Source organism: Aotus nancymaae, unplaced genomic scaffold (genome assembly GCF_030222135.1).
Source record: "Aotus nancymaae isolate 86718 unplaced genomic scaffold, 86718_ANA_hifiasm-v0.15.2.pri h1tg000016l, whole genome shotgun sequence".
Lineage (NCBI taxonomy): Eukaryota > Metazoa > Chordata > Mammalia > Primates > Aotidae > Aotus > Aotus nancymaae.
The window spans coordinates 40,512,334-40,582,241 of NW_026988428.1; the positions used below are offsets into that span (position 1 = coordinate 40,512,334).

General features: G+C 52.2%; 2 protein-coding genes, 1 long non-coding RNA gene and 2 pseudogenes across 3 annotated transcripts; 3 read left to right on the plus strand and 2 right to left on the minus strand.

Annotated features, from left to right (window-relative positions):
• The first annotated feature begins 2,237 nt into the window (after positions 1 to 2,237).
• Positions 2,238 to 3,399, plus strand: LOC135275323 (embryonic growth/differentiation factor 1-like; annotated as a pseudogene).
• Positions 3,400 to 23,611: 20,212 nt separating this feature from the next.
• On the minus strand, positions 23,612 to 26,952 carry LOC135275268 (uncharacterized). The gene is made up of 3 exons (XR_010342914.1): positions 26,200 to 26,952; positions 24,707 to 24,826; positions 23,612 to 23,749 (listed from the first exon to the last, which is right to left on the minus strand). It is a non-coding gene; the product is annotated as an uncharacterized LOC135275268 (long non-coding RNA).
• Positions 26,953 to 33,074: 6,122 nt separating this feature from the next.
• Positions 33,075 to 34,028, plus strand: LOC105726443 (DNA polymerase epsilon catalytic subunit A-like). Its single transcript, XM_064376789.1, has 3 exons — positions 33,075 to 33,281; positions 33,446 to 33,575; positions 33,889 to 34,028. Exons 1-3 carry the CDS (start codon positions 33,075 to 33,077, stop codon positions 33,942 to 33,944), a joined length of 393 nt encoding a protein of 130 aa, XP_064232859.1. The 3' UTR covers positions 33,945 to 34,028.
• A 1,086-nt stretch (positions 34,029 to 35,114) lies between these two features.
• Positions 35,115 to 57,685, plus strand: LOC105729069 (myb-binding protein 1A-like). Its single transcript, XM_064376790.1, is given in 17 exon segments — positions 35,115 to 35,210; positions 35,986 to 36,161; positions 36,320 to 36,487; positions 36,715 to 36,832; positions 38,196 to 38,491; positions 39,402 to 39,521; positions 40,178 to 40,303; positions 40,514 to 40,681; positions 40,768 to 40,867; positions 43,129 to 43,225; positions 43,322 to 43,473; positions 43,760 to 43,846; positions 43,903 to 44,052; positions 44,127 to 44,297; positions 44,387 to 44,464; positions 44,466 to 44,545; positions 56,631 to 57,685. Coding segments are annotated over 17 exon segments (2,433 nt in total). The 3' UTR covers positions 56,881 to 57,685.
• Positions 44,415 to 52,955, minus strand: LOC105729135 (sphingosine-1-phosphate transporter SPNS2-like; annotated as a pseudogene).
• Positions 57,686 to 69,908: the final 12,223 nt, after the last annotated feature.

Consider the following 69,908-nt stretch of genomic DNA (forward strand, 5'->3'; position numbering starts at 1 on the left):
ACATAGTCGTACATACAATATATATTTAGCATTTTTATTTATTCATGCTAAATTTAAATGTACATTCATGCTAAATGTATATCGTATGTATAAGTATATTCTCTTTTTTTTCTTTTTTTCTTTTTTTGAGATAGAGGCTCACTCTGTCGCCCAGGCTGGAGTGTAGCGGCACGATTTCGGCTCACTGAAACCTCCACTTCCTGGGTTCAAGTGATTCTCCTATCTCAGCCTCCAGAGTAGCTGGGATTACAGATGCCCACTGCCACACCCAGCTAATTTTTTAAAATATATTTTTAGTGGAGACAGGGCATGGGAGAGAGCATATCTCTCACGCTGATCTCGAACTTGTGACCTCAGTGATTCACCCACCTTTGCCTCACAGGTGTGAGCCATCATGCCCAGCTAGTATATTCATGTTTTTTGTTTTTTCTGAGACAGAGTCTTGTTCTGTTGCCCAGGCTAGAGTGCAGTGGTGTGATCTAAGTTCACTGCAACCTCTGCCTCCTGGGTTCAAACAATTCTCCTGCCTCAACCTCCTGAGTAGCTGAGATTACAGGCACATGACACCACACCCAGCTAATTTTTGTATTTTTAGTAGAAATGGGGTTTTGCCATGTTGGCCAGGCTGGACTTGAACTCCTGACCTCAAGTGATCCACGCACCTCGGCCTCCTAAAGTGCTGGGATTATAGGTGTGAACCACTGTGCCCTGCTAGTATGTTCATTTTAATGTATATACACAAGAATGAACATGCACACACTCATATTAGATGCATGCACACACTAGCACACAGGCCCATCTTCCCATGGGCCCTTCCCAAGAAGAGTTTAGAGCCTATCTGCCCAGGACCGGACCTACTCCTTCAACAGCAGAAATCCTGCAGGAAGGACTTTGGTTCCTGCAATCTGAGAAGCAAAGTGGTGGGTGGGTGGGTGGATGGATGGATGGACTCATTCCTTCCTGGAATTCATCAGGAAATTCTGATAGCTCTACCTTCAAAATACGTATGTAATCCAACTGCCTCTCACCACCTCCATTGCTGTCACTCTGGTCCAAGCCCCATCATCTCACCTGCATTCTAGCAATAGGCTCCTCACTCCTCTCTGCTTCTGCCCTTGCCCCCAGAGTAGACAGATTCTACTCAACATAAGCCAGCCACACCAAGCCAGAAGTGATGCCCCCCCCGCTCGGTAAGTAAGCACTGAGGTATTTGTTAGTTCCTGGGGTATACGCAGCTCTGTTCCTGGGTTAGTGCACTAGGAAGGACACAGACTTTGGAGGCATCAGAACCAAGTTGGAGGTTGCTGGATTGTTTGTTTGTTTTGAGACAAGGTCTCAAACAAACTCTGCCACCCAGGCTGAGGTGCAGTGGCATGATCGCAGGTCCCTGCAGCCTCCATCTCTTGGGCTCAAGCAATCCTCCAGCCTCAGCCTCCCACGTAGTTGGGACTACAGGCATGTGCTGCCATGCCCACCTAATTTTTTAATTTTTTGTAGAGACAGGGTCTTGCTACGTTGTCCAAGTTGGTCTCTAACTCCCAGGCTCAAGCGATCCTCTCACTTCAGCCTCCCAAAATACTGGGGTTCCAGGTGTCAGCCACTACACCCGGCCATTCGTTGGAGTTTTGTCTGTCCCACTATTCACCTGTTTCTAACTGTGGACTTCAGTTTTCTAGCCTGTCAAGTGGCATAAGAAAAAGCCTTCCAACAGCCGGGCACAGTGGCTCACACCTGTAATCCCAGCACTTTGGGAGCCTAAGGCAGGCGGATCACTTGAGGTCAGGAGTTCGAGACCAGCCTAGTCAACGTGGTGAAACACTGTCTCTACTAAAAATACAAAAATTAGCTGGGCATGGTGGTGAGTGTCTGTAATCCCAGCTACTCAGGAGACTGAGACAGGAGAATCGCTTGAACCCGGGAAGTGGAGTTTGCAGTGGGCCGAGATCATGCCACTGCACTCCAGCCTGGGCAACAGAGCGAGACTCCATCTCAAAAAAATAACAAATAGAACAATTTTTTGGGGGGTGGGTAAATAAAGAGTTCTAAATTTTAATATGCTTTCTTTTCCTTATGAAGACCTGAGCTTGGCAGTCAGAGCACAGCAGGTGACATGGGTGTTGGTGTGGAGAGGATATCCGTGCGCCACGGGAAGTGGGAAGCCCTTCCGGTACTAGGAGCTAGTGGCCATACTGTGTGGACGCCATTCCAGAGCCCAGGGACCAGGCCAGGTTCCCGGCATGGAGACTGCAAGGGCCCGGACGACTGCCCAGCATCTGTCCAGCAGCCAGGTAGGGTGGTATATGCCTCGGGAAGTACAGCAAAGACCCAGAGGGTGGCCCATGCGCCGGAGACCGCCTTTCCTGCTAAATCTAACACCTAGAAAGATGACCTCTTTGGGATTGTCCCCCGCGAGGCGGAACTTGCGAGGTGTCTTACTCCGAGCATATTTGCAGCCGTTGATGTACATACTCCAGGAACAACCAAAGGAGAAGGAGGCACCGCAGGTGTTGGGGTCTTTGCCTTGGCAAGCGCAGGTCCGGTCATCGTTGAGGCCGCATCTCCGGCTGGTGGGGTTCCCATACTTCCGGAGGGTGTCCGTGAGCCCCTGGTAGAGGGTGTCGCTGAGGCTACAGGGGATGCCCTCCCAGACCGGGATGAGGATGACAATCACGGCATTCTGACAGTGGTGGCTTGCCCGGTGCCGCACCAGGCAGAGCAGCTTCTCCTGGAGCTGCGTTTCGTGGCGGCGGAGGCTCCGGAGGGCGGGTGGGAGCTGAGCGTGGCGCTGGCGGGTCAGGGCGCAGGCGCGAGCCCCGGGCTGGTGCTGCTCCGCCAGGTGGTGCCCACCCTGGGGCCGCCGGTGCGCGCAGAGCTGCTGGGCGCCGCCTGGGATCGGAACGCCTCGTGGCCGCGCAGCCTCCGCCTGGCGCTGGCGCTGCGCCCCCGGGCCCCTGCGGCCTGCGCGCGCCTGGCCGAGGCCTCGCTGCTGCTGGTGACCCTCGACCCGCTCCTGTGCCACCCCCTTGCCCGGCCGCGGGGCGGCGCCGAACTCGTGCTGGGCGGCGGTCCCAGGGGCGCGTGTCGCGCGCGACGGCTATACGTGAGCTTCCGCGAGATGGGCTGGCACCGATGGGTCATCGCGCCGCGCGGCTTCCTGGCCAAGTATTGCCAGGGTCAGTGCGCTCTGCCCGCCGCGCTGTCGGGGCCGGGGGTCCGCCTGCGCTCAACCACGCCGTACTGCGCGCGCTCATGCACGCAGCCGCCCCGGGAGCCGCCGACCTGCCCTGCTGCGTGCCCGCGCGCCTGTCGCTCATCTCCGTACTCTTCTTTGACAACAGCGATAACGTGGTGCTGCGGCAGTACGAGGACATGGTGGTGGACGAGTGTGGCTGCCGCTAACCAGGCGCAGGCAGGAATGTGGGCCCAATAAACGCCCCCGTGGTCTGCTCTGCCGGTCTCCTGGGACTCCTTGCCTGGGGGTGGGAGTTAAAAAAACAAAACAATAAAAACAGCCCATGCCTGTAGTCCCAGTTGCTGGGGAGGCTGAGGCTGGAGAATCACTTGAACCTGAGAGATGGAGGTTGTAGTGAGTTGAGATCGTGACACCACACTCCAGCCTCGGCAACAGAGAGAAACTCCGTCTCAAAAAAAAAAAAAAAAAAAACAAGGAAAGAAGAAACCTTCCCCACAAAGGTGTCAGTCATGAGAACTAAATCAGAGTGTATACAGAAGAGAACGACAAGACTTTTCTAGTCTTCAGGAATTTCTGCAGAGACCCAAGGCTGAGAGCAAGGGGTGAGCAGTGTGGGGTGAGCAGCGCCCACACCTTAAGAGGGATGCCAGACACACCTTCAGGACTTGGCAGGAGAACAGAACTATCCTATGTGGCCCCCGCCCACCTGCATCGAAGTCATGCTTGGGGGAGGATTTATTAAAAGAGTTCTGCCCTTGACCAGGTGGGGTGGCTCACACCTGTAATCCCAGCACTTTGGGAGGCCGAGGTGGGTGGATCACGAGGTCAGGAGTTCGAGACCAGCCTGACCAACATGGTGAAACCCTGTCTCTACTAAAAATACAAAAGTTAGCTGGGTGTGGTGGCGCATGCCTGTAATCCCAGCTACTAGGGAGGCTGAGGCAAGAGAATCGCTTGAACCCAGGATGTGGAGGTTGCAGCGAGCCAAGATTGTGCCACTGCACTCCAACCTGGGCGACAGAGCAAGACTCTGTCTCAGTAGTAATAATAATAAATACAAAAATTAGCTGGGTGTCATGGTACAAGCCTGTAGTCCCAGCTACTCAGGAGGCTGAGGCAAGAGGATTGCTTGAGTCTAGGAGTTCAAGACCAGCCTGAACAACATAATGAGACTGCCATCTCTAAAAGATGAATAAATAAATAATAAAGAGTTCCACTCTTAAGCTGAGTAAGGGGCTTCAGGTGACACCCCCCACAGAGGGCAGTGCTTTCCAGGAAGGAAGCTGGCCTTTTCCCCCTGGCTGGACACCAGCTAAATGCCAAGCCTCCTGTACCAGGGCACCTGAGGGGCGTGCACAGAAGTCATCCTGAGGACACCCAGATACACGTCATCTGGCATTCAGGGAGAGGATCCTGGGGCCTGACTCCCCCGAGGGAGATGCCAGATGGAGCAGTCTGCAGTGTCATGGTGGGGGATAGGGCGGCAGTGGGGGAGGCTTCCCTTCCTGATCTCTTCCAGGGGTCAGATGGACACCATGGAGAGAGACAGATGCTTGTGAGAGGGAACCCCTTGCAGGATCTTCTGCCCCGGCAAGAAGGCCGGGCTGGAAAGGCGCCCCTGCAAGGAGGAATTGGGCAAAGCAGAAACCAGGGCCAGAGGCCCCAAGACACCCACAAAAGTGCCCCCCGACCCTGCATCTGGGCATCTGCCACAGGGAAGGCACTAACAGGCAGCAAAAACAGCTCCTGACACAGGCGATGCTCGGCTGTTCTGAGCTGTCCTTCCTCGCCTGCTCATCTCTGGATGGGACAGAATCTCGAGGGGAGGCGTGGTGTCGGGATGCTGGTAGAAGATGGAACAAGGAGAACAAGACGAGACTACAGCCCCCCACTTCCCAAGGCAAGTTTCTGGTCCTGGAAAGAAGCTTCATTTGGGGCTGGGCACGGTGGCTCATGCCTGTAATCCCAGCACTTTGGGAGGCCGAGGCGGGCAGATCACGAGGTCAGGAATTCGAGACCAGCCTGACCAACATGGTGAAATCCTGTCTCTACTAAAAATACGAAAATTAGCCGGGTGCAGTGCCTGTGATCCCAGCTACTCAGGAGGCTGAGGCAGGAGAATCACTTGAACCCTGGAGATAGAGGTTGCACTGAGCCGGGATCATACCCCTGCACTCCAGCCTGGGCAACAATGCAAGACTCCATCTCAAAAAATAAAATAAAATACAAAAATTAGCCGGGTGTGGTGGCTCGCACCTGTAATTCCAGCTACTCAGGAGGCTGAAGCAGGAGAATCGCTTGAACCCAGGAGGCAGAAGTTGCAGTGAGCTGAGATCATGCCACTACATTCCAGCCTCGGTGACAGAGACACTTAGTCTCAAAAAAAAAAAGAAGAAGAAGAAGAAGTTTATTTGGAAGCAGGGCTAAAGTTTTGATTTCAATGATTTCAATGGAACCAGCCTGTTTAGCTCCTGCATGTGACTGGAGAAGCGATGGGCTCTGGCCATGGGTGGGAGATGCAGCCAAACTAGTGGGAGGACCACAGAGCCGTGCCTGGTTCACTTTTCCCAAGTCCAGCCTGCTCCGTGAACCTGCTGTACACACAAGCATATCCATGTCTGCAGGCACCGGCCCAGGGCCGTGGGAGAGGCAGGGAGCTCTGGCCCCTCTGCTTGCAGCCAGGCTGGCGTCATCCTCCCTGAAGCAGTGGCCCTTCCCCCTGCTGGGGGATGGGCAGGGCTGGGGCTTTGTGGAGCCAGGGACACTGCTGCACATGGGACTCTTGGGCTCTGGTCTCCACCCTTTAGGCTCCCTGTCCGTGGACAAGCCCCATAACCCTCGGCGCCTCCTGGGACCCAAACCAGCATGAGCCCAAGTGGGAACATGAATTCTGGCATGAGGACAGAGTGGTCTGGGAAGGCTTCTGGAGGAAGCGGCCTTTGAGTTGAGATTTGCAGAAGGAGGATTTCAGGATTCACAAGAGAGGAGACGGTGCTCTTAGTGGAAGACATGGACACATGCAAAGTCTGGGAAGCGTGTGTGCCCATGTGGCTGGCATGGCCACAGCTCAAGGCCCCTGAAGGGCTGTGATGGGATATGGATTCAGAACAGTCGACGTGACCGTGATTGACACTGCCCCCAGCTAATTGTTTTTTTTTTTAGTAGAGACAGTGTTTCTCCATGTTGGTTAGGCTGACCTCAAACTCCTGATCCTCCTGCCTTGACCTCCCAAAGTGCTGGGATTACAGGCATAAGCCACCATGCCTGGCCTCTTTTAGCTATTTTATAATATACAATAAATTATTGTTTACCATTATCACTCTGTTGTACTATCAACTACTACATCTTATTCTTTCTAACTGTATTTTTGTACCCATTAATTATTCCTGTGCACTCCCTCCAGCCCACGACTCTCCCCAGCCTCTGGTAACCATCATTCTACTCTCTATCTCCATGAGTTCAATCGTTTTTATTTTTAGCACCCACAAATGACTGGGAGCATGCAAAATTAGTCTTTCTGTGTCTGGCTTATTTTAGTTAACATAGTGATCTCCAGTTCTACACTTATTGTTGCAAATAACAGATTCTATTCTTTTTAATGGCTGAATAATATTCCATTGTGTATATGTACCATGTTTTCCTTATCCATTCACCTGTTGATGGACACTTAGATTGCTTCCAAATCTTGGCTGTTGTGAATAGTACTGCAATCCATATAGAAATGTAGATATTTCTTTGATATGCTGATTTTCTTTCTTTTGGGTATATACCCAGCAGTAGGATTCCTATGTCATAAACAAGCTCTCTTTTTAGTTTTTTGAGGACCCTCCAAACCATTCTCCATGGTGGTTGCACTAATCTACATTCCCACCAACAGTGTACCAGGGTTCCCTTTCCTCCACACTCTCATTAGCATTTGTTACTGCCTGTCTTTTGGATATAAGTCATTTTAACTGGGGTGGGATGATAGCTCATTGTAGTTTTAATTTGCATTTCTCTGATGATCAATGATGTTGAGGACCTTCTCATATACCCATTTGCCATTTATACGTTTTCTTTTGAGAAATATCTATTCTGATCTTTTGCACATTTTAAATCAGATTATTAGAGCTTTTTTTCCTATTTAGTTTTTCCCCTGAACTCCTTATATACTCTGGTTTTTAATCCCTCATCAGATGGATTCAGGATTGGGTTTTGTCTTTATTTTACACCCAATTCTAAACCATTAAATGCTGTCAAGTGGAGAAGTGACTTAATATTTATATTGGAAGATGACTTTGTGCATTTGCTATCTATTGCTGTGTAACATACCAGCCTGGCATGGTGGCTCACACCTGTAATCCCAGCACTTTGGGAGGCTGAGGCAGGTGGATCACAAGGTCAGGAGTTCGAGACCAGCCGGGTCAACATTATGAACCCTGTCTTTATTAAAATACAGAACTTAGCCAGGTGTGGTAGCACACACCTGTAATCCTAGCTACTCATGAGGCTGAGACAGGAGAATCACTTGAACTCCAGAGGCAGAGGTTGCAGTGAGCTGAGATCGTGCCACTGCACTCCAGCCCAGGGGACAAAGTGAGAGAGTGAGACTCTGTCTCAGAAAACAAACAAACAGACAAACAAACAAGAAAAAAAAAAACAAAACACCACCCAAGGTATAAATTTACAATGATGTTTATTAGTCTTCTCACACGTCTGGAGGCTGACTAGACTCACCCAGGCAGTTCTGGCTCAGGATGTGGCTGCCTTCAAACAGTATGGAGTTAGAATAGCGTCAAAGGTTTCCTTGCTCAAATATCTCCTGGTTAATGCATGCTGTCAGCCAGGGCTTAGCTGGGGCTACCTGGTGGAATACCCACACATAACCTCCCTACCTGGCCTGGGCTTTCTCACAAAACGGCGAATGGGTTCTAAGTGCACACCTCCCAGGAAGGAGAGCCAAGTGGAAACAGTATCATCTTTTAAGACCTAACTTTGGCAGGTCAAGAGCAGCACTTCTACTGTATTCTACTTATAGAAGCAGGGGTCTAAGCTCATTTTCAAGGGAAGAGAAACTGAATTCTATGTCTCCATGACAAGTGCAAAAAAATTTGCAGACAACTATTCACAATAGTGAAGAGATGGAATCAACCTAAGTTTCCTTCCATCAATAGAAAAAAGAATCAAGAAAATGTGGCAGCCGGGTGTGGTGGCTCATGCCTGTAATCCTAGCAATTTGGGAGGCCAAGGTGGGCAGATCACCTAAGGTCAGGAGTTTGAGACCAGACTGGCAAATATGGTGAAACCTGTCTTTACTAAAAATACAAAAATTAGCAGGATGTGGTGGTGCACACCTGCAATCCCAGCTACTTTGGGAGGCTGAGGCAGGAGAATCGCTTGAACTTGGGAGGCAAGGGTTGCAGTGAGCTGAGATTGCACCACTGCACTCCAGGCTGGGTGACAGAGTGAGACTCCATCTAAAAAAAAAAATCAAAGTGAATCAGAGAAGAAAAGAACTACATTAAAGCAACTGAAAAAATTATGAAAATTAGAGATAGTAGTCTAACACTGGGTTGTCAATAGGTGACCCTGAGTTAGAGAACCTAAAAAAAAAAAAACAACAGGCCTGGGCATGTGGCTCACACCTTTAATCCCAGTGCTTTAGCAGGCTAAATCGGGAGAATAGTGTGAGGCCAGGAGTTCTAGAAAAGCCTGGGCAACATAGCAAAACCCCATCTCTAGAAAAGTAACAAAAATTAGCCAGGTGTGGTGGTGCATACCTGTAGTTATAGCTACGAGGGAGGCTGAGGCAGGAAGATTTTTTAAGCCCAGGAGTTTAAGGCTGCAGTGAGCTATGATTACACCACTTTGTTCTAGAACCTGGGTGACAGAGCAAGGCATTGTCTTGAAAGAAAGGAAGAAATGTAAGAATGGAGGGAGTAAGGGAAGGAGGAAGGGAGGGAGGGAAGGAAGGAAGGGAGGGAGGGAGGGAGGGAAGGAGGGAGGAAGGAGGGAAGGAATGGAAGGAGGGAGGAAACAAGGGAGGGAGGGAAAGGAGAAAAAGTGAAAAAGAAAGAAGGAAAGGAAGGAATGCAGAGATAGAGGAGTACATAATCAATATCAAAGGGCACACCATATACCTGGAAAAACTAATACAGAATTAGTTTTGACCTAGAGCCAACCCTGGCTAAGCTACTGAACTTCAATGATAAAAAAAAGAACTCCACTGGCCTGTTGGGAGGAAAATATAACACACAAACATGTGAGAAGAACCTCCAGCCAGCCTCAGACCTTCCCACAGCCCCAGCCAGAACCAGATGACGATAGAGTCAGAACTTAAAGAACTAAAGAAAAATGAATCAAGAATATTCTCCCAAGAATGATGTCATCCAAGTATACAAGCGTTAAACAGAAACTATCAAACCAATTTCAAAAATACAGCAGCTGTGGGTGAAGATAGAAACTGCAGATTAAAAAGAATCATGACACATTTAACTTTTTCATAATTTTAATGAACGTTCAATGAAAAGATATCACTTGCACACAGGCATTTATCTGAAGTTCAGAAATTCTCCCACCTTACTTTAGTTTCTTCAGCTTCTGTTGTATCACGCAAATGAAACTTATATATATTTAAACTAAACACAAACAAAATATGTAGTTATTTTTCATCAATTTATCTATTCATCTAACTACCTATTTGCACAAAAAGAGTTTTGAATTAATTATCACCTTTTTTTTGTGAGATAGAGTCTCACTCTGTTACCCAGGCTGGAGTGGAATGGTACAATCTCGGCTCACTGCAAACTCTGCCTCCTAGGTTTAAGTGGTTTTTGTCTCTCAGCCTCTTGAGTAGCTGGGGTTACAGGCACCCACCACGATGCCTGGATAATTTTGGAATTTTCAGTACAGCCAGAGTTTCACCATGTTGGCCCGAGGGGCCTAGCATGGGCAGGAGCCCGACCTGGGGAGGCTGGGCCTGGAGAGGAAGCTTCGGGCCTGGACAGGCCACCGGGAGTCAAGAGCTGGCCCGGGAGAGTCCATGAGAGGCGAGCTGGGCCGAGAAAGGCTGGTGCAAGGAAGGACCTGGGCCCAGACTTGAGGCCAGTGCCAGGAGATAGCTAGGTCCAGAGACGTCTGCCAGAGGCACGAGCTGGGCCTCAACTGGCCAGTGTGAAGAGGCGCTGGGCCTGTGGATGCAGCTGGGATGCAGCCAGGCAGCCAGGCAGGATCTTGACAAGGGGAAGCTGCCAGCAGGCAGCAGCTGGTGCTGGGGAGGCTGTGGGGAGTCCAGAGTTGGGCCCAGAGGCCCAGTCCCACTGGCCTCGGGAGGCCCAGCATTGGGTCCTGAAGTCCACCACTGCAGGCGCTTTTTCCCTCCCAGTGGCCCCCCCCAACATGGGTGCAATATGTCATCACGTGGGCCCATCCAGGGCCAGGTTCTACCTCCCAGCAGCTCCCGCCTCCCGTCGATGTCTCCAGGAGGTCCAGCCTCTGCCTCCCTACTGGCTGCTTCCCAAGGCCCAGAACCTCCTCCTTGGCCACGTCTACGGGCCCATGTTTGGCCTCCCAGCAGCCTCTTTTGGCTCGGCTCCTGGGGGCTGGGCACAGTGGCTCATGCCTGTAATCTCAGCACTTTGGGAGGCTGAGGCGGGTGGATCACTAGGTCAAGAGATCGAGACCATCCCGGTCAACATGGTGAAACCCCGTCTCTACCAAAAATACAAAAAAATTAGCTGGGCACGGTGGCGTGTGCCTGTAATCCCAGCTACTCAGGAGGCTGAGGCAGAAGAATCGCCTGAACCCAGGAGGCGGAGGTTATGGTGAGCCGAGATCGCGCCATTGCACTCCGGCCTGGGTAACAAGAGCAAAACTCCGTCTCAAAAAAAAAAAAAAATACAAAAAATTAGCTGGGCATGATGGCACATGCCTATAATCCCAGCTACTCAGGAGGCTGAGTCAGGAGAATTGCCTGAACCCAGGAGACGGAGGTTGCGGTGAGCCGAGATCGCGCCATTGCACTCCAGCCTGGGTAACAAGAGCGAAACTCCGTCTCAAAAAAAAAAAAAATACAAAAAATTAGCTGGGCATGATGGCACGTGCCTGTAATCCCAGCTACTCAGGAGGCTGAGGCAGGAGAATTGCCTGAACCCAGGAGACGGAGGTTGCGGTGAGCCGAGATCGCGCCATTGCACTTCAGCCTGGGTAACAAGAGCGAAACTCCATCTCAAAAAAAAAAAAAAAAAAAAAGAGGCTGCTGGGAGGCAAAACATTGGCCTGTAGATGCGGCCAGGAAGAGGATCCGGGCCTGGGGAGGCATAGGCTGGATGTCCTGGAGAGGCCGACAGGAGGCAGGAGCTAGCCCTGGAGGGTCCAACCTGATGACGGTTTGCTCCCATGGGGAGGAGACGCCAGGAGGGCAGGAGCTGCCAACTTCAAGACCCAATGCTTGGGCCTGCTGAGGCCAGCAGGAGGAGGCCAGAGCTGGACCAGCAGAAGCCGACTCGGGGACGTTTGAGGCCTGGAGGTGCCCTGGGAGGGCAGTAGCCAAGCCTGGAAAGGCCAGCATGAGACATGAGCCGGGTGGGTCTGGAGAGCCTGAGTCGAGGGCCTGAGCTTTTGGGTCTACAAAGGCTGCCGGGCGCTGGGTAGGAGCTGAGTCCACAGAGGTTGCTGCGAGGTGAGGCTGGAAGGTGGGCCTGTAGATGCCACCGGGAGGAGGAGCTGGGCCCCAAGAAGCCAACCTGAAGATGTTCTGGACACGGAGAGGATGCCAGAAGGCCAATGCTGGGCCCGGGAGGGCCACCGGGAGGCACCAGCTTGGCCTGAGGGGGCCATGGGGAGGCCAGGGGCAGGGCCTGTGGATACAGGCTGCCACAGACACAGGACCTTGGCTGAGCAGAGGTCATGGTGAGGCCACGAGCTGGGTCTGGAGGGTCCACTGAGCGGCAGATGCTGGGCCTGGAGGGGCCTAGCGCAGGCAGGAGACAGGCCTGGGGAGGCCGCCGGGAGGCAGGAGCTGGCCCGGGAGAGTCCATGAGAGGTGAGGTGGGATGAGAAAGGCTGGTGTAATGGAGGACCTGGGCACAGACTCGAGGCCAGTGCCAGGTGAGAGTTGGGTCCAGAGACGTCTGTCAGATGCACGAGGTGGTCCTCAACTGGCTAGTGTGAGGGAGGCGCTGGGCCTGTGGACGCAGCCGGGAGGCAGGCAGGATTTTGGCCTAGGGAAGCCACTGGCAGGCAGTGGCTGATGCTGGGGAAGCTGTGGGGAGGCCAGAGCTGGGCCTGGAGAGGCCACTGTCAGGAGGTAGCTGGGCCTGTCGAGGCCACTGGGAGGCAGAAGGGACGCCTGGAAGGCCCCACCTGAGGAAGCTTCAGGACAACAGATGAAAGGCCGCCGGTAATTGGCCAGGAGACGAGCCAAAAGAGGCTGCCAGGAGGCAAAATGTGGGCCCATAGACGCGGCCAGGAGGACGATCCCAGCCTGGGGAGTCCCTAAGTAGGGAGGCATAGGCTGGGCTTCCTGGAAGGCTGGTGAGACACAGGAGCTGGGCCCCATAGGGCCGCTGGGAGACAGGGGCTGGTCCTGGAGGAGCCCACGTGATGACCTATTGCTCCCATGTGACGACATATTGTGCCTATGTTGAGGGGGCTGCCGGGAGGGCAGGAGCTGGGCTTGCAGAGGCGGACTTCAAGACCCAATGCTTGGGCCTCCTGAGGCCAGCGGGAGGAAGCAGCAGGAACTGGGCTGGCAGAAGCTGACTCAGGAACGTTTGGGGCCTGGAGACGCCCTGGGAGGGCAGGAGCCAAGCCTGGAGAGGCCAGCATGAGGCATGAGCCGGTGGACCTGGAGAGCCTGAGTCGAAGGCCTGAGCTTTTGGGCCTACAAAGGCCACCAGGAGTAGGGCAGGAGCCGAGTTCACAGAGGTTGCTGCGAGGCGAAGCCAGAAGATGGGCCCTTAGACACCACCAGGAGGAGGAGCTGGGCTCTGAGAGGCTGACCTGAAGATGTTCTGGACATGCAGAGGATTCCAGAAGGCCAATGCTGGGCCCGGGGGGCCACTAGAAGGCACCGACTTGGCCCGAGGGGGCCACGGGGAGGCTGGGGGCTGGGCCTGTGGAAACACGCTGCTGCAGAGGCAGGAGCTGGGCTGAGCGGAGGCCACGAGCTGGGTTTGGAGGGTCCACTGAGAGGCAGAGGCTGGGCCCAGAGGGGCCTAGCGCAGGCAGGAGCCGGGCCTGGGGAGGCCGGGCCCGGAGAGGAAGCTTCAGGCCTGGACAGGCCGCCGGGAGGCACGAGCTGGCCTGGGAGACTCCGTGAGAGGTGGGCTGGACCGAGAAAGGCTGGTTCGAGGGAGGACCTGGGCCCAGACACGAGGCCAGCGCCAGGCGAGAGCTGGGTCCAGAGATGTCTGCCAGAGGAACGAGCTGGGCCTCAACCGGCCAGTGTGAGGGAGGTGCTGGGCTTGTGGATGCAGCCGGGAGGCAGGCAGGAATTTGGCCTGGGGTAGCTGCCGGGAGGCAGTGGCTGGTGCTGGGGAGGCTGTGGGGAGGCCAGAGCTGGGGAGGCTGTGGGGAGGCTAGAGCTTGAGCTCTAGCTGACTCTCAGATGCCAGCATAAAAGTGGACTCTCAACAAACTCAGTGCATGGCGCTTCTGTTTAAACTTGCTAGGGCAGAACACTATGAGACCATTTCATGACTGCCACTTCTTTGGTAGGCTCTAAGCCCTTCCTCCACTTGGTCACACAAGTCTATCTATGCAATCCCACCACAACCACATGGCACTCCTCACTCCACACACAATGGGTGAGGTATGTGAATATGTGACCCTATTTGACACCTCCCTGCCTTTACTCATATTTGAAACAGGTTCCTTTTCTCTTTTCACTTTTTGTAAGTGAAGCAGATTATGTTGTGGGGCTTCTGTTGTGATGGTGATTAATTTTTGTGTTTAAAGATGATCATGTTCAGCACTCCAGGTTGGGTGACAGAGTGGGACTGTCTAAAAAACAAAAACTTAAATGGTTTTCTTTGATGGAATTTATAATACTTTGCTTTTGCTTTCTCACTGATCTTTAATGAGACAGTAACTGGATATGCCACCCTTGCTTTCTTCCCCAAAAATGCTGAATAACTTTTCATTTTATTTTTCTTAGTATTAAGCCCCCAATGACAGGGTTCTTGTCAGACCCAATTTTGCACATCTAATGCTTATACTAAATAAATGTTTGTTCAATAAGTGAATCTAAATATTAATTATAAATATAAAGAAGTCATGATGAGATGGAAACAAAAGGCCCATCTTCATCAAATTAATCTCTTCTTAATTTGTTTCTGCAGATATCTTACCTTTTAATAAAAATTAATTCGGTTGCCCACTTGACTGATGTTTTCCAGCCTTGGAATTCCATATCACGAGGGACTTTTGAAAGGAATGTTTTCCAGTAGTCCTTCCACATATGGATCATTTCAATGTGCTTCAAAGTTTTGGTCTTAAAAGAGATCTTCAAAGATCCTAAAAGATAAAACTTTTTTTTTAAATACCCTTAGGAAGAGAGAGAAAGAAAATTATTATAGAAAATAAAGAATACAACCTAAATAGTATTTTTTTTTTTTTTAGATGGAGTCTTGCTCTGTCACCCAGGCTGGAGTGCAGTGGCATGATCTCAGCTCACTGCAACATCCACCTCCCAGGTTCTAGCAATTCTTCTGCCTCAGCCTCCCAAGTAGCTAAGATTATAGGCACCTGCCATCATGCCTGGCTAATTTTTATATTTTTTAGTACAGACCGGGTTTCACCATTTTGGGCAGGATGGTCTCAAACTCCTGATCTCAGATGGTTCGCCCATCTTGGCCTCCCAAAGTGCTGGGATTACAGGCATGAGCCATCGCACCCAGCCTGTAAATACTATTTGGAAGCAGCCTTTTGCTACTCCCTGCTGGTGACCTTTAATAACCCTCCTCCATTGCTGCTGCACACTGGCACATTTCAGGCTACACTTTCATCTGCACTGCAACCACAAGATCAATATTCTTTACCCCTTCAACCTTGTAAGCATGCTATTTTAAAAGAAGTAACTTTCCACAAAGAATTCATGGAATGTGAAATAACAATAGTAAGCAGAGGCTGGTTTAGATTAAAAGAGGCATAATAACCAAAGTTAGCACAAGAAGATTGTTTGGATCCAGATATAAAGCAAACAATGAGCTGACACCAAAAAATCATTTTTAGTTTTGTCAGATGTGATGACATAGTGGCTGTTTGGGGATGTGCACTGAACAGGTAAAAGGATGTGAAGACTGTGATTTGCTTTACAATATTCTTGCAAAGGGAGGAAAAGAAATAGAACAAAATGTAGGACAATCTTAATGATCACAGAAATTCAGGAATGGGTATTTTAGTGTTCATTGTACTATTTTCTCTACTTCTGAATAGGTATAAAAATTTAAAAATGTAAAAAAAGAAAAAAAAAAATGGCCAGACACCATGGCTCATGCCTGTAATCCCAACTCTTTGAATAGCCAAGGCAGGGGCATCACTTGGGTCAGGAGTTTGAGACCAGCCTGGCCAACATGGTGAAACCCTGTCTCTAGCAAAAAAAAAAAAAAAAAGAAAGAAGAAAACTGGGTGTGGTGGCAGCACCTGTAGTCCCAGCTACTCATGAGGCTGAGGCAAGAGAATCAGTTGAACCCGGGAGGCAGAGGCTGCAGTGAGCTACTGCACTCCAGCCTGAACAACAGCGTGAGAATCTGCCTTAAGAAAAAAAAAGTAAAAACAAATTTACTAATCCCTGCTCTTAAGCCACATCCAAACAGAACTCTAAAGAGAAACATTCAAGCAATTTACGTGATGCTATTTATATACAGATCTCCCATGCACCTCTGAATGCAACATTTAAATATTTTGCAACACGATGGCTGGGAGTGGCTCAAACCTAGGCATGGTGGCACATGGCTGTAGCCCTAGATACGACTTAGGAGACTGAGATGGGAGGATAACTTGAGCCCAGGAGTTCTAGCCCAGTCCAGAAAACATAACACAACTCTGTTTCTTTAAAAAGCAAAGTCAGGGAGCTGTCAGGGAGCTCACTGATAATTTATTTTGGTGCTATCAACAACTGCTATCAAAACACTACTACAAAATCCAAAATTATATCTATTGCCAGACTTTTCTCCTTACTTCCGAACTCATTTACCAAACTGCCTCCCCCACCTCCACAACTCAACTTGAATGTCAACTTGAAATTAATTAATTAATTTCTTTGCTATTAGATTGGCTTTCCTCTAACATCTAAAGACTTGTCTTAAATTCTTACTTCATGTTATTAGCATCAAATCTGAAGGGATCTAGTGTAGGAGCTCTTTGACATAAGAAACACGTGTTTTTGAGAAATCATACAAAGTGAAATAATTACCATAGCTGTAAAAAGAAATATGCCCATAAATAAATAACAGTAAAAGATTAGAGGCTTTCAGTCATACTAGAGAGTGATGTTAAATCAAATTATTCTGTTAATTCAACAAGAAAACATATAAACCTAATTCTGACAAACTTTCTATAAAACAAAAAAGAACACTTTGTTGGGGTTGAGAGTGAAAACTGCAAGTTTTAGAAAGAGGTGAGACCAACTGCAGAATGTGCTCATCATGCGTCACCAAGGCTGTCCCAATCGCACCCTCTGCCTCATTATCCCCCTTATTCCACTTAATTCTTTCCCAGACCACAACCCCTTCTTACATAGTAAATAACTCCTACTTACTACAGATTTCCCCACCAGATTAAATGCTCCAGAACGCATGGGGCAGGGCACTGTCTTCCACACTGCCCAGTTTCCAACACCCGACTCACAGGTACCAAATGACTTCAGGATTATGAGGTTGGAAGTAGTGATTATTTCCTCAATACTTGCAGTGGTTCACAGCAATGAAAATCCTAAGATTTCCTTTCCCCTTTCGGGGACCATAAAGAAAGTAGCAATACTGTCAGAGGCATTTGAACCAGAGCAACTCCATCTAAAATAGGAGCTGGGTAAAATGAGGCTGAGACCTACTGAATTGCATTCTCAGATAGTTAAGGCATTCTAAGTCACAGGGTGAGGAAGGAGGTCAGCACAAGATACAGTTCATAAAGACCTTGCTGATAAAATGGGTTGCAGTAAAGCGGCCAGCCAAAACCAAGATAGTGACGAGAGTGGCCTCTGGTCATCCTCACTGCTACTACACTCCCACCAACACCATCACAGTTTACAAATGCCATAGCAACGTCTCAAAAGGGGAAGCATACAAATAATCCATTCCTGGCCAGGCACAGTGGCTCACACCTGTAATCCCAGCACTCTGGGAGGCCAAGGTAGGTGGATCACCTTAGGTCAGGAGTTTCAGAGCAGCCTGACCAACATACCAACATGGTGGAACCCCCATCTCTACTACAAATAAAAAATAAAATTAGCTGGGTGTGGTGGTGCACACCTGTGATCCCAGCTACTTGGGAGGCTGAGGCAGGAGAATCACTTGAGAACCTGCTTGAGAAGTAAACAAGACAGGTATGATCTGGGCTGTCAGGGCCACTGTGCTGAAGCAGGAGGAAAAAGTCAGCCAGCAGCGCTCTGTGAAAAATGAAAGGAGGATGAGTCAGTGAGCCTCGAGGCTGAGGTGAGATGGTGCTCAGTGAAGACCTCTCCAGCATGGTGACATTTCAACTGTGATGCTAATAGAAAGGAGAAGCACAGAAAGCCCTCAACTAACAGCATTCCACAAACACCAGCCCTCAGTGCAACAGTGCCAGGAGGATGCGACCTGAGAGGAAGAGAGGCACACAAATGACCAGAGTGGCTGGCACAGAGCAAGCAATCCACAGAGGACATGTGGAAAAAGCAGAGGAATTGCAGAGAGCAGCTCACCCATACCCCTGCAGATCCAATCAGGGGCTGTGAGGTTTACTCCAAGTACAGTGGAAGCCACTACAGATGACATTCCAGAGAATGACAGGCTCCACCTCCTACTTTCAATGAGCCTGACCTGGCTGCTCTGTGGCATGGCTCTAACTGAGCACTGGAGGGCAGTGAAGGAGGATGGGGTAGAACCTGGGCTTTGTGTTTGGGCAGAGTCAGCAGGTCTTGCTAGGCTGGATATGGGAAGGGAGACAATCATACCTCAGGGTAACTCCTGGGCATCTGGCTTGGGCAGCTGGTAGACCCTGAGAGGAGCTCATGGAGAGGGAAATGGGGACTTTGCCTGGGACACATGAAGCCTGAGGAGGGGTCAAGCAGATAGGTAAATATAGAGGTCTGGTATGAGGAGCATCTTCAGGGCCAGGAATGAGAGTCTCAAAGACACAGACAATATAATATTTTCAAGAGGTGGGCAGGGTGGGATTATCTGTAAGTAAGACACAGTACGAAGAGAGAAAGAGGCTGGGCAAAGTGGCTCATGTCTGTAATCTCAGCACTTTGGGAGGCCAAGGCAGGTGGATCACAAGGTCAGGAGTTCGAGACCAGCCTGGCCAACATGGTGAAACCTCATCTCTACTAAAAAAATAGAAAAATTAGCCAGGCATAGTGGCAGACATCTGTAATCCCAGCTACTCAGGAGGCTGAGGCAGGAAAATCGCTTGAACCAGGGAGGCAGAGGTTGCAGTGAGCCAAGACTGTGCCACTGCACTCCAGCCTGGGTGACAAGAGGAAGATTCTATCTCAAAAAAAAGAAAAAAGAAAGAAAGAGGGCTCAGGATGAAGCTGCCGGCTGGCACTCTCCAGTGTAGAGAGGATGAGGGCAGGGGCCTCAAGAGACTGAAAATGAGACAGAGAGGAGCCAAGAAAGAGTCCACAAGATTTGAACATTTTTATAAAAAATGGGGGGACAGAGAACAATAACCTAGAATTCTGCTGAGAAGCAGAATTAAAATGGGGCAGAGAGCAACTCTGGGTGGCAAAAGGTGTTGAATAAAAAATTAAAACTAAGTATTTTGAAGTGTTGATGAAGTATTTAAGGAACACGATAGAAAAGAAGGGTTGGCTGAGGTTGTACCTTCAAATGCCCAGTGGTGGCTACTGCCAAAGCTCTCTCTGTTACTACAGAGTGGCGCCCAGGCACAGGTAAAGCCCAAAGAAAAGAGGCTTCCCAATGGTGTCAATCCTCCTGCAGAAAACCTTTGACTGTACAGAAAAATCTACTCAGTAAAAAGCATATGTGGTTCCATTACCCGACTCTCTCCTCTTATGTAGGATTAAAATTTCCATAATCTATGCATATTAAAAACTGTAGGATGGCTAAGCATGGTGGCTCACATCTGTAATCCCAGCAATTTGGGATGCTGAGGCAGCTGAACCACCTGAGGTCAGGAGTTTGAGACCAGCCTGACCAACAAGGTAAAGCCCTGTCTCTACTGAAAATATAAAATTAGCCAAGCGTGGTGGTCATGCCTATAATCCCAGCTAGTCGGGAGGCTGAGGCAGGAGAATCACTTGAAACTGAGAGGCAGAGGTTGCAGTGAACTGAGATCCTGCCATTGCACTCCAGCCTGGGTGACAGAATGAGACTCCATCTAAATTAAAAAAAAAAAAAAAAAAGTCAGAGAGTCCAGGGGTAGTGGCTCATGCCTGTAATCCCAACATGTTGGGAGGAGGGGGAATCAACTCAGGTCAGGAGTTTTAGGCTAGCATGGCCCAAATGATGAAAACCCAACTCTACTAAAAATACAAATATTAGCCAGGCATGGTGGCAGGTGCCTACAATTCCAGCTATTTAAAAGGCTGAGGCAAGACAATCACTTGAACCTGGGAGGTGAAGGTTGCAGTGAGCCAAGACAGTGCCACTCTGCACTCCAGCCTGAGCAACAACACTGAAACTCCATCACCAAAAAAAACAAACAAACAAACCAGTAAGAGAGAACTGGAGCTGAGTCCTACTCATTGTATTTACTTTCCTAAGATAAAACATTATAAAAAACATTACCACCAGGTGTGGTGGCTCACATCTGTAATGCCAGCACTTTGGGAGGCCAAAATGTGGGAATCACAGAATGAGGAGTTCAAGACAAGCCTGGCTAACATGGTGAAATCCATCTCTACCAAAAAAATATAAAAATTAGCTATACATGGTGGTGTGCGCCTGTACTCAGCTACTCGGGAGAGTGAGGCAAGAAAATTACTTGAATCCAGGAGGTGGAGGTTGCAGAGAGCCACTGTACTCCAGCCTGGGTGACAGAGCAAGACTCCATATAAAGAAAACAAAACAAAACAAAACAAAAGACATTACTCAGTAATATACTTTAAAGGAGGAAAAAAAGGCTTACCAAATTTTTTTGCAGAAAAGATGATCCACTGTCTTTCTTAATTTGGTGATTCTGGCACATCATTCTTCCTTTATTGTCGAAATCACAAAAATACAAGTTTTCTCAATGTAATGGGTTTACTAACTTGGGTTGTTAAATATTATTATTATTATTATTATTATTATTATTGTTTTAAGACGGGGTTTCACCATGTTGGTCAGGCTGGTCTTGAACTCCCGACCTCAGGTGATCCAACCACTTTGGCCTTCAAAGTGCTTAATTATAGGCGTGAGCCACCATGCTCGGCCTAAATATTATTATTATAAAATAGGCAGCATTTTTTCTTTCCTGTGACTAAAACTATTTCTAAGATTCCAGAATGTACTTATTACTGAAACAATGCTAACACTGAACAAAAAAAGGAAGAACCAGACATTCATTAAAGCTGGAAAAAAGCAGAACTCGGTGTGCTCAAGAACACCTACCAGGGCAGGCAAAGTGGCTCACGCCTGTAATCCTAGCACTTTGGGAGGCCGAAGCGGGCAGATCACCTGAGGTCAGGAGTTCAAGACCAGCCTGGCCAACATGGTGAAACCCCATGCCTACTACAAATACAAAAATTAGGCAGCCATGGTGGCAGCTGCCTGTAATCCCAGCTACTTGAAACATGAAGTAGGAAGATTTGCTTGAACCCAGAAGGTGGGAGGATACAGCAAGCTGAGATCATGCCACTGCACTCCAGCATGGGCAACCCAGCAAAACTCCATCTCAATAAATAAATAAATAAACAGCTAGCAGGCAACATTTGCTATGGGGAGACTAGGGACATGATCTTGCTGGCAATCCTCCCATTTTAGTAAATCTAAACAGTTTAATTCCATTCTGTTTTGTCCCCACACCATGCCAGAGCCAAAACTAGTGAGAAAACACATCTAACAATTAAGACATGATATGCATGGCTCCACACTCTAAAAGGAAACCTTCTTATGTTCTGGGTATCATGAGCATTTGATGAATGCTTGTTCAGTTGACTGGCGTAGACTTGGACAATAAACTGTTCGATGCACTGTGCCAAATAAATCTTGCATCTGAGAAGTAGGACAAAGATTGTTATTTTACTGCTATCTACCCATTAATCCAGTATCTACATGTATTTATAATGGGTTAATACAAAGAAAATAAGTTGACTGTTTTAGAGAGTATTAGAATTTTGACAGCATGAATTCTCTTATCCTGGAAAACAATTAATAGTTAGAGACATATTATTTAACGTGGAAGGTACCATTAAAGAAATCAATGTAAATTATTAAATAATTATTGCACATAATCTTCTCATCTGACTTAAGACTGAAGACATACCTCCTGAAGCTGGTTTATCAAGCTGTAAATCTTCAGTTATTGAATTCATAAGTTCATGTCTGAAAGGTGAGAATATTTAATATTCACTAGGCAGTATTTAGCAAAGTAATATCCATTAGTACACATTTAATATTTAATCACCAAGGGTGGTTTTGAAAAGAAAAGACAGGCTGGGCACAGTAACTCCTGCCTGTAATTCCAACACTTTGGAAAGCTGAGGCAGACAGATCACAAGGTCAAAAGTTTGAGACCAACCAGGCCAACATGGTAAAACCCCATCTCCACTAAAAATACAAACCCTACCTGGGTGTGGTGGCAGGCACCTGGAATCGCAGCTACTCAGGAGGCTGAGCTGGAGAATTGCTTGCACCCAAGAGGGGGAGGTGGCAGTGAGCTGAGATCGCATCACTGTACTACATAGCCTGGGTGACAGAGAAAGACTCCCTCTCAGGAAAAAATTAAGAAAAGACAATCTGAATGCTTGAGCACAACTAAATCTTCAGTTGAGGTTTCTAAAGAGTAACATAAAAAATTATAGCAAATTGTCTCATAAGTTGCTTCATGGAGCATGTGTCCTCACAAGTAAAGTGTCAACTTGGCAACACACAGCTCTTTGAAGCATACTACAAAATCTTAAATGGAATCCTTTAATATTGCATTGCATTCAAGACTATCTTCCTCTACATATCTACAAAAACAATCATATATTCCCACATATGCTTTAAAAATCTCAGGCCTAAAAGCAAGACATGGATACTCTTTTCTTCAGCAAAAGTAGCACAACATTGTAAAAGAAAATGTAAGTTGCATGCCAGTCAGGTGTGGGTGGTGTTCATGTTTCAAAAGCTAACACTGGCATGACTGACTCAAGATAAATTAAAAGTTGGACCCAGATAAGATAAAAGTTGGACCCAGATAAATTAAAAAGGGGAAGATGAAAAATACATAAAATAGGCTGGCACAGTGGCTCATGCCTGTAATCCCAGCACTTTGGGAGGCCAAGGAAGGTGTATCACAAGGTCAGGATTTTGAGGCCAGCCTGGCCCATATGGAGACTGAGGCAGGAGAATTGCTTGAACCCAGGAGGCAGAGGTTGAAGTGAGCCAAGATCATGCGACTACACTCCAGCCGAGGCAACAAGAGTGAAAACTCTGTCTCACAGAGAAAAAACATTCCTTTGGGAAGTCCTTCTACATAAAGATCTTCAACATGAGACTGGAGAAAAGGGGTATAGGATCATCAACAGACCATTGGCTTTTACTGTTTGAGCTATCAGGACAAAAAGAAAAAGGGAGATCATTTAAACACAATCTGCATTGCTCCTTAACTTTTTATTTTTCAGATGGAGTCTCGCTCTGTCGCCAGGCTGAAGTGAAGCAGCACAATCTCAGCTCACTGCAACCTCTGTGTCCCGGGTTCAAGTGATTCTCCTGCCTAAGCCTCCTGAGTAGCTGGGACTACATGTGCCCGCCACCATGCTCAGCTAATTTTTATACTTTTAGTAGAGACGGAATTTCACCATGTTTGCCAGGATGGTCTCGATCTCCTGACCTCGTGATCCACCCACCTTGGCCTCCCAAAGTGCTGGGATTACAGGCATGAGCCACTGAGCCAGGCATTGCTCTTTAACTTTTATAATTTCATCTTTACTTCTGTTATTGTAATTCAGTCCAAAGAAAAACAGTGTGACAGGCGTTTTCAGCCCATTACCGGCATATGGAAAAAAAAAAAAAAAAAAAAAAAAAAGAAAAACAGTGTGAGGAAAATAAAAATAACACCAAAAATGCTAATATTCTGTTCATCAAAGTTCGCAGTGAAATATCCCACTACAGCCAGGCAGGGTGACTTACCCCTGTAATCCTAGCACTTGGGAGGCCAAGGCAGGTGAATCGCCTGAGGTCAGGAATTGGAGACCAGGCTGGCCAACATGGCAAAACCACATCTCTATGAAAAATACAAAAATTAGCCAGTTGTGGTGGTGAGTGCTTGTAATCTTAGCTACTTGGGAAGCTGAGATAGGAGAATCACCTAAACCCAGGAGGCAGAGGTTGCAGTGAGCTAAGATCACCCCATTGCACTCTAGCATGGGTGACAAGAGCAAAACTCCAGCTCAAAAAGAAAAGAAAAGAAAAAAGAAAAGAAAAGATAGGTAGATCCCATTACATTAAGGCAATGTAGATACAGCCAGACTTTCTACAGAAATCTGAACCACATTATAAAGCGAGAAAAATATACCAGCTAATATTATTTAATACATACAGTACTAAATGGAAGAGGTAATATTTTCAAAACAGAAACATCAGTGTAACCTTATTGGACTTATAAAAATAATTTTTTTAATAACGGAAACAGAAGATTCCCTGAACTGCAACTTTTAAGCCAGCATTTATTTACTCAAGATTCAACTAATATAACAGCTATAAAAAGTCAAGAGCTGGGCTGGGCATGGTGGCTCATGCCTGTAATCCCAACATTTTGGGAAGCTGAGGCAGGCAAATCACCTGAGGTAGACCATTCCAGACTAGCCTGACCAACATGAAAAAAACCCATCTCTAATAAAATATAAAATTAACTGTGGCATATGCCTGTAATCCCAGCTACTCTGGAGGCTGAGGCAGAAGAATAGCTTGAACCCGGGAAGCAGAGGTTGCAGTGAGTCGAGATTGAGCTATTGCCCTACAGCCTGGGCAACAGGAGCAAAACTCCATCTGAAAAAAAAAAAAAAAAAAAAAAGTCAAGAGCTACCCAAGAGGGGGTGGCTCACACCTGTAACCCCAGCACTGTGGTAGGCCAAGGTGGCTGGATCACCTGAGGTCAGGAGTCTGAGACCAGCCTGGCCAACACGGTGAAACCCCATCTCTACTAAAAATAAAAAAATTAGTCAGGCATGGTTGCACTCACCTGTAGTCCTAGCTACTAGGGAGGCTGAGGCAAGAGGATCGATTCAACCTGAGAAGTGGAAGTTTCGGTCAGCTGAGATCACACCACTGCACTCCAGCCTGAGTGAAAGAGCAAGACTCTCTTTCAAAGAAAAAAAAAAAGAAAGTCAAGAGCATGGGGAGTATTAAAATCAAACATAACCAACAGTCTCCCATCAAAACAGCTCCATTTTTTTGCTATCATTATGTGTTAAGGTCTATCTGCTAAACACTGATATTTGTACTAATGTTTCAAGTGCACTATACAGCACATTAGTGCTTAGATTTAATATCCTTTGCTGTACACTAAACTTGAATATCATACTTTCATATTACAAAAAAATAACTTTCCCTAAGGCAATTACCATTAATATTGCTTTAAAATTATAAAATGTGAAGATTGTTTTTATAATTTCACTTTTTATAATTTCACAACAGATGAACATTGTTGTCTTTAAACAAAATAATCTAATAAACCACCATCACAACAAAAGCCCCACAACATAATCAGTTTCAACTCATAAAAGCACTGACATTTATAAAAATTGTCAGTCAATTTATAAAACAGTGAATTCATAAAACTTGAATAGCAAATGATTTTTACTCAGAATAGTACTAAATTAACAATATCATAAAAACATAGGCCAGGTGTAGTGGCTCACACCTGAAATTCCAGCACTTTGGGAGGCCAAGCCAGGTGGATCACTTGAGGTCAGGAGTTCAAAACCACTCTGGCCAACATGGTGAAACCCTGTCTCTACTAAAAATACACAAGTTAGCTGAGCATGGTGGTGCACGCCTATAATCCCCGCTACTTGGGAGGCTGAGGCAGAAGAATTGCTTGAAACCATGAGGCAGAGGTTGCAGTGAGCCAAGATCTCATGCCACTGCAGTCCAGTTTGTGCAACAGAGCAAGATTCTGTCTCAAAAAATAAATAAATAAGTAAATAAAAACATAAGGAAGATGCATTTATTGTGTATTTATATACCTGGTATTATGTGAAGCACTGTAGCATGTTATCAAATCTTCGAGATAGATCTTCAGTTCTCACAACCACAAAAGAGCATACTAAGGCTCAGACAGGATAAGAGACTTGGCCAAGCTGACCTCATGATCTGCCCGCCTTGGCCTCCCAAAGTGCTGGGATTACAGGCATGAGCCACCATGCCCGACCTAATACCAAATTTAACAAAGCAGAGAAAGAGAAACAGTTAAAAAGAAAAACAATATTAATTAAATCCCCAAGATCCAGGGCTTTGCAATAAATATGTAAATAAATCCCCAATATCCATGCTGAAAGTTTAAAAGAAATGCTAACCGATAATTTAAGAGATACAACTTTTCCTTAGCTTTGCAATAATCTAGAAACAAAGAATGTTTCTAATATTTAGACAGACACTACAAGATGAACAGTGACTCCACTGTGTAAACACTCATGAACAAAGTATTACAGGACTTTTCCAGTTTAGACATACCGTATTTTCTTTCAGATAATTCTTCAATGTGTTTACATAGATCAGTGACACGATCATTCCATTTCTCTGAAAATTGAGCAAAGGTTGATTGTCAATAATATGTCCCTATATCAGAGCAACATTAACATATGATGACTTATTTCCTATATTTTACATCTCAACAGTCCGTATCATTTTACTGCTTTTGAAAAAATTTTTCCCTTTTTTGGTGGTTCTTATAATTAGTTTAATTGGACACTGTAAGAGAAGTTTTAAAGTCTAGTACCTCTTTTTATCCTTTTAATTTCTGAAAAGGAGGAGGGCAGAAAAGATCAATCAAATTAAATAAGACAACAAGGAGGCCACAATGAGAATGTCTCCAAGGGTCTTTTAGCAAACTTCCTAAAACGTGTCTCAGCTGTGTGGAAATAAGACTTTACAGCAGCCAGCGAGGTCATGCAGGCCTGTAATCCTAGCACTTAGGGAGCAGAGTTAAGTGGATCGCTTTGAGCTGAGGGCAACATAGCAGAAACTTCTGTCCCCTCCCCCACCTTCCACTACCCCCTCCATTTCCCCATCTCCTCCAAAAATACAAAACTTAGCCAGACATGGTGGCAGGCACCTGTAGTCCCAGCTACTCAAGAGGTTGAGGTAGAAGAATCACTTGAACCCAGGAGACAAATGTTGCAGGGAACGGAGACTGCAGCCAGCCTGTGCAAAAGAGCAAGACTCCATCTCAAAAAAGAAAGAAACAAGTTTAAGAGGAACCCCAAAGCAAAAATCCCAACCCTTTTTCTCCCAATCACTGAAACACCAGGAAGGTGTAATAGTTTTGCAGCATACCTGTAATTGGCTGACAGTGACCCCCCAAGATGCTCATAACCTAATCCCAGGAACCAGTGAACATGACCTCATATGGTAAAAGGGACTTTGCAGATATAATGAAGTTAAGGATTTTTGGCAAGGAAGATTATTCTGGCTTGTCACAGTGGGGTTGATGTACTCACTCAGATCCTTATCAGAGCAGAGCAGCTGATGGAGAGTGATGGGAAGTGTAGTGATGGAAGCAGGAACCTCCAGTCATTCAAGAAGGGCAGCACAGCTGGGAGTGCAGGATGCCTCCAGGGCCAGGAAACTCATTCTCCTACAGAGCCTCAGAAGGTACCTGCCCTGCTCCCACCTTGAGTCAGTGGGACTGACTTTAGAATTCTGGCCTTCAGAACTGTAAGGGAATACATCTGTGTTGCTTTTTTTTTTTTTTTTTTTTTTTTTTGAGACAGAGTTACACTCTTTTTACCCAGGCTGGAATGCGATGGCACGATCTCGGCTCACTGCAACCTCCGCCTTCCAGGTTGAAGCCATTCTCCTGCCTCAGCCTCCTGAGTAGCTGGGATTACAGCCATGCACTACCACGCTCAGCTATTTTTGTATTTTTAGTAGAGATGGAGTTTCTCCATGTTGGTCAGGCTGGTCTCGAACTCCCAACCTCAGGTGATCCGCCCACCTCACCCTCCCAAAGTGCTGGATTACAGGCGTGAGCCACCACGCCCAGCTACGTCTATGTTGTTTTAAGCCCTAATTGTGTGGTAATTTGTTGTAGCAGAAACAGGAAACTAGTATCGTAGTGAAGCCTCAAAACCCACCTGAAGGGGCTGGGTGCAGTGGTTCATGCCTGTAATCCCAGCATTTTGGGAGGTCAAAGTGGGTAGATCACTTGAGGTCAGAAGTTCGAGACCAGCCTCGTCAACATGGTGAAACCCCGTCTCTGCAAAAAAAACTAGCTGGTGTGGTGGCACATGCCTGTAATCTCAGCTACTTAGGAGGCTAAGACATGGGAACTGTTTGAACCTGAAGAGGGGGAGGTGGAGGTTGTAGTGAGCCAAAGTTGTGCCACTGCACTCCAGCCTGAGAGAGCCAGAGTCCATTTCAAAACAAACAACCCCACCTGAAGAAAGTTTCCAGTTCTGTCAGCAGTCCCCCACCCAACTCCCAGAAGTAGACATTTCTTCTTCAGGGTTTTTTTTTTTTTGAGATGGAGTCTCACTCTGTTGCCCAAGCTAGAGTGCAGTGGCGTGATCTTGGCTCCCTGCAACCTCTGCCTGCCTGGATCAAGCCATTCTCCTGTCTCAGCCTCCTGAGTAGCTGGGATTAGAGGCAAGTGCCACCACACCTGGCTAATTTTTGTGTTTTTAGTAGAGACGCGGTTTTGCCACGTTGCCCAGGCTCTACTCAAACTCCTGGCCTCAAGTGATCTACCTGTCTCAGCTTCCCAAAGTGCTGGGATTACAGGTGTGAGCCATGGCACTCAGCACTCACCAAGGCCTTTGATAGCATGCTTTTCCAGGTGATCAGTCCTTGTCTGGTCTGGCTCTGCCACACTCTCCACCACACCAAGGTGGAAGGAATCCTTAGCTACTTTTCAGAAGAGGAGAGTGTGTACTTTAATCCCAGCTCGGTATGGCTCAGGTCTGCATTTAAATCATGGAACCTGGCTGTTCCCCAGGCCCTGGAGAAAAAAAGGGTCTCTCTGTGGGTATGATACAGGATGAGCCAAGATCATGCCACTGCACTCCAGCCTGGGCTACAACAGCGAGACTCCATCTCAAAAAAACAAAAACAAAACAAAACAAAAAAAAACAGACTCCATCTAAAAGAAAAACAAAGACAAAACAAAAACAAATGTGGCATGGCAAAGAAAATAATTACTGTGTTCAAGACAGTTTCACAGAAAATAAAAGACAATACAATAAGCTGTCTTCTTAGATTAGTATAATTGTTATTCTTATTTTACAGTTAAAAAAATGAGCTCAGGGCAAGTGTGGTGGCTCACACCTGTAATCACAGCATTTTGGGAGGCTAAGGCAGGTGGATCATGAGGTCAAGAGATCGAGACGATCCTTGCTAAAATGGTGAAACCCCATCTCTACTAAAAATACAAAAATTAGCTGGATGTGGTGGCACGTGCCTGTAGTCCAAGCTACTCAGGAGGCTGAGGCAGGAGAATTGCTTGAACCCAAGAGGTGGAGGTTGCAGTGATCCAAGATGACACCACTGCAAAAGAGCAAGACCCTGTCTCTAAAAAATAAAAAATAAATAAAATAAGTAAAAGAGAAACAGGCTCAGAGAATGTTATTTGATTGGACTATGTTGCATCTCTGGACAGTGAAGCTGAGATCAGACTTCATGTGTAACTCCCCTAGCCTACCAGGGTGCCTCTCATAAAGGGAAGATATATAAATTTGGCCTAATATACAAAGATGCTGGAACAGTCAATTCTACGTACAGTACTTCCATGTTCATCAAGGGAAACCTTAAGGGAAGGTGAAATGCTTCTAGAAGGGCCTGGATACCAGTGCCCTTCCTTGTTGCCTTTGTGCTCTTCCTCCAAGGGTAACAGTGACCTGAAATTACTGACTGTTCCAATCAATGGGAGAAAATGGTACCAAGGTCACCAACATCAGCCAAATTCACTTGAGGACCTATCGGTGTGCTTTGACAGACAAAACTGCTTTTGTAAAGAACACTGTATTTCAGAAAAACAGAATCACATTAACAACTAATAACACTGCAAAACGCTGATGTGTTGAATGCTACCTTAGAAAAATACACTCAAATGTAGGAAAAAATTCTGATAGAAAACTACATATCAATTATCCAGCTAGCTATCTAGAGACATGGTCTCATTCTTTTGCTCAGGATGGAGAGCAGTGGGATGATCCTAACTCACTGCAGACCTGCTCCTGGCCTCAGGTGATTCCCCTGCCTCAGCATCCTAAGTGGCTGGGGCCACAGGTGGACACAGTTACACCTGTCTTTTTTTCACTACATTGCCCAGGCTGGTCTCAAACTCTGGAGTCTCGCTCTGTCACCCAGGCTAGGGTTCAGTGATGTGATCTTGACTAACTGCAACCTCTGCCTCCTGGGTTCAAACAATTCTCCCAGCTCATCCTCCCGAGTAGCTGGGACTACAGGCATGTGCTACCACATGTGGCTAATATTTGTAAAAACTGGGTTTCATCTTGTTGGCTACACTGATCTCGAACTCCTGACCTCAGGTGATCCACCTGCCTTGGCCTCCCAAAGTGCTGGAATTACAGGTGTGAGCCACCAAGCCGAGCCACGGACTTTGTAATTAAATAGCCTAACCCAAGTGGGGCGCCGTGGCTCACACCTTGAATCCCAACAACTCTGAAGGCCAAAGTGAGAAGATGGCTTGTACTCAGGAGTTCGAGACCGGCCTGGGCAACATGGGGGCAAGACTCCCCTCACCCCATCTCTACAAAAAAATACAAAATATTAGGTCAGGCATGCACTGTGCCTGGCTAATTTTTGTATCTTTTGTAGAGACGGAGTTTTGTCATGTTGCTCAGGCAGGTCTCACACTCCTGATTCCAAGCCATCCTCCTGCCTCGGGCTCCCAAAGTGCTGGGATTACAGGGCCCAGGCAGCCTCAATTTTTCTTTAAGCAGTCCCCCAATGTCGCACGCTTGAACAGTTTTTTTTTTAGTTTTTAAGACAGGGTTTACCTCAGTCTCGCAGGCTGGAGTGCTGTGGTAGGATCACAGCTCATTGCAGCCTTGAACCTTGGGGTTCAAGTAGCTGGGAGGCTGAGGTGGGACTACAGAAATGGGGTCACACCACTTTGCCAGGCTGCCCTTGAACTCCTGGCCTGAAGGAAACTTCCCACCTCCCCAGCGTCCGGACACACTTTTTCTATTTTTGACCCACATAAACACTATGCTGGGTCGGAGTTTGTTACCTACCCTTCTCCAGCCAGCAGCACACAGGACGCAGCGGGAGGTGGAGGTTACCAGGCTCCGCTCTGCGGAGAAGACAACCCAGCTACTAGAGGACACACCTCCGCGTGAAGTCGCCTCTGTGACGTCGCAGCTCCCGGCAAGGGAGGGGGTGTGTCCGAGTTCCCCCGCGAGGGAGGGGGTGTGTCCGAGCTCCCCGTGAGGGAAGGGGGTGTGTCCGAGCTCCCTACGAGGGAAGGGGGTGTGTCCGAGCTTCCCACGAGGGAGGGGGGTGTGTCCGAGGTCCCGGAGAGGGAGGAGGTGTGTCCGAGGTCCCGGAGAGGGAGGGGGTGCGTCCGAGGGGATGCGTCCTCATCTCTACCCAAAAAAAAAAAAAAAACTACACAACAAAATTAGGTATGGTTGTGCATGCCTGTAGTCCCAGCTACTTGGGAGGCTGAGGTGGGAGGATTACTTGAGCCTGGAAGTTGTGGCTGCAATGAGCCAAGATGATGCCACTGCACTTCAGCCTGGGTGACAGGGGGAGATCTCCATATCTTTAAAAAAAATGGCTGGGCGCAGTGGCTCACACCTGTAATCCCAGCACTTTGGGAGGCCAAGATGGGTGGATCACTTGAGGTCAGGAGTTCAAGACCAACCTGGCCAACATGGTGAAACCCCATCTCTACTAAAAATACCACAAAAAATTAGCTGGGCTTGGTGGCAGGCACTTGTAATCCTAGCCTCTCAGGAGGCTGAGGCAGGAGAATTGCTTGAACCTGGGAGGCGGAGGTTGCAGTGAGAGGAGATCCTGCCATTACACTCCAGGCTGGGCAACAGAGTGAGACTCTGTCTCAAAAATAAAAATAAAAATAGGCAGGGTGTGGTGGCTCACCCTTGTAATCCCAGCACTTTGGGAGGCTGAGGTGGGTGGATCACAAGGTCAGGAGATTGAGACCATCCTGGCTAACATGGTGAAACTCCATCTCTACTCAAAATGCAAAAATTAGCCAGGTGTGGTGGCATGTGCCTGTAGTCTCAGCTACTTGGGAGGCTTAGGCAGGAGAATACCCTGAACCCAGGAGGTGAAGGTTGCAGTGAGCTGAGATTGCACCACTGCACTCCAGCTTGGGCGACAGAGTGAGACTCCATCTCAAAAAAAATAAAAAAATAAAAATAAAAAAGGGAACCAGTTGTATACTCAGGTGTGTACTGCATGTTACTATTTTGGTTAGGTTAAAGCTTACAGCTGTGGCATGTGTCTGTCGACATGTGGTAAAAATCTAAAGATGTGTCAGGGATGAGGGTGTAGGTGCAGATAGAATTATTTGCAATATTTTCTTTCTTATAAAAAGAGCGTTCTGGAGCAAACATGAGAAAATGCCAACATTTACTTATTTGTAGTCTTCAGGGACATTTATTTTTTGGTTTGATCTTTTCATTTTTATTGTTTTTGAAACAGGGTCTCACTCTGTCACCCAGCCTCGAATGCAGTGGTGTAACCTCGGCTCACTCCAACCTCCACCTCCTGGGCTCAAGTGATCCTCCCACCTCAGTCTCCCAAGTAGCTGGGACCACAGGCACACACTACCACACCCGGCTAATTTTTCTATTTTTGTAGAGAAGGGGTTTCACCATGTTGGCCAGGCTAGTCTCAAACTCCTGGGCTCAAGTGCTCCTCCCACCTCGGCCTCTCAAAGTGCTGGGATTACAGGCATGAGTCACCACAAATAAAAATTAAATAAACTTGTGTAAATGAACTTCCCATTTCAGGTGATATATTAGATTTTCAGAAGTAGAATTTATGGGGATGAGGTCCTGAGATTTTTGTTTTTATGAGGCAACGTCTCACTCTTGCCCGGGCTGGAGTGCAGTGGTGTGATCATAGCTCACCGTAGCCTCCAGCTCCTGGGTTCAAGTGATCCTCCTGTCTCAGCTTCCCAAGTAGCTGGGACTACAGGCACGCTACCACACCTGGCTAATTTGTAATATATTTTGTAGAGGTAGGGTCTTGCTATTTTACCCAGGCTGGTCCCAAATTCCTGGCCCCAAGCAATTCTCCTGCCTTGGCCTCCCAAAGTGCTTGGATGAGGTGTGGGCCACCGTGCCCAGCCCCAAGATCCTGAGACTTAAGGCTTCATTGGGTCTTTCCAGGTCATGATGGCCCAGGCCCCGGGAGACAGTCCGAGGCCAAGTGCTCCTGACATGGAGGACTTCGGCCTGGTGAAGCCACCTCACCCACCAGCCCATGTTGCTGTGAAGAGGAAGCGAGTCCTTTGGGAGAGCCAAGAGGAATCCCAGGACCTCATGCCAACTGTGCCCTGGCAGGAGATCTTGGGGCAGCCTCCTACCCTGGGAACTACCCAGGTAAGGTGCACAGCTGTGACACAATCTGTCTCTGAGGGCTCTGCTGCACAGCCCAGGGAGCCCGAGACATGTCCTGACCCCTAGGGAGGCTGCTTTTGAGAAAGTTGCTGCAGGCATTTGTGTCTCACCACTTGCACGTTGGCTGTGCTCACCGTCTGTCCCAGGAAGAGTGGCTTGTCTGGCTCCAGCTCAACAAGAAGAAGTGGCAGCTGCAGGCCCGGCAGCACCTTGCCCGCAGGAAGACGCAGCGTCTGGAGTCAGCAGAGGGCGTCCTGAGGCCTGGGGCCATCCAAGGTGGGCCTGCCACTGGGCTGGGGAGCTTCTTGCAAAGAACTGCCTGTAGCATCCTGGACCTTCCATGGCAGATTGTGCAGGTGTAGACCTTGATTCAAGGGGGAGGACAGTGGTTCTGCTGAACCCCAGGGATGGGGTGTCCAGCTGGGCCCTGGGGTCCTGGATGGGAGGGTTAGAGCGGGCCTGGAGTTTCCTGCCCATCGTAGGGAGGCCTAAGGCCCTGTGCTGGGGGCTGGAAGCTACCTGGGAGGTGGCCCTGTCTGTGTGTTCCGGTGTGTCTTGTGATGTGCTATCTGTCCACCTGGCCTTTCAGATCAGCGAGACCAGCCAACCCGGCCTGTTCAGGCTGTGGGCACTCATTGGCAGTGACTTGCACTGCATCAGGCTGAGCATCCCCCGTGTGTTCTACGTGAACCAGCGAGTTGCCAAAGCAGAGGAGGGTGCCTCGTATCGCAAGGTAGGGAGGCAGCTGGTGCTGGCCTCTGCAGTCATCTGCCTGGGCAGCTTCTGAGGTGGTGTTCCATGATCTAGTGTGGCCTTGTGCCTCCATCTCCTCAGTACTTCATTGGGATGTTGTAGGAGTTCCTCAAAACAACGTGTGTGAGCACTGAGTGCAGAGCCTGGGGCAGGGCGAGTGCTGGGGATGGAGCTGCTGGGGTCCTTGTCATGAACAGCTTGTCTGCCTGCAAGGTCCATGAATGGCATTGATTAGAGGTCGTGAACTCTGTCCCCACAGGCTCTTTGATTAACAGCTTTATTGGGATGTAAAGTTACGTGCCGTCCAACTCACCCATGTAAAGTGCACAATTCAGTGGTTTTTAATGGCATGACTATTGCCAGTCAATTTTGACATTTTCTTTTTTTTTTTAAATTTTACTGTAATTCCCCGGATCCATGTGCAGAACGTGCAGGCTTGTTACATAGGTAAACATGTGCCGTGGTGGTTTGCTATTGACCCTGTCACCTAGGTATTAGGCCCTACGTACATTAGCTATTTGTCCTGATGCTCTCCCTCCCCTCTCCCCACATTTTGACATGTTTATCAACCCAAAAAGAAATCTTGCATCACTTAGCCGCCACCATCCTCCTACAATCCTCAGTAGCCATTGATCCACTTCCTGTCACCATGGGTTTGCCTGTTTAGGCATTAGATATAACTGGAACCCTACGGTATATAGTTCCTTGTGCTGGCTCCTTCCACATGCCGAAAGTCTTCCAGGGTTTTCATGTTGCCATGAGTGCTCCGAGGCTCTTAGGTGGCATTTTGGCCTGAACCCCATGTTGTTAGTAGATCAGCTCTACTAAAAATACAAAAAATTAGCCAGGCATGGTGGCAGGCACCTGTAGTCCCAGCTAGTCAGGAGGCTGAGGCAGGAGAATCACTTGAACCCAGGAGGCAGAAGTTGTAGTGAGCCGAGATTGTGCAACTACACTTCAGCCCAGGTGACAGTACGTGACTCTGTCTCAAAAAAAAAAAAAAAAAAAAAAAAATCGTTGAGGTATCTTCACTCTTTTTTTCAGTGTATTTCAAAATCCAGCATGTATTTTACACGTAGGCACATCCCTGTTCAGATTCGTCGCCTTTCAGGCGCTCAGCAGCCCCGTGTGGCTAGTGCTGCTCTAGAACTGAGCCTGGCACGTGGCAGGTATATAAAACGTTTGCTGTTGCTGTCCTGGTCAAGGCTGGTCCCTCATGGGCCTCCACTGCCCGACCTGGGAAGGTACACCTAGGCCTTTTTGCCACTGAAGAGAAAGGCAGGGGCTGGCAAGTCCCAGGCCAGGGCATGCTGAGGAGTCTTGACCTCAGAGCCAAAAGGACCTGAATTTGAATCCCAGCTGTCTACCTAGGGCCCCTTGTGTATAAAATGGGCTAGTCCTCTGAAATCCCAAAACCAGGAATAATTAAATGGGTAGCTCTGGCTGGGCACCATAGCCCACACCCGTAATCTCAGAACTTTGTGAGGCTGAGGTGGGTGGATCACTTGAGGTCAGGAGTTCGAGACCAGCCTGGCCAATATGGTGAAACCCCATTGCTACTAAAAATACAAAAATTAGCCAGGCTTGTAGGTGCACACCTGTAATCCCAGCTGAGGTAGGGGAATCGCTGGAACCGGGGAAGTGGAGGTTACAGTGAGCTGAGATCACACCACTGCACTTAGCCTGGGGTGGCAAAGCAAGACTCTGTCTCAAAAAAAAAAAAAAAAAAGGCAGGTAGCTCCAGGCCAGTTAGCATCAGCGGGATGCTTGTCAAAAACCCAGCTGCCTGGGAATTTGAGTTTTTTAGCAAATGGCCTCTGATGACTCTCGTGCCTGGCCAGGTGGCCCTGTGTCAGGAGCCTGGCAGGTAAAAGAGGCCACACTGGGCTCACCCTGCAGAGGAAGCCGCCATTTCTTACCTCTCCGCCCTTAGGTCTCAGAGGCCACGTTGCAGGAGATGCTGCCGGAGGTCCTCAGCACCGACTTGGAAGCGATGCTCAGCTGCCCTGAACAGCTGCGGCTCTTCCTCCTGGCCCAGCAGGAGGTGCCCTCTAGGCTCAAGAAGCTGGTGGGATCCATCAACCTATTTTCGGATGAGAATGTTCCCAGGTGTGAGGGAGATGGGTGGATTTTCCCTCCCTGGGGTCGTGGGACTGCATCTGGCCAAGCCCAGACTGGCCGTGTGGTCTAGGGGTGCCCCGGTTGCTCTTGGCACCCTGGCCCTTGCCGGTGAGGCAAGCGTTCCCTGAGTCTCCTGCCCCCCACAGGCTGGTGAATGTGCTGAAGATGGCAGCCTCCTCCATGAAGAAGGAATGTAAGCTGCCCACCGTCACTCTGGAGCTGCTCTGCCTGGCACTCAAGGAAGACAAGTTTCTGTGGTTCTGGAAGTGGATGGTGGAACAGGGGCTGCTGAAGCTGCAGTTCTGGCCAGCCAGGTGCGTGCGGCACGTGACCTCTCTCGGCCCCCTTCCCTGTCTGTGAAATGGGGCTGGGCCACCAGTCCTGAGGTCCCTGCAGGGGGGCCAAGGGCTCTGACCATGCTCTGTCCCACACCCCCTCTTAGCTACCTGTGTTTCCGCCTGCTGGGCTGGGCCATCAGTCCTGAGGTCCCTGCAAGGGGGCCAAGGGCTCTGACCATGTTCTGTCCCACGCCCCCTCTTAGCTACCTGTGTTTCTGCTTGCTGGGCACCACCCTGCCCCTGTTGACCAAGGAGCAGCTGCAGCTGGTGACGCGGGGAGATGTGATCCGCCATTACGGGGAGCACACATGCACGGCCAAGGTGGGCACTGCCCAATGCTGCCAGAAAGGCTAGGCAGGGGCTCTCCTTGCCAAGAAGGGGAGAGGGCACCTCAGGGGCCTGGCCAGAGACCTGGGCATCTCCGCTGTCTGGGTAGTGAGCTGCCTGAACCCCTTCCCCTCTGACAGATTGTTTTGAGTTGGAGTTTTCTCTTGTCGCCCGGGCTGGAGGGCAATGATGCAGTCTCTGCTCACTGCAACCTCTGCCTCTTGGGGTCAAGCAATTATCGTGCCTCAGCCTTCTGAGTAGCTGGGATTACAGGTGCCCACCTCCACACCCAGCTAATTTTTGTATTTTCAGTAGAGACAGGGTTTTGCCATGTTGGCCAGGCTGGTCTCAAACTCCTGACTTCAGGTGATCCACCCAACACGGCCTCCCAAAGCGCCGGGATTACAGATGGGAGCCACTGCGCCCAGCTTCCCTCTGACAGTTTTGAAAAGGAGCGAGCCCCCTCTTGGGTGTGGGTAACCAGCGGGCTGTTCAGACCTCCCTCCACCCCCGCCCATGTTGCGGTGATGAGAACCGTCGTCATGACTGGTGCCCAGTCAGCGCTGCTGGGTTTACTGTTCTCAGCAGCTCATTTTATCTTTGCAGCAAGTTTCCGAGAGCTGTCATTCTGGGTGAGGGGCAGACTTGAAGCATCAGGCAGTGGTTAAGAGCCTGGGTTAGACGGTGGTGTGCACCTGTAGTCCCAGTTTCTTGGGAGGCTGAGGTGGGAGGATCACGTGAACCGAGGATTTCAAGGCTGCAGTGAGCCATGATCATGGCACTGCACTCCAGGGGCACAACTGGAGAAAATTAAAATGAAAAGAGCTTGGGCTATGAGGCCAGACATGGTCCCTCTGGGAGCCCTCTGACCCTGAGGAGTTTTATTCTAGGCATTTTTGTGTCTCACTTTACTCACCTACACAATGGCAGTAATGGCCAAGTGCAAAGGGTTGCTAAAATGGTAAGCTGCCAGACAAAAACACGGAGCGCGGGTCCTGAAAGCATGTGAGAGGTGGTTGGGTTCGGTCCCAAAGATGACACGGCTAGGAATTGGCAACATAGGCCTTGAACCCGGGTCAGCCTAGTCTCTTAACTACTGCTCTGCCTGTGCGTTGAGCCAGGAAAACAGGCCATCCCCACCCAGCAATGTGGCAAGAGGGGCCCTCTGGGGCCAGAGGCACTGAAGCTGGGGAAGTATGACCCGGGGAGGCCTTGACGCCAGATAGAAGCACTGGGGTGACCAGGAATGGAGCAAGCTCAGGCTCAGCCCTGCTGTGTGCAAGGGGAGACCCTGGGCCTTGGTTTAACCCTAAAGGCCGCAAGCTCGTGGGCTCAGCACCGTGCCTAACTCTTACAGCTCCCAAACCAGTTCCAGTTCGCCCCGGAGATGGAGGAATACGTGGGCACCTTCCTAGAGGGATGCTGGGATGACCCTGAGCGGCAGCTGGCCGTGCTGATGGCCTTCTCCTCTGCCACCAACCACAGCCTCCCAGTGGTGCCTACCTTTGGGCGGGTCATGCGGTTCCTGAGCCCTCGGGCCCTGCAGGGCTACGTGGCCTGGCTGCAGGGCATGTTTCTCTAGCCGGACCTGGACTCCTTGATTGCCATCAGCACCAACAACCAGAAGAAAGCTCAGGATGCATCACTGCACGTGTGAGTGGACCGTGCGAAGGACCCCTCCTTCAGGAGTTAGCTTCCCTGACCTGCAGAGTGCAGTGACCCCGGCCCCCCCGCCCACAGTGTCCTGGCTCTAAACCATGAGCGGAGAGAGGGGAAGCACCGTAGCTCTCAAACACAAGGCCTCAGTTTCCTTGTGAGGTCCTGCACTGGCAATTGGGAGGGGGAGAGCTTGGTTTTCTGTCTCTGAGATCAGTTAAAGGAATGTCCTATTTTTTGCCAGTTTGTTCTTTTTTTTTTTTCCTTTGGATACAGTCTCACTCTGTGGCCTAAGCTGGAGTGCTGTGGCATGTAATCTCAGCTCACTGCAAATTCTGCCTCCCGGGTTCAAGCGATCAAGCGAGTCTCTGCCTCAGCCTCTCCAGTAGCTGGGACTACAGGCACCCACCACCATGCCCAGCTAATTTTTGTTTTTTGAGATGGAGTTTCGCTCTTGTTGCCCAGGCTGGAGTACAATAGCACGATCTCAGCTCACTGCAACCTCTGACTCCCGGGTTCAAGTGATTCTCCTGCCTCAGCCTCCCAAGTAGCTGAAATTATAGGCGTGTGCCACCATGCCCAGCTAATTTTTGTATTTTTAGTAGCGATGCAGTTTCTCCATGTTGATCAGGCTGGTTTTGAAGCCTCAACTTCAGGTGATCCGCCCACCTCAGCTTCCCAAAGTGCTGGGATTACAGGCATGAGCCACCGCACCCGGCCTTAATTTTTGTATTTTTTGTGGAGATGGGGTTTTATCATGTTGGCCAGGCTGGTCTCGAACTCCTGACCACAAGCGATCCACCTGCCTCGGCCTCCGAAAGTGCTGGGATTACAGGTGTGAGCTACTGGGCGCAGCCCGCTTTTGCCAGTTCTAAGTGGCTCACGTGACCTCGCCCCTGCGCCCCAGGTCTGAACGAGCTGTGTTCCGGCTGTGGAAATGGATCATCCTTCGACTGGTGAGCTTTGTGGACAGCCTGCACCTGGAGATGGAGGAGACCTTGATGGAGCAGGTGGCCAGGGACAAGAGGTGCTGGAGCTTCCCGCAGGCGGGTGGTCAAGGAATTGAGCCCCTCGTCCTGATTTGTGTCATCTGGAGCCAGAAGCCTTTGGGTTGAGTCATCAGTGGGGAGCATGCACAAGGGGACTTGGGAATTCCTCAGGAGGCTGTAGGGAAGGGGCCCAGGAGGCACCCCAGCTGCAGGCGCCTAAGAGGCTCGGGTGTGCTATGCGTGCCCAGCAGGGAGCCTTTGCCCATGGGTGGCGTCGGGGAAGCCTGCCCCACACCTGCCTCATCTGTACCCGAGCAGAGCCGGGTGCTCACCTCACCCTCAGCGTGCCCGGTTGCAGGAGGGGGCTGCACTGGCCCCATGTTTGCAGGAGTAGTGGCGTGACTCAGCCGTGACCACACAGACTCACGTCTCTTGGTTCCTTGAGAGGGGCACTGATTCTCTCTCCCCAGCTCGGGTTGAACTGTGTTCAGCTGGGGATCCAGCCCTTCCTGGCCCAGCCACCTCATGAGTTCCATTCCCATGAGGGCCCTGAGAACTGTACCCAGAGCAGAAAGGGACAGAAGGCCTCCCCTCCTCCACCTGGCCTTGAACCCTGTGTGGTGCCACCAGGGGAGGGGAGCCCGTGGAAACAAATGGCCGTGAACAGCGCCAGCTGCTCTCCCGCCCGCCCCAGATTTTGTTTGTTCCACTCGTTCTTCGTCACAAAGAAGCCCACATCCCAGATCCCGGAGACAAGGCAGCAGCTCTTCCTCCCTTTGGAAAGCCAGGCCCGAGAGGCTGTCAGCAGCGCCTTCTTCAGGTGAGCCTGGGGCGGCTCAGGAGAGGTCCAAAGGTGGGAAGGCCTTGAGGACGCCTGCTCCCTGCAGTTCCCCTAGGCTGGGGACAACGGCCGAGGCCCAGTGAGTTGTATCAGGTCCTGGAGAGGTGGGAGACCGAGCCCTGGGGAGGGTGGAGGGAGGCGGCTGTATTCATTCATCGGTCTGGTGACCAAGCCCTGCTCCTCGCCCAGTCTGCTGCAGACCCTCAGCAAGCAGTTCAAGCTGGCACCGGAGCAGACCCGGGGCGGGCAGCCCTGGACCTACCACCTGGTGCAGTTTGCAGACCTGCTGCTGAATCACAGCCACAGCGTGACCCCCGTGACACCCCTCACTGCGCAGCAGCACCAGGCCTGGGACCGGTGAGCGGGTGGGATTTCCAGGGGGTGGGCAGGACACTGCGGTCTGATGGCAGCCAGGGCCTGAAGATCTGCCTGGATCCCCACAGGATGCTGCAGACTCTGAAGGAGCTGGAGGCCCCCTCCTCAGAGCCCAGGGCTGCCGCCTTCCAGCACCTTCTGCTGCTTATGGGTATCCACGTCTTCAAGGTACTGTGGCCTGGGACAGAGGGGCCGTGAGCCTGGGGTCCTGTGGCTGTGAGGGCTATGGGGGGGAACCAGGAAAGGCTTGGGGAGTTACGTTGGGAGGTTTCCCTAGCCAGCCTCGTCACGGGTGGAATTATCACCCAAGGAAACATCACTCTGACCCCTTAGCAGGCACCAGCTGGTGTCCTGAGCTTTCTAGGCAGGCCTTCTTAATCCCCGAAACTTGAGGCAGACTCTGCTTCTCCATGTTTGACATGGGGAAACTGAGACTCAGAGGCAGAGTAGCTTGCACTGTACCCTCCGGCTGTGGGAACACCTTCTGGCCACGGGGTCTCCCTGTAAGTTCTTCCCATCGGGAAGCCCTGACCACATTCAACACTCAGTACCCTGATTCCTTTTTTGTTTGTCTGGTTTTTTTTTTTTTGAGACAGAGTCTCACTCAGTCACCAGGCACCAGGCTGGAGTGCAGTGGCAGGACCTCAGCTCACTGCAACCTCCACCTCCTGGGTTCAAGCAATTCTCCTGCCTCAGCTTCCCCAGTAGCTGGGACTACAGGTGCGCACCACCACGCCCAGCTAATTTTTTTGTATTTTTAGTAGAGACGGGGTTTCACCATGTTGGCCAGGATGGTCTCGATCTCTTGACCTCGTGATCCACCCGTCTAGGTCTCCCAAAGTGCTGGGATTACAGGCGTGAGCCACCGCGCCTGGCCATCTGTTTGTTTTTTGAGATTGAGTCTTGCTCTGTTGCCCAGGCTGGAGTGCAGTGGCATGATCTTGGCTCACTGCAAGCACCGCCTCTCAGGTTCAAGCGATTTTCCTGCCTCAGCCTCCCGAGTACCTGGGATTACAGGTGCCTGCCACCGCGCCTGGCTAATTTTTGTATTTTTAGTAGCGACAGGGTTTCGCCATGTTGGCCAGGCTGGTTTTGAACTCCTGACCTCAGGTGATCTGCCCGCCTTGGCCTCCCAAAGTGCTGGGATTACAGGCGTGAGCCACTGCGTCTGCCCTTACCCCGATTCTTAGAGAGTTTTCTTCTCACAGCATGGGAGGCTCTTATCGAGGCTGCTGATCTTACGTAGCCTGAGTAGATGGGTCTGTCACTTGCCAGTCTGGCCACTTGGCTGTGGTGGTTTTACTTGCCAGCTTTTGTTATTCCGAGCCCAGCCTGTGGATGAGCTGTGTGGGTAAAGTTTACCCACGATGGCCCTGCTGATTCCAGGACACACGTGGAGCCTGCAACCTTGGGGTCTCTGGTCTTGACTTGCACAGAGGAGGCTGCAGTTTGCTGTGCCAACCCTCAGATGAAAGGTGCAGCTGTGGCCGGGTGCGGGGGCTCATACCTGTCATTCCAGCAGTTTGGGAGGCTGAGGCAGTCGAGTCACCTGAGGTCAGGAGTTTGAGACCAGCCTGGCCAACATGCTGAAACCCTGTCTCTACTAAAATACAAAAATTAGCCAGACGTGGTGACAGGAGCCTGTAATCCCAGCTACTCGGGAGGCTGAGGCAGGAGAATTGCTTGAACCTGGGAGGCGGAAGTTGCAGTGAGCTAAGATTGCACCACTGCACTCCAGCCTGAGCGACAGAGCGAGACTCTGTCTCAGAAAAAATGAATAAATTAAAAAGGTGCAGCCTGGAGGACAGGGACCTGCATGGCACACAGCCTGGAGCTGGGGGCAGTGACCAGGGCTTTGGGCTGCTTTCCCCACCCTGGCCTAAACGTTGAAGCTGCCCACTGCATTGTGAGGGGAAAGTCTGCCTTTTCGGTACCAAAGATCACACAGTTGTGGAGATGCCCTGCACACGCACACACTCCACCACTTCAGTCCCTGGAGTCTGGGGCTATCCTGTCAGATGAGTTCAGATATAATTAAATTCATTGAAACTGATGACTTTCAATTCCAAGCCAAGCATGGAGGAAATAATTTAGAATTACGAATTGGGGGCTGGGGTTTGCTGGCTGCTCTGGGACACTGACCATCCTTAACAGCTCTGCCTGTCTTGAGTGTCAAAGTGGGAGCTGGCCCCCTTGTCTGTCCCTGCAGGTTTTCAGATCCTGTAACTGCGTATTAGGTGTAAAAAGGCCCTCAGTCCTCGGTATTCTGGGGTCCAGCTGGGGTCTTCCATTCTGGATTGCAGGGTGGCTGGCCGGGGCAGGCCAGTGGCTGGGCTGTTGAAGGCTTATGGTGCCACTGCTTCCTTTTGGCCAGCCCCTTGCCTGGCTCAGAAGGGCTGTCCCCAGTGTGTGTCCTACCCTGTCCCCAGTCCCCTACAGAGAGGTGTGACCTGCTGGGCGACATCCAGACCTGCGTCAGAAAGAGCCTGGGAGCGAGACGCCGCGGGAGCTGCACCAAGGACATCGGTGGGTCCTTGCTCCTGGGACACGGTGCATCCTTGGGCACGAGAGGGACTGGAGTGGCACAGTGAGGCCAACAGTCCCCTGCCTAGGCGCTTGCAGACCCCCAGGAGCCCCCATGGGTAGAGGTGCTGGTGGAGATCCTGCTGGCCCTGCTGGCCCAGCCCGGCCACCTCATGTGCCAAGTGGCCCAGAGTGTGTTCGGCCACATCTGCTCCCACCTGACCCCGCGTGCCCTACAGCTGATTCTGGATGTGAGTTGGGACCTTTGGGAATGCACTTTGGGCTGGGGCTCACTGCGCATCGAGCTGCACCGAGTGGGGGAGCGCTTCAGCCCTGTGGCCTCCCAACCTCCCTCCTGCCAGCCTGCGCCTGGTGGGAGGGGTCTCGACGAGGCCCTGTCCTGGCCTTGCAGGGTGTGGCCACCTCTCTTAGGCTCTGTTTTCTTCCCTGAAATGAGGACCTTTGGCCAAGGCCGGGTGGGGCCTGGTCAGGAGGGTGGGGGCCGCAGATGGGTCAGTGGCTGGGTCTCCTCCCCAGGTGCTGAACCCAGAGACCAGTGAGAATGAGGATGACCATGTGGTGGTGATGGATGAGTCTGACAAGTGGTGGCTGAAGGCTGCAGAGGTGCCGCCAGCACGGGCCAGGCGGGAGGTGTGTGACGAGCCTGCCCCCACCCACAGGACAAGAGCAAGGACGGCGAGGAGAACAGAAGCTTGGAGAGTGAAGACCAGAGTGAGGGGGAGAAGAGTGAGGAGGAGGAGCGCAACGGGGATGTGGACCAGGGCTTCCTGGAGAAGCTGATGAGTGTGCTGCAGGCTGGGAAGGCACGGGTGAGCGGGGCCGGGGAGGGCTCGTGAGTCCTCGTGTTGTGTGCCAGGTTGACTGCTGGGCCTCTGTCCCTCAGGGTGGAGAGGAGAGCGAGGACGAGGAGGAGCTGGGGGACGAGGCCATGATGGCCTTGGACCAGAGCCTCGCCAGCCCGTTTGCTGAGCAGAAGCTGCGGATCCAGGCCCGGCGAGATGACAAGAGCAAGCTGCAGAAGGAGAAGGCGCTGCGGCGCGACTTCCAGATTCGGGTGAGCCTGGGGGCCGGCGCCCCCACCGCCTCCATCACCGCCCCCATATTCCCCGCCCCCGCCTTGCTGACCAGCTCTCCTGGCCGCAGGTGCTGGACCTGGTGGAGGTGCTGGTGACCAAGCAGCCCGAGAACGTCCTGGTCCTGGAGCTGCTGGAGCCGCTGCTGGAGCATCATCCGGCGCAACCTGCGCAGCAGCAGCTCCAAGCAGGAGCATGACCTCCTGCACAAGACGGCGCTCATCTTCACGTGAGCACGGGGGCAGGGCGGGCGGGTGTGACCAGCAGTCCCCAGCCCCCAGCCCCCATGCTGTTCCCTCTCCGTATGGCCCAGGGCCTGGTGAGTCTTCAAAGCTGCAGATCATGCTTTGTCCAGCAAGTTGTCTGGGAAAGTCCAGCCCCCCTGGCCCTTCGTTCTAGGGAGGGCAGGGACTTGCCCAGGATCACATAGGCTGGTGGCAGGCCAGGCTCTCGCCGGACACCCACTTCGGGCTGCCTTCTTCCTTGGCCCCAGGGGCCCGGCAGCCCAAACCTAGGGCCGGGAATCTGTCCAACCTCGCGGCTCCAACACATACAGCCTTCCGGAGTGACTGAGGACACCGCCTCTTCCTGAAGTCAGGGCCACTCAGCAGGCCCCGGCCAGAGCGGGTGGGCGCCTAGCTGTGCATCACACAGAAAGCCGGTGGGCAGCCCAGGCAGTCCCGGACGCTGTAGGACACCTTCCAGACTAGGTGGGAGTGTGGGTTCTTCATTGTCCCAGTGGCACCTGGGGAAAGGGGCGTCAGGTCAGAAACGGGGTCAGTGGGGCCCCCTGTCAGGCTGCCCTCCATCCTCCACTTGCCGTTGGAGCAGCAGGCCTCCCCCTGGGCTTGGGGCTGTGACCCTGGTTCTTGCGCTGCTGGGAACCTCTAGCTCCCACAGGGAAGGTCCGAGGAGCCAGACCCTCGTACATCCAGGAGGACCCGGGAGGGCGGAAGTCTGGATACAGTGGGGAGTTCTGGTCAGGCCCCACCCAGCCCTTGGAAGGAAGGAAGGAAGGAAGGAAGGAAGGAAGGAAGGAAGGAAGGGAGGGGGAGCTATTTACTGGAAGCAGGAGCCCTGACCCATGGCTCCATCAGTGAATTCTCGCAACATCAGAGTCCAAGCCCAGGGTTGATGGGAGGTGCTGGGGCAGGAGGGGACTCTGGAGGAAGAGTGCTCCCTGTCACCTAGCCCTGGCCTTCCCCCTTCCCGAGGGCCTCTCTGCCTGCACTCACCACCTCAGACTTTCACAGATTCGGGCGGCATCACCAGCTGGTTCACCCTGGGGGAGAGATGGGCGGGAGTCAGGGTGACGCATCAGCAGGGGCCGGGCCCGGGCACTGCTCTGGCACATCGCGTTGTGGGGGCCAGCTGACCGGAGGTGCTGGGCAGGGACCTCGTCAGCCCCAGGGGGAGGTGGGAGAGCCCAGGGGTGGGGAGAGGAGAGAGAGGAGTAAAGAGGAAAGGAGAAAGAAGTCAGAAGGTGAGAGGAAAAGGAATGGGGAGGGGTCCCAGCTTCGAAAACCACCAAGTCCAAGCCTGGACCCACCAGACACCCCTGTGGCCCCCCACAGCTCCAGGCCAATGCTGGCACTGAGCCCCACAGGTGCGGGGAGGTCCAGGGGCTGGACCCCAGCAACCAGGCCACCCACTGGGTGCACCCAGGTCTCCTCTCCGCCACCCCCGAGCAGGGCTCCCCAGCAGGCCTCCCCTCAGCCCCACTCACTGCTGCTCAGCCTTGGCACGGTCGCTGAGGAAGAAGAGCACCATGGCGAGGAAGAACATGCCCCCCAGGACCACGACGAAGGGGCAGAGCATGAGCACGTAGCCCAGGCTCAGGAACTCCCAGAGCGAGGAGTCCTTGGTGCTCTGGCAGATCAGGTCTGAGATCTGCGAGGATGTGGGGGTGGGTGTCAGGGCACAGCCCCCGAAGCCCCCAGCCTCCTCAGGCCAGCCCCCGCCCAGGGCGACTCACAAAGCCAATGAGGTAGGGACTCCCGGCGTCCCCCAGCAGGTGGGAGGTGAAGCTCTGCAAGGCCACAGCCGTGGCACGCCGGGTGGGGATGACCACGTACTGTGGGAGAGGCTGGCAGGTCAGCGGCCCCAGGAGATGGCCCCAGCCCAGGGTCTGGCACCTCCGAAGCCCCACACCCTCAGACTCACTCCTCTCTCCCCTGGACTCTGCCCTCCTCCCCGCCAGCCTGGCCGCTCTTTCCCGTCAGCCACCCCTCTCCTCCCTGAGCCCCTCCACCCACACACAGCTTCAGTCACCCCCTCAGCCCCAGGGGCTTCCCCACCTCCAGCCCAGACCAGTGCCACCTGCCCCAGACCGAAAGCGTCATTGGCCTTAAACCTGATGTGCCCCCGGGACGCCCCTCAGAAATGGGAATCTTCACCTCCCTCCCAGCTACTTGCAGCCAAAGGAAGGTAATTTGGGGGCTGCCCAGGTGCCAGTCACTAGAGGCCATTAGCCTAGAGCCCTCCGAGCCTCACAGGACCCGGGCCGTCGGGAATGGCCACACCGCCACCTCCCCTGCTTGGCTCTCGCTCTGTTCCTGAGACCAGGCTGCCATGGCTTCTGCCCTTGGCCCATAGTCACCGGGACACTGAGGCCCAGAGAGGCACACGTTCCAGCGGAACCCAAACCCCAGCTGGGGCCGTTTGTCCTCACTCCCATCAAGCTAAAGACCCATCTTGGTTCCCCTCCCTGAGGACCAAGTAAGGCCTGATGCCTGGGACGGGAGCTGGTGAGACAGGCCCCTGGCTGGAAGAGCCTCTGCTCACACCCGTGGACACCTCAGCACTGAATGCCAGGCAGGCCCCTATCAGACCAAGCAGGCCAGAGCCACAGGAGGCGCACTTCAGAGCTGGGCAGGCCAGAGTCGGGAGGGGCTGAGGCGGGGTCGGGACAGGCACGGCCAACTCTGTGGGTGCCTCGAGCCCCTGTGCCCTGAGCTCCAGCTGCCTCACTTCTTCGGAGGGCCAGCCTTAGTGGGCATCAGCAGCCAGCACCCATGGGCACCCCGTTGCAGGAGAGGTGGGGGCGGGTGGAAAAAGGCCTGAATCTGGTTAAATGGAGTGGCCCCATTTCCAGCAGGGGTAAACAGACACTGAATAAACTGGGACACAATTTCCCTGGGACCCTGACCCTGCCGGCAGCCGTCAGGGGCTCCCCCGGGGGTGGTGGAGGCAGGGGAGGAGGGGTCCTGGCCAGCACCAAGGGCACTTGATCTGCACAGACTCACTCCTCCCTTCACGCTGGGCCTGGGCAGCAACCCTAGCCCACCCCTGCCACTGCCTGGCTCCGTGCTGAGGCTCAAAGCCACATCAGACCTCCCCACCACTACCCCAGCCCATGGATTCAGAGGGACAGAGAGAGACAGCCCAGGGGAAGCGGATTCACCAGGCTCAGGGTGGGCAAGGCAGGCTTCCCAAAGCACAGGAGCCAGCAGGGGCCGTGGTGCCTGGCAGACTCATCTCCTGGGCTGTCCCATGCTGGGCACCTGACCCCGAGCACCCTGAAGGCCCACTCATGAGTCCTTCCTCTGTCTGCCCCAGAGCCTGCCCTGACACCTCCCAGACACACTCCCCTGTCCCCTGCTGACCCTGGCCAGGCTGATCCCTGGGCACGGGACCAAGTGTCACACCCCTGCCACCCCCAGACGGCCACGAGTTCTTAGTCCCCTCCTGGCTTCTCCCAGGGTGCTCCCGTCCCCGCCCAGGGACACAAGCCCCTGCTGGCCGCTCAGACGGCCCTTTGTCCCCGGCCGGCTGGTCTGGAGCCCATTGTTGGCCCCATGAAGACGGCCTCTGTCCGCCGGCCCCAGCCACAGGCACTCGGGCAGGGGCACCTGAGAGCCAGGCTGAGCAGGGAGGGGCAGAGCCCATGAACACTCAGACCCGGGGGGAGGAGTGCTGGCAAGCAGCAGTACCTCAGTGCCAGCCTGGCACTGCCAGCCTCCCAGACACTAACCTGAGCCTTGAGACACCCCTCCCCACCCAGTCCCCACATCTCACTCTGCCTGCCCAGCCCTCTGCTTCCTGGCCCTGTTCAGACGCAGACCCCAAACTCTGATCCCCTCTCTGCCTTTGGCTTCACCTTCCTGGGAGGCCTGCCTTCCTGTCCACCCGCTACCAGCTCTTCCACCCTTCCCAGCCGCCCCTGTGAGGTCGAGGCCTGGGTCAGCTGCACAAGGTGACCTTGGCCTGCCTGGCTCACCATGAGGATGTCGGTGGTGATGGCCCAGTTGGAAAACAGCAGTGTCTCCCCGACGAAGATACAGATCTGCCCAGGAAAGAGCAAAGCAATCATCAGGGGACCCTTCCCCTGCAGTGGCCACAGGCTGCTCCCTACACACTGGCTGCTGGCAGGGAGCCCACAAAACCTCATCCCCCCTCCCAGGCCCACATCCATTTGTGGGCCGTCCAGAGACTTCAAGCCATGCCCACTGCCCCGAGGCACCCAGAGGCCCCAACAGGCCAGGGATGCGCACAGGCAGCCAGAGAACAGGAGCCTCCCGAGGCAAGGGACCGTCCCACAAGTCAGATGGAATTTCCCATTCCAGACCCTTCCGTGGTCCAGGCCCAGCTCCCCCAGCACCCCTCCCCACAACGCACTCACATAGGCCCCTACGATGCTGCTCTTGGCAGTCACGAAGATCAGGCAGATGAAGATGGCAGAGCCCAGCATGCCCACGGCACACACCAGGGGGTCGGCCCGCTGGGTCTCAGGCGGCACCAGTGTGTGGCTCCCGGACTCGTGACCATGCCCAGGAAGCCCGTAAAGAAAGGGGATGACCCCGAAGATGAGGCTGTGGGGACAGAGAATGGGGGCATGAGTTGAGGGGGTTCAGGGCTCAGGCTGAGGGCCCCTCCTGTCCGAGGTCCCATCTCAAGGGGCCCCACCTGTCCTTGGCCCCGCAGGGTGGGCTGCTGCACAACTCCGCCGTCTTCTGCACGACTTGTGCGCAGTGCAGGTAGAGTGGGATCCACATGCCCAGGGCCCCTGTGGCGAAGGAGACAGCCAATGTGGCCAGCGAGGAGAAGACGTAGCTGCAGCTAGGGAGAGGCCAAGCAGTGGCGCTGAGCTGAGGGACCTCCTCCAGCTCCCACGGGCAGCCCCGTGCATTGGGGGGACAGAATGCCCCAAATGCCTCATCTTACAGGCCCCAGGGGTGAGGGTTCAGGCTGCAGGAATAATAGTTTCTTGGGGCCAAATGTCCCTCCCAGCACTGAGACAGCAGAGCTGGCGGATGTCCGGCTGAGGGTGTCGGGGGCTGCCCTGCAGGGAGAGCCCCTCACCTCAGCACTCCTCCCCCTGCCCGCCAGGCCCTTCCCAGCCATACTCACTTTCGGATCAGAGCCTTCATATCTCGGAGCCATGAGGTCCGGGCCTTGAGCTGGTCCCCAAGCTGGTGGGCATGGCCTCTCTTGGTGGCCGGGACCAGGATGAGGATGAGCGTTCCTGTGATCATGCCCAGGACAGGGGACATCTGTCAGGGAGCAGGAAGTTAGGACACCAGGGCCTGGCCAGACTCGTCTCTGCTGCAGAAGGGGGGTTCAGGCAAACCGCACCTTCTCCAGGCCACAAGCTTCTCCTCTGAGCTGGGGTCTGCCCAGCCTTCCTAACTGGGCTGCTGAGAAAAGCTGGGGCTGAGGTCAGTCAAGGAGCTGGGGGCTTGAGATGGACCTTCCAGACCAGGGGCAGGACCGGAGCGGGGAAGGTGCAGGGAAGCCAGACAGACTGGGGGAAGAAGAAGGGGTGGGTAAGTGGAGCAGTGTGTGGATGGACAGAGGAGGAGAGATGGCTGAAGAGATGGATGGAGAACGGAAGGAGGGATGGAGGGAGGGAGGGAGGGATAGAGGGATGAATCAATATATGGATGTATGGACAGATGGATGGATGAATGGATGAATGGATGAATGGATGGACAGACAGATGGACGAATGAGAGAAGTAGATAGCCAGATGGGATGATGACTTTGAGGGAGGAAAGAATTCCTGAGGCAGGTTCCCAACACAGGTTCCTCAGCCACAGGGCACTGGGAAGGTGCTGTCTGGGCATGGAGCATCTGACTGACAGACCAGGTGGGCTGGCATTTAGGGGGGTGGCCCATACAGGCCCCACAAGAAGAGGCTCACTGGCCCTTTTGGGTCTTCCCTGTGTCCAGCCCATTTTCCAGAAGAGAACCTCCAAGGCCCCAGGTTTCTCTCCTGATGGGAGGGTGACATCCTGGCAGCCTGGATTCCATCCCACCGGCCCCTCAAAACAGTCTCCCCTCACGCCCCCGGGACTGGGAGCCCCTGGGTTGCGGAGTTCCTCTGCATGACACCTCCCTCTTGCCCCCCCATTAAGAAATTCCATGGAGGCTGCTTCCTTCCTGCTTTTAGGAAAAAACACTTTGTCATAAGCTTCCGCTCCTCCGAGAGACTGGGGGCCTCTGTTTCCTCTGATTGCACTGTCCTGGGGCCTCGGTAACTTGCCCCAAACCCAGTGAGACAGGAAGTGACTCCAGACCCTGGGGCCTCCATGCAGAGGTCTTGTCCGAGCCTTACCCTAGCACAGCGCCAGGACTTGAAGCAGGAAGCACCACCATGGACCTGGAATTTCCTGACATGGTGGGAGAATCCTTGGTTCTCAACCTGGGACTCCTGGGCGGGAGATTCCAACCCTCAGCCTGGGGGCCCTGAGGGTGGTGGGACTGTCTGGCTCCCTGCACGCCTGAGCATTCTGACCTCGATCTGCACTAATCTGGAAGGGCAGGGATTTCAGGGTCCAGGCAGCTGGGGAGGAATCCTGGAGGCCGACGTCCTAGCCTGGGCTTCATCTCTAGGCAACCCTGGGGTGAGGTCTGGACTGGAGGGTGTCCTTGTGGAGGGAAGGGACGTAGGCCTTACCCACAAGGCCCAGTGCCAGTCTCCAGCTGCCTGCTTCACGCTGGAGCCAGTGATGTAGCTCAGGCTGCTACAGAGAAGAGACACATGTCAGGCTGAGCAGAGATGGGCTGGGGACAGGGAGTGCCCGCTGGTCTGCAAGGAGGCTGCCCACCCTCACCACCCAGCCAGCTGGCCAGGGAGCGGGTCCAGGTGTTTCTCAAAGGCTGACCATCCACCTGTGGAGTTCCCTGAGGGTGCAGGGAACCTTTCCGAGATCCTCAGCCAGACCCTGGTGTCTCGGCTCTCACCTGCCCAGCGGGATGGTGAAGTAGAAGACGGACAGCATGAGCGTGCGCGTGTTCTTGGTGAAGAGGTCGCCGATGATGGTGGGCGCGATGGTAGAGTAGCTGGCCTTGCCGATGCCCACCAGCCCCCGGGACAGGACCAGCAGCCAGAAGCCACAAGCGAGGCAGGGCCATGGCAGGTCATCTCCAGGACCCAGACCAGGGACTGTCACGATTTGGGTGTTGGGTGGACAGAAGAATGGGTGGAGTCAGGAGGAGGCAGGAGGGTCCCCATCCATAGGCCAAGGGAGGGACATGGGTCTGCATGACTGCAGGTTCCGTTTCTGGGAGGGAGGCCATATCAAATAGCCATTATGGGCCGGGTGCAGTGGCTCATGCCTGTAATCCCAGCACTCTGGGAGGCCAAGGCGGGTGGATCACCTGAGGTCAGGAGTTCAAGACCAGCCTGGCCAACATGGTGAAACTCCATCTCTACTAAAAATACAAAAAATTAGCTGGGCGTGGTGGCAGGTGCCTGTAGTCCCAGCTACTTGGGAAGCTGAGGCAGGAGTATCGCTTGAACCCGGGAGGCAGAGATTGCAGCGAGCCGAGATCACACCACTGCACTCCAGCCTGGGTGACAGAGTGAGACTCTGTCTCAAAAATATATATATATAGCCATCATGACCATGTCCTGTGTGCACGACAAATCAAAACACTCTCATTTCCTCCCTGCAGCACATCTCAGCCATCCAACTGCACACTTCCCCACCCTATGACTTCAAGGCCCAACATTTGCCTCTGCCTCCAGGAAGCCTCCCCTGACTTCCTCTACCACATAGAGCTCCTGGTAGAGGGAGAAACATTCCTCCACATCCAGATGGGCATCTAAGGTCTCTGGGAAGTCCTGGGCAGTTCCCAGGACACAGGAAGCTGTGGACAACCTGGCCTGTCCCCACCCTACCACTCCCCAGAGCCCTGCCTTGGGTCCAAGGCCAAGCTCCAGGAAAAAGACCAGAGAGAGCCTTCCCAGGGAGCAGGGCTTCCTGCAGGCTGTGAGGCCCAAGGTCGGACCCGGTCTCAGCCTTTCTGGCTTGCTTTCCCTCTTCCAGGCCTGGAAGCGGCCTCAGCCACAGGAGCGTGAGATCCCACTGGCCGCTGGCACGGGAAGCCTGTGTCACAGCAGCTCGGCCGTCGCCTCAGATTTTCCCCTGGGCTCCAGTACCCTCCCTTCTTCACCACAGCCTTATTTTCAGCCTCTTTCCTGGAGGCTGAGGTTTGGTGGGTCACAGGACGGGCCTCACGCCCAGGAGCAGCCTCCCACAGCTCAGGCTAAATCCACCTCACCAGCCCCGGAACAGGCAAGGTGGGGTTCCCACCCCAGATGCAGACCCCAGCCAACACAGCCACAGTGCGGTCCTCTCCAGGCAGCACCCCGAATCCACAGCCAGAATCGTCCCCTGGCCACAGGGTCCTCATCGCCCAAGAAAATGGGAGGGCCTGAGTCCTCTCATCCACTAACAGTTACGCACCTCCCAAGTCCCAGGAGGTGTCACCTCCTGTCTGAGGCCAGTGTCCCCTACTCTGGGCCAACTGTCTCTCTCACCTGGCAGGGATGCGGCGCTGGGCCACTCCTTGGCTTGGGCTGGTGCATTCAGCCTCTCCCTGCCTTCTAGCTCCTGCACAGTGGCCCACACACGTGCCCACACCTCCATCATCCTGGTGGTGAGAACAGCTGTCTTGTCCCCTCTGCCAGCGGCTCCTTCCCTCTCCTCCTTTCACAGGTGATGGTATTTGTTGTTGCTTTGAGACAGGGTCTTGCTCTCTGACCCAGGCTAAGGTGCAGTGACACAATCACAGCTCACTGCAGCCTCGGCCTTTTGGGCTCCAGCCATCCTCTTGCCTCACCCTCCTGAGTAGCTGGGACCACAGGCGTGTACCACCACACTCGGCTGAGACGTTCTTAAGAGTTCTTTCCCCTTCCCAACTCAATATCCTCACCCGCTTTCCTCCTCTGAAACCAGCCACTTCCTGGAGACTCAAGCCCCAGATGCTCTCATCCCCGTTTCCCAGACCCCTGACTCTGATTCCCCAGCTCACCACTGGGTCCCCATTCCCTGAAACACTGCAGGACCCTGAGAGTCAGCTGCAACACCCCCCGACTCTCTCCACCCCATGAGCGTGTCCCATTTATTCTCCATCTGCTTCGTCACCCGGCCTCCTCCCTGGGCTCCCTGCCTCCGGCCCCTGCCAGTCGGCCAGCCAGCCTCCAGCCCCTGCCCTCCTCCTGCTGCCTGACCTCACAAGCTCTTATGAATCTCCTACTGGGTTCTAGGTCCTGGCCTGGGGCTCCAGAGGCCACAAGAGCGTTCCTGGACTCAAGGAGCTAGTGCTGTGGCCCACTGGCTGTCACCTCTGGCCAGGCCTCAGAATCGCCCATCAGTCCTTCAGGGTCCACTGGCCCACGCCCCTGGTTCAGTAATGGTACCGACAACAAGGATAACACACACATCCATGGATATCGGCCAACTACTTTATGCCAGGCGCTCTTCCACGGGCACGGCTGCCCGCTCACACAGAGCTGCCCAGACTTCTAGTGTTTGAGGTCTCCACGATCTGGCCCTAAGCCAGCTCTTCTCCCAGCCACAGTGCCCACCACACACACACACGCAGCCCCTGACTCCAGGCCAAGGGGAGCGCCACTAGCCATGACTCTCCACCTCCCTGGACCCCTCCTTCTTCCTGTGAAATGCAGAGACTGGGCAGATCAGTGGCTCCAAACTTGCCTGAGAAGCCCAGTCACCTCTAGGGAGGGTGCTTATTAAATACAGCTTCCTGGGGCCCACCCCAAGCCCGCGGAGCCACCCTCTCTAGATGTGGGACCCAGGTATCTATAAACGTACTGGCCAGGTGATTGGAAACCCGGGCCCGGCTGCTCGGAGCTCCCTGGGGAACCACACAGCACAGGCTGCAGGCGTACCCTCTTCCTAAGACAGTCATCTCTAGCCATTAACAGCTGCCTCGCCCTCTAGGGCCCAGACCCAAGGTCACGTCTGTCAGGACACCTGCTCTCTCTCCTCCGAGGCTCTTGGTGAAGTGGTGCCCGTAACTGCAAGGGCACCCCCAGAACTGGATGAACTCTGGCCCTGACTTACTCAGCAGCGGGTCCCAGACAGTCACAGTGATTCCCCGTCACTGCTAGGCCCTCCGTGGCCCCCAGAGGAGTCAAGACCAGATTCCAGGACTCCTGGCCGCCTCCTCCCTCCTCCAGCCAGGCCCAATCTGCTGACATCACAGAGCCCTCGAAAGGCCCAGGTGTAAGGGGAAGCCCACACTGACCTCAAGAACCCTCGGCTGAGGCCAGCCTCAAATGCAAGATGCCAACAGTGTGACCCTGAGGTGTCTTCCTTCCTAGGCAGCCCAGACAGGCCATCTGGTGGTCAAGCTTGTCCCCGCGTGCCCCCTGCTTTCCCCAAGCACGGTCAATATCACCCCACCTTCACCCTGCCCAAGCCTCTCAGCAGCAGCGGCTTACCTGAGTCCTCAAGAGCATGGGCTCCAGAACTGGAGCATCTGGGTTTAAGTCCTGGTTTTCCCACTTTCCTGCTGTGTGACCTTGGGCAAATGACATAACCTCTCTGTGCCCATTTCCTCCTCTGTAAAACGGCTCCATTTGAAGACGTGCTTCATTTCATATGGTTGGGGTGAGGTTTAAGTTGCTTAATCCACGTACCGTGTTTAGAACAGTGCCTGGCACACAGTAGGTACTCAACAAATGTCATAAATGTCAACCACCCCAGGGCCTAGGGATCTGAAGGGATGGGCCCTCATGCCCCTGGCGAGTCTCTGTCAGAGGGACTTGGGTCCCCGTGTGGAGGTCTCAGTGCTGGCTCACGCTGGGAGTCTTTCTCCTGCTCCGGCTCAGTTCGGCTTAGCTCCCACCCCGGTAATTACAGGGGCCTGGGAGCCTGGCTCTGCTGACCTGGCGCTGGATGGCTAAGGCTGGGAAGCCACAGCATGGCCCCACCGGCACCCCACCAGCCCAGGGACTGGGCCAAGGCCGTCCCTGGGCCAGCGCCCTGCACTCGGGCACACTCACTCCTACCCATCCCCAGACTTCCACAGGGCAGGATCCTGTCCCCATCTGCCTGAGAGGAGGCTACATGACCTTCAGGAGCAGCTGGCCCCTACTCTGAGCCTCAGGTTGTCCATTTGAGAAGTGGCCCAGAATCCCAAGACATCCCTGCTGGGTTCATTTCTGAATCTCAGTTGGGTTTGTTCTACGTGTGCCAGTCCCCTGCCCCTATGCCACCTTGCAAATCTGGGTCATTAATGGCAGAGCAGCTTAGTGACCATCTCTGCAGGGACCATGAGGATGAGGCCCCCAGCCCAGAGCCTTGACCCTTCAGAGAAACATCCCTCCCCACCCAAAAGTCCTGCCCACAGACCCCACCAGCCCTAGAGAGACACCACCCCCTGGAGCCCAGAGCACCCCCCTCCTCCCTGCTGTGTCTCTATGCCCAGAGTGGGCGGGGCCGGGCAGCCGGGCCTTTGGCCTGTGGTTCTAGTCTATCATTTGGGGCCAGCTTTACTGGAACCAGGCACTGCCTTAGCAATTTGGGGGCTTTGCACAGCCACTCCTTGCCCAGCTCAGCCTCCCCAGCCCTGTCCTGGCCCAGGGACTCCAAAGACCACCAGGGGCCAGGGACAAGGTGGCCCCAGCCTTATTGTGACCCATGGGGGTGTCGGCTGTGTGCCCACAGACACAGGCTAAGCTAGGGGCCTGGGGAAGAGGGTGGGGAAGAGATAAGAGACCTCCGAACAGCTCCCCTCGAACCCACAAACCCTCAACCTTCTCCGGCATGCTGCTTCAGTCACCAAGGAGGCCGGGACTGCTGCTCCCCACCTCAGATGGAAACTGAGATGCAGAGGCTGCAGGAGCGAGGCCGGGCTGGCCCCCAAGCTCCCACATCTGGCCTATGTTCCCCACCTGCACCCTAACGCCCCCCAAAAGGCTGCAGTCACCCCTCAACATCCACGCCAGCCATCCTCACATGGGTGCTAGAAACAGTTGAGCGACAAGTAAGCCCACCCCTCCCCAGGCACCGCCCTTTTCAGTTTACAAAGCCTCATCCTGCTGTTTGCCTCCTGAAGGCCTCCTTCAGAAACCCCAGGCGTGACAGTGAAGGAATCCCGAAGACCTCGCAGCTCTAGGAGCGGAAGTGGGGAGACCCTAGCCAGGGCTCCAAGAGGGCAGAGGAAAGTGGGAGGCAGGACCGGCCCCTGTCCGCAGCCTCCAAGCTCTGGGTGGTGCAGCGTTCCAGGTTTGTTCCTCCCTCTGATACTGATGCTCACCCTCATCTCCCCCATGGCCCCATTCACCAACCTCCCAGCCAGCAGGTGAGGACCAGGCCCAGAGAAGACCAGCGCTCTGCTTCACACGGCCTCCCTGTGTGACCTGGGCCAGCCCTTTGCCTCGAGTGCCCTATCTGCAGAAGAGACGGGGCAAAGCTGCCGCTCTCCCATCGGAATTCCTCCCTTCCACTCGACACAAAACTCCATTCAGCAGAGGGGGAGACTGAGGCCCGGAGAAGGGCACCAGGTGGCGTGTGGTTTATGCCAGGGCTCTCTTCTCTCAACTGCCACAAAGTTCTCTTTAGAGTCTGTCCAAAATAAATCCTTCTCTCTCTCTCTCCTCTGCCCTCCCTCTCTCTCTCTCTCTCTCTTTCTCTGTTGTGTGTGTATTTGGTAGCTCCAGATTTCACTAGGCTATAGTTAGGCAGGTTCTGGGCCAGCATGCCAGGCACACAGTACTGCTCTCCTACTGCAGGGAGCCCCTACCTATGCCAGTCTGGCCAGAGTCCTTCCCTCTCAAGGCACCACCATTCTCAACCAGTAGCAGCTCAGTCTAGGGCAAATTCCTACCCCTAGACCCACCCCTAAGAGCTGGGGAGGGGAGCCAGCAGAAGGAAATTCCAGAACCACGTGCATCCCCCCAAAAGCCCAAGGATCAATCAACTCACAAATGGGCAAAGAGACCTAAACACACGCTGAGACTGGCCCAAGGTCACACAGCAAGCACATTAGGAGCAAATCTGGGACTAGAACCCAATCCCGATCCCAATCCCGTCACCAAGGCTGATTCCCAGAGATGCTCCCTGAGGATGAGGCTCGAGGTCTCTGGTTCCAGAGGCCTGCGCCCTACCCTGCGCCCCAAGTGCTATGGAGCAGGGGGAGGCCTCTTCAGGCCTCTGTACGGGGCCAGCTGCAAACCGCAACCCCGGTCCCCAGGGGCCGCGGACCCGCCCCGCCCCTCCCTCCGCTCCCTGCAGCCCAGAGCCTTTGTCAGCCACGCGCTCACACGCTCACACACACAACCCGGCCGCCACGCGCGCACACACCTGTCTCCCTAGCGCACACCCGCAAGGGGCGCGAGCACTCGCTGCACGCACGCTGAGGGGTGGAGGCGGCGGAGAAAGGAAGGAACTGACAGGCCATGGACGGACAGACGGCCTGGGCTGGGGGAAGGGAAGGAGGCCCGGGAACCTGCGGCTGGGGTGGGAGGGGCGCAGAGAGACGCAAAGGTGACTTGGAGAAGAGGACAACGGATGGGCCGCCAAGGGCTGGCGAGGACGCGCGGGCTGCTCCGGGGTGGGGACTCCTCCAACACCTGGCCCCGGGTGGGTATGAGCACGGAGGCGTACCTTGCCCAGTTGTGCCTGAGCAGAGGGCCCGTGGGGACCTCACGTAGGGCCTGGAGCTAGGAGGCCGGGGACGACAGCTCTCTGGGGTCCCCCGAGGCGGGAGTGGGCTGGGTGGGGTCCTGGACCCCGGGCAGGGTGGGGCCCTCGCACACCTGCCACGGTGTACCTGTCCAGGTAGTTGAGCACGTTGCCCAGGCTGAGGATGGCGGCGGCTGCCCCTCGCCCGCGGCCCAAGCTGGCCGGTTTGGGCTGCTGCGCGCCTGGGCCCTTGGCGGCAGCTGCGCAGCCAGCGGGGCCGGGGACTGCGGCCGGGGCCAGCGTCACGCTGCCCGATAGGGTCTGCACCTTATCGTCCGCAGCCGAGACTCCAGCGCCGCCCGCACCGCGCGCCCCGCAGCAGCCGCCACCGCCAGCCCCGCGCTGCGCCGCCGCCGCCGCTCCGCGTCCGAGGCGCACTCCAGGCACATCATGCCGGCCGGTATCGGGGCGGCAGGGGGCGCGGGGGGCCTGTTGTGGCCAACAGTGGGGGCTGGGAGGCATCCCACAGAAGGCAGGGACAGACCAAGCCAGGGTCAGCGGGTGCGCAGGAGTCTCAGTCACTGCTCTGCCTGCAGCTGCTGGGAGACAGGCACAGCTTGGCACAGCGAAGGTGGCCATCAGTGAGTGAGCAAGTGATCGCCTGGCTGGGCACCAGGGGAGGCTGAAAGAACAGGAGAACAAGCCTCCCCACTGCTGCCTGCCTGGAAGCTGTCGATCTCCCGCAGGGCCCGCTGAGCCCAGCTGCTCTGAACCCAGTGGCAAGCAAGGGCCCCACAGAGCCAGCCCTTCCTGCAGGCTGTGCCGGGGTCAGCGTATGGGCCCAGGGAAGGCCGGGGGTGCAGAATGGGCAGGCCAGGAAGATGCCTTCACGATCACTCAAGTCCTCAGCAGGGTTTCGGGGCAGGGCGCCCGTGTCTGTGTGGGCGTGGGCGCTTCTCCGTGTGGTTACCTGGAACTTAGAGCCATATCCCCACACCAGTGCCCAGTGGAATCTCATCTTCAAGACAGATTCAGCCCCCACGTTTTGTTCAAAGGGTGGAGTCGGCCTGGCATGGTGGCTCCCACCTATAATCCCACCACGTTGGGAGGCCGAGGTGGATAGATCACCTGAGGTCAGGGTCAGGAGGTCAAGACCAGCCTGGCCAACATGGTGAAACCCTGTCTCTACTAAAAATACAAAATTTAGCCAGTCATGGTGGTGGGCAACTGTAATCCCAGCTACTCGGGAGACCGAGGCAGGAGGATCGCTTGAAACCGGGAGGTGGAGGTTGCAGTGAGCTGAGATCGAGCCACTGCTCTCCAGCCTGGACAACAAGCGCGAAACTCCATCTCAAAAACGAAACAAAACAAGCAAACAAAACAAAGGGTGGAGTCATGCAGAGGGTGTCCCGCGCCCGTGACTTTGCAGAATGGAGAAGCTGGGTCGGAGTGGGAGGTCCAGGGTGAGGACACCTAGAGACCCATACCCAGCACCCCCTCAGCTTCCCCACTTTAGGGGCAGCCCTGCACCCTTGACCTGGACTGCCCATCTCATCGCCTCCCGCTTCCCCTCCAGCAGAGGCACGAAAGGCTGTAAATAACATGCTTGTCTACAGGCCTGAAATCCATGGGATTTGTACTGGCCCCACAGCAGCCAGGCTGAGGACCCCAGACTGGAGCAGCCGTGAGCTGGCCGCAGGCACAGGCCCAGCCCTCCCACGCAGGGTGCTGACAGCTCAATTCCCAGCCCAGCCACAGGGTCCTGCCAGCTCTCCAGCCGGGAATGCAAAAGTGGCAGATGCGCCTCAGCCAGAGTCCCCGAGGACAGCCAAAGAGGAACGGAGGCACTGCTACCATGGGGACTGGTGGGAAGCGTGCAGGCGGGGCAGGTGCAGACGGGGCGGGTGCAGGCAGGTGCCTCAGGGCTCCTCTGTGGAGGCCCCAGTGCCAGAAAGCAGGGCTTGTCTCTCCAGGTCCTTGCTGTCCACATCCTTGCTGTCTGGGGTCCCTGCAGGAGGAAAGATGCCCAGCCTGCCTGAGGATGCAGAAGGTCCTTTGGGGCCAGCGCTCCGCACGGGCTGTCCCATTCTCGAAATACATTCCAGATTCACCTGCTTCTCATCACCCTCAGTGCTTCTGCCCTCGTCTTGACACGACTCTCCCCTGGAGGGTCTCAGGGTCTGCTCTACCTCTAGGCCTCAACGTTGACCCTCCCACAGTCTGTTCTCAACACGGCAGCCAGGGCAATGCTTTGACAGCATCCATCAGACCACCTGGGCACTCCTCTCCTGGAAGCCCGAAGCAGCTCCTGTCTCCCTCCAAGTGAAAGCCACGGTCTTTACAAGGACCCCTGCTCTGGTGCCTTATCCCTCATCCCTACTGCTGTCCCTCCTGCTCCTGCTTCAGTGACACTGGCCTCCTTGCTGATCCTCAGACACATCAGGTGTGCTTCCACAGCAGGGCCTTTGCACTGCACGAGTGCCTTCCCCCAGGGGCTGAACGGCTCACTCCCTGGCTGCCTCCAGACCTTTGCTGCTGTGTTGCCTGCACAGCGGGTACCCTTGCAACCTGCGCACACCTGTCCCTCTCTCCTTTCTTTTTATATTTTATTTTATTTTATTTGTTTTTTGAGATGGAGTCTCACTCTGTCACCCAGGCTGGAGTGCAGTGGCTCAATCTCTGCTCACTGAAACCTCCACCCCCTGGGTTCAAGAGGTTCTCCTGCCTCAGCCTCCCAAGTAGCTGGGATTACAGGCGTGCAGCACCTTGACCAGCTAATATTTGTATCTTTAGTAGAGATAGGGTTTCACCATCTTGGCCAGGTTCGTCTTGCACTCCTGACCTCGTGATCCACCTGCCTTGGCCTCCCAAAGTGCTGGGGTTACAGGCGTGAGCCACCAGCCTTTTTTTTTTTTTTGAGACAGAGTCTCACTCTGTTGTCCAGGCTGGTGTGCAGCCATGCGACCTCGGCTCACTATAGCCTCCACCTCCCAGGTTCCAGTGACTCTCCTGCCTCAGCCTCTGGAATAGCTGGGATTACAGGTGCCTGCCACCACGCCCGGCAAATTTTTGTATTTTTAGTAGACAAAGGGTTTCACCATGTTGCCCAGGCAAGTCTTGAACTCCTGACCTCAGGTGATTCGCCCACCTCTGCCTCCGTCTCCGAAAGTTCTGGGATTACAGGTGTGAGCTGCCTTGCCCGGCCCCTTTCTCCTTTCTTTCCCGCTTTACAGCTCTCCGTAGCACTCATCACCCTGATCCTGCTGTATCTTTCACTTTTTCTGTTTCTGGTCTGTCTTCACCAACTAGAGTGTCAGTTCCACATGGGCCTGGACTTGACCCAATTATTTCACTGCCCAGTATCTGCAGCCTTGCCTGGTACGTAGCAGGGGTGTAGTAAGATTTTTGAATGAATGAACAAACAAGTTGGCCAGGGGCTCAGGGGGTGGCCAGTGCTGTCCCCTGCCCCTAGGGTGTCCAGCTCTGAGCCCAGCCTGGTGCAAGAGGTGGGGGTACCTGTGCCGGGCTGCCAGGCCCGGCCCGATCTCTCTCCAGGTACAGCGCAGTCAGCAGGAAGCAGCTGCCCCCGAGGGCGACCACGAAGGCGCAGCACAGGAAGCTCTGTTGAAGGCTGGGAAGTGCTGCAGGTAGGTGTTGGGGCGCCTGGCCCGCAGGGCACTAGAGATCTGCAGAGGAGAAGGGAGGGTCTGCCAGGTCCTCCAGGCTGGCCCCCAGGCCTTAGCAAGGGCACTGCCTCCCCAGACCCTCCCCACCCCACACACGCAGACGCATCTTACAAGTCCCGTGAGATAGGGGCTGCCGGCATCTCTCAGGATGTGGCCCGCCGTGATCTGGAGTGCCTCTGCTGTCCCCCGGCACCTGGGCACCACCACAGACTGCAAAACATAGGCGCAGCAGGAGCATCCTAAGTCAGGGCACACCCACCTCCTGCTCCCCACTGGCCAAGGACCTGCCCAGAGGAGTGAAGGCCATTCAAGTGAGTGGGGTAGGAGGGAGTCGACGACCCCAAAGGCCTGAAGTCCCACCCCAGAACATCAGGCCCATCAGAAGCCTCCCAGTGCCCCAGGATGGAGGTGCCAAGGCCCTGATCAGGGCCACCCCTCTTGAGAGTTTGCCCTTGAACCAGGAAGGAAGCAGGCAGGACTGTGACCACAGTGACAGGGTGAGGTGCCTCAGCTGAGGGGCCCGGGATGCAGCAGCGCAGGTGGGCGGGGTGAAGAGCAGGTGCACGCCAGGTGTCTGCATGTGCAGGTAGCTGGGCAGGAGTGGTGCAGAGGGCTCAGTCCTCTCAGGAACCTCAAGGCCCATGGGGCAGCGGCCAAAGGCAGCCTAGGTGGAGAAGCTCACGTGACTCCACAGAAGAGGATGAAAACGTTAAGAAGATGAACTCTGGACTGGCCGAGGTGGCTCACACCTGTAATCCTAGCACTTTGGGAGGCCGAGGCAGGCGGGTCAACTGAGGTCAGGAGTTCAAGACCAGCCTGGGCAACATGGTAAAACCCCATCTCTACTAAAAATACAAAAACTAACTGGGCATGGTGGCTCATGCCTGTAATCCCAGCTACTTGGGAGGCTGAGGCAGGAGAATTGCTTGAACCCGGGAGGCGGAGGTTGCAGTGAGCCAAGATTGCACCAATGCACTCCAGCCTGGGCAACAAGAGCGAAACTCCATCTTAAAAAAAAAAAAAAGATGAACTCTGGAGTCAGACTCTCCAGTTCTGATCCAGATCCTGACTCGCCAGCTGTGTGACTCTGAGCAAGCGGCTTCGCCTTTCTTCCCTCAGTCTCCCCATCCCCAAATGGTGGTAAGAATAGCGCCTGTCTTGAGAGTCTGACAAGTTATCGTTATTCATCTGGTACCTGGAGGCTTGGCGTGGACATCAGACCGAAATACGCTCTGAGACAGAATACTCCCAGGCACTTGAACTCAGCTACGCCTTCTGCCTGGCACGCCTTCCATTCTCCGGTCCAGCTGGAGCACCTCGATTTGTCATTTAGGACTTACCTTTGGGTGACCTCCTCTGTGAAGCCCTCTCAGAGTTCGGGTACCTGCCCTGAGCTCCTGCAGCCCCCATGCACACCCCTAACTGAATGCAGTTGCCCAGAACTGGGAGGGGCCCTTTCTCTGCCGACCTCCCCTTATTCCCCATGGTGTGCGCACAGCAAAGACCCTAATTTCTCTTGGGGTCTTTGGACCCCAACAGGGGTAGGAATCAGGAAGTCACTGGCAGATAGGTCTCAGGCAGGGCCCAGGCAGCTGCAGGTCCACATTCCAGCCCAGCAGGGTCTGCCAGCTGCCTCCTGGGGCCACAGGAAAGCCCGGCCGACTCACACCCACTCCCCTCCGACTTCTTCCGGGTGCCTGCACCTGCCCCACCAGGCCTGTCCCCCCCCACCCCCCCAACACCTCCAGCATCTGCCTCTGTGACCTCCCCTCCCTGCACCCAGGCACCCCGCCCCCAGCCAGCCCCCGTCTCGCTCTCCCTTGCCACTCCACACCCACAGGACATGTTGAAATACACCTTTTCCTTCCTCCAGCTGGGGCAGGGTGGATCTCCCCAAAATAGAACCCCTCAGAGGGAGGCGGCAGCCACAATGGAGCCTTTGAGGCTGAAGAAGCCGCCCGAGGATGCCAGGTCTCAGACACACCTGGAGATGGCACCGCACCACCAAATCCTAGTCTCCACTTGGCGGCTTTGAGGGGCAAAGGGCTCAGCTGCAGAGAGGCCACCTTCTAATCCTGTAATTACAGAGTCTCCAGGGCAGCGGCCACCGGGGCTGACTTAGACCTTTTGTTGTTTCTATTTATGTCTTCTTGTACTGAATGTGTCTTGAAAAGTTGTTGTAGTTATTTTTTTTTTATTAGTTCATCATTTAGTCTTTCTACTTAGCACAAGAGTGGTTTACACATTACAGTTCCAATGTTATAATATTCTGTGTACTTGCTACTATCGGTGAGGTTTGTACCTTCAGGTATTATGTATTGTTCATTAATGTTCTTTTCTTTCTGATTGAAGTACTACCTTTAGGAATTCTTGTATAACAGGTTTTGTCCTGATGAAATCCCTCAGCTGTTTTTTGTCCAGGAATGTCTTTATTCCTCTGTTATGCTTGAATGATATTCTCTTTTTTTTTTAATTGCATTTTAGGTTTTGGGGTACATGTGAAGAACATGCAAGATTGTTGCATAGGTACACACATGGCAGCGTAATTTGCTGCCTTCCTCCCCTTCACCTATATCTGGCATTTCTCCCCATGCTATCTCTCCCCAACTCCCCACCCCCCACTGTCCCTCCCTATTTACCCCCAACAGACCCCAGTGTGTGATGCTCCCCTCCCTGTGTCCATGTGTTCTCATTGTCCAACACCCACCTATGAGTGAGAACATGCGGTGTTTGATTTTCTGTTCTTGTGTCCGTTTGCTGAGAATGATGTTCCAGGTTCATCCACGTCCCTACAAAGGACATGAACTCATCGTTTTTGATGGCTGCATAATATTCCATGGTGTATATGTGCCACATTTTCCCTGTTTAGTCTATCATCAATGGGCATTTGGGTTGGTTCCAGGTCTTTGCTATTGTAAACAGTGCTGCAGTGAAAATTCATGTGCATGTGTCCTTATAGTAGAACGATTTATAATCCTTTGGATATATACCCAGTAATGGGATTGCTGGGTCAAATGGAATTTCTATTTCTAGGTCCTTGAGGAATCACCACACTGTCTTCCACAATGGTTGAACTAATTTACACTCCCACCAACAGTGTAAAAGTGTTCCTATTTCTCCACATCCTCTCCAGCATCTGTTGTCTCCAGATTTTTTAATGATCGCCATTCTAACTGGCATGAGATGGTATCTCAATATAGTTTTGATTTGCATTTCTCTAATGACCAGTGATGATGAACATTTTTTCATATGTTTGTTGGCCTCATGTATGTCTTCTTTTGTAAAGTATCTGTTCATATCCCTCGCCCACTTTTGAATGGGCTTGTTTGTTTTTTTCTTGTAAATCTGTTTTAGTTCTTTGTAAAGTCTGGATATCAGCCCTTTGTCAGATGGGTAGACTGCAAGAATTTTTTCCCATTCTGTTGGTTGCTAATTCACTCTAATGACTGTTTCTTTTGCTGTGCAGAAGCTGTGGAGTTTGATTAGGTCCCATTTGTCTATTTTGGCTTTTGTTGCCAATGCTTTTGGTGTTTTGGTCATGAAGTCCTTGCCTATGCCTATGTCCTGAATGGTTTTGCCTAGATTTTCTTCTAGTGTTTTTATGGTGTTAAGTCTTATGTTTAAGTCTTTAATCCATCTGGAGTTAATTTTAGTGTAAGGTGTCAGGAAGGGGTCCAGTTTCTGCCTTCTGCATATGGCTAGCCAGTTTTCCCAACACCATTTATTAAACAGAGAATCCTTTCCCCATTGCTTGTTTTTGTCAGATTTGTCAAAGATCAGATGGTTTTAGATTTGTTGTGTTGCCTCTGAGGCCTCTGTTCTGTTCCATTGGTCTATATCTCTGTTTTGGTACCAGTACCATGCTGTTCTGATTACTGTAGGCTTGTAGTATAGTTTGAAGTCCGGTAGTGTGATGCCTCCCGCTTTGTTCTTTTTGCTTAGAATTGACTTGGCTATGCAGGCTCTTTTTTGGTACCATATGAAGTTTAAGGTGTTTTTTTCCAGTTTTGTGAAGAAGGTCATTGGTAGCTTGATGGGGATAGCATTGAATCTGTAAATTACTTTGGGCAGTATGGCCATTTTCACAATATTGATTCTTCCTAACCATGAACATGGAATGTTTCTCCATCTGTTTGTGTCCTCTCTTACTTTGTTGAGCAGTGGTTTGTAGTTCTCCTTGAAGAGGTCCTTTACGTTCCTTGTTAGTTGTATTCCTAGGTATTTTATACTCTTTGTAGCAATTGTGAATGGCAGTTCGTTCTTGATTTGGCTCTCTTTAAGTCTGTTATTGGTGTATAGGAATGCTTGTGATCTTTGCACATTGATTTTGTATCCTGAGACTTTGCTGAAGTCACTTATCAGTTTCAGATTTTGGGTTGAGACAATAGGGTCTTCTAGATATACAATCATGTCATCTGCAAATAGAGACAATTTGACTTCCTCCTTTCCTATTTGAATACACTTTATTTCTTTTTCTTGTCTGATTGCTCTGGCTAGAACTTCCACTACTATATTGAATAGGAGTGGTGAGAGAGGGCATCCTTGTCTATTGCCAGATTTCAAAGGGAATGCTTCCAGTTTTTGCCCATTCAGTATATTGGCTGTTGGTTTTTCGTAAATAGCTTTTATTATTTTGAGATACGTTCTGTCAATACCTAGTTTATTGAGGGATTTTAGCATAAAGGGCTGTTGAATTTTGTCAAAGGCCTTCTCTGCATCAATTGAGATAATCATGTGGTTTTTGTCTTTGGTTCTGTTTATGTGGTGAATTACGTTTATAGACTCGCATATGTTGAAAAAGCCTTGCATCCTTGGGATGAATCCTACTTGATCATGGTGGATAAGCTTTTCGATGTGCTGTTGCAATTGGCTTGCCAGTATTTTATTGAAGATTTTTGCATCTATGTTCAACATGGATATTGGCCTGAAGTTTTCTTTTCTTGCTGAGTCTCTGCTGGGTTTTGGTATCAGGATGATGTTGGTCTCATAAAATGATTTGGGAAGGATTCTCTCTTTTTGGATTATTTGGAATAGTTTCAGAAGGAATGGTACCAACTCCTCTTCATATGTCTAGTAGAATTCGGCTGTGAACCCATCTGGACCTGGACTTTTTTTGGTTGGTAGGCTCTTAATTGCTGCCTCAACTTCAGATCTTGTTATTGGTCTATTGAGGGTTTTGACTTCTTCCTAGTTTAGGCTTAGGAGGATGCAAGTGTCCAGGAATTTATCCATTTCTTCCAGGTTTACTAGTTTATGTGCATAGAGTTGTTTGTAATAATCTCTGATGATGGTTTGAATTTCTGTAGAATCTGTGGTGATATCCCCTTTATCATTTTTTATTGCATCTATTTGATTATTCTCTCTTTTCTTTTTTATTAATCTGGCTAGTTGTCTGTGTATTTTGTTGATCTTTTTGAAAAACCAGCTCCTGGATTTATTGATTTTTTGAAGGGTTTTTGTGTCTCTATATCCTTCAGTTCTGCTCTGATCTTAGTTATTTCTTGTCTTCTGCTAGGTTTTGAGTTTTTTTCTTCTTGCTCCTCTAGCTCTTTCAATTTTGATGATAGGGTGTCAATTTTAGATCTCTCCTTGTTTCTCATGTGGGCATTTATTGCTATATATTTTCCTCTAGAGACTGCTTTAAATGTGTCCCAGAGATTCTGGTATGTTGTGTCTTCATTCTCATTGGTTTCAAAGAAAATCTTTATTTCTGCCTTTATTTCATTGTTTATCCAGTCAACATTCAAGAGCCAGTTGTTTAGTTTCCATGAAGCTGTGCAGTTCTGAGTTAGTTTCTGAATTCTGAGTTCTAACTTGATTGCACTGTGGTCTGAGAGACTGTTTTTTATGATTTCCATTCTTTTGCATTTGCTGAGGAGTGATTTACTTCCAATTATGTGGTCAATTTTAGAGTAGGTGTGATGTGGTGCTAAGAAGAATGTATATTCTGTGGATTTGGGGTGGAGAGTTCTGTAAATATCTATTAGGTTTGCTTGATCCAGGTCTGAGTTCAAGTCCTGGATATCCTTGTTAATTTTCTGTCTGGTTGATCTGTCTAATATTGACAATGGGGTGTTAAAGTCTCCCACTATTATTGTGTGGGAGTCTAAGTCTCTTTGTAAGTCATTAAGAACTTGCCTTATGTATCTGGGTGCTCCTGTATTGGGTGCATGTATATTTAGGATTGTTAGCTCTTCTTATTGCAGTGATCCTTTTATCATTATGTAATGTCCTTCTTTGTCTCTTTTGATCTTTGTTGGTTTAAAGTCTATTTTATCAGAGATGAAAATTGGAACTCCTGCTTTTTTTTGCTCTCCATTTGCTTGGTAAATCTTCCTCCATCCCTTTAATTTGAGCCTTTGTTTATCCTTGCATGTGAGATGGGTTTTGGCTTTTTATCCAATTTGCCAGTCTGTGTCTTTTGATTGGGGCATTTAGCCCATTTACATTTAGGGTTAATATTGTTATGTATGAATTCGATCCTGCCATTTTGATGCTAGCTGGCTGTTTTGCCCGTTAGTTGATGCAGTTTCTTCATTGTGTTGATTCTCTTTACCATTTCATGTGTTTTTGGAGTGGCTGGTACTGGTTGTTCTTTTCTATGTGTAGTGCCTCTTTCAGGAGCTCTTGTAAAGCAGGCCTGGTGGTGATGAAATCTCTGAGTACTTGCTTGTTTGCAAAGGATTTTATTTTTCCTTCACTTATGAAGCTTAGTTTGGCTGGATATGAAATTCTGGGTTGAAAGTTCTTTTCTTTAAGGATGTTGAATATTGGCCCCCACTCTATTCTGGCTTATAGGGTTTCTGCTGAGAGATCTGCTGTGAGTCTGATGGGCTTCCCTTTGTGGGTAACCCAACCTTTCTCTCTGGCTGCCCTTAGCATTTTCTCCTTCATTTCAACCCTGGTGAATCTGAAGATTATGTGCCTTGGGGTTGCTCTTCTTGAGGAATATCTTTGTGGGGTTCTCTGTATTTCCTAGACTTGAATATTGGCCTGCCTTGTTAGGTTGGGAAAGTTTTCCTGGATGATATCCTGAAAAGTATTTTCCAGCTTGGATTCATTCTCTCTGTCACATTCTTCAGGTACACCTATCTAACATAGATTAGGTCTTTTCACATAGTCCCATATTTCTTGGAGACTTTGTTCATTCATTTTTACCATTTTTTCTCTAATCTTGCCTTCTCATTTTATTTCATTGAGTTGATCTTCGACCTCTGATATTCTTTCTTCTGCTTGGTCATTTTGGCTGTTGAAACTTGTGCATGCTTCGCAAAGTTCTCGTGTTGCATTTTTCAGCTCCATCAATTCATTTATATTCCTCTCTAAGTTGTTTATTCTCATTAGCATTTCATCAAATGTTTTTTCAAGTTCTTAGTTTCTTTGCATTGGGTTAGAACATGTTCTTTTAGCTCACAGAAGTTTCTTATTACCCACCTTCTGAAGCCTGATTCTGTCAATTCATCACACTCATTCTCCATCCAGCCTTGTTCCCTTGCTGGTGAGGAGTTGTGATCCCTTGTAGGAGGAGAGGCATTCTGGTTTTGGGTGCTTTCATCCTTTTTGTGCTGGTTTCTTCCCATCTTTGTGGATTTATCCACTGTCATCTTTGAAGTTGTTGACTTTCAGATTGGGTCTCAGTGGACATCCAGTTTGTTGATAATGAAGTTATTTCCTTCTGTTTCTTAGTTTTCCTTCTAACAGTCTGGCCCCTCTGCTGTAGGACTGCTGAGGTCCACTCCAGGCTGTGCTTGCCTGGGGATCACCTGCAGCAGCTTCAGAACAGTAAGGGTTGCTGCCAGTTTCTTCTGCTGCTATCTTTGTCCCAGAAGGATACCTGCCAAATGTCAGTCTGAGCTCTCCTTTATGAGGTGACTCTTTGGATATACGGGGGTCAGGTACCTGCTTGAGGAGACAGTCTGTCCTTTATAGGAGCTCAAGTGCTGAGCTGTGATCTCTGTTATTCATTTAGAGCTGCTAGGCAGGTATGTTTAAGTCAGCTGCAGCAGAACTCATAAACCCCCTTT

Coding starts and splice junctions, on each gene's coding strand:
- LOC105726443 (XM_064376789.1), top strand. CDS start 33,075: ATGGCCCAGGCCCCGGGAGACAGTCCGAGGCCAAGTGCTCCTGACATG. Junction 33,282..33,445: donor CTACCCTGGGAACTACCCAG/GTAAGGTGCACA, acceptor CGTCTGTCCCAG/GAAGAGTGGCTTGTCTGGCT. Junction 33,576..33,888: donor GAGGCCTGGGGCCATCCAAG/GTGGGCCTGCCA, acceptor CTGGCCTTTCAG/ATCAGCGAGACCAGCCAACC.